This window comes from Triturus cristatus, chromosome 11 (assembly GCF_964204655.1).
Source record: "Triturus cristatus chromosome 11, aTriCri1.1, whole genome shotgun sequence".
In the NCBI taxonomy this organism is placed as follows: Eukaryota; Metazoa; Chordata; class Amphibia; order Caudata; family Salamandridae; genus Triturus; species Triturus cristatus.
In genome coordinates, this window is record NC_140594.1 from 785,907,943 (window position 1) to 785,980,031 (window position 72,089).

The 72,089-nt window shown below is 45.7% G+C and overlaps 1 long non-coding RNA gene across 1 annotated transcript; it reads left to right on the forward strand.

Annotated features, from left to right (window-relative positions):
* Positions 1–21,527: 21,527 nt before the first annotated feature.
* On the forward strand, positions 21,528–51,314 carry LOC146785440 (uncharacterized). The gene is made up of 3 exons (XR_014970652.1): positions 21,528–21,728; positions 25,003–25,081; positions 48,037–51,314. It is a non-coding gene; the product is annotated as an uncharacterized LOC146785440 (long non-coding RNA).
* The last annotated feature ends 20,775 nt before the right edge of the window (positions 51,315–72,089 follow it).

Here is a 72,089-nt window from a genome sequence, read left to right on the forward strand (position 1 = left end):
GATGACATTTTGAAATATGCAAAATACTGTGGGGATGATATTGAGGCGAGGCGTAAAAAATTAAAAAAGAAAATGATGTGGGCACAAGTGAAATTGGCAGAACAGCAAGAAAGTAAATTAAATAGTCATACTGATAATCAGGGGCAAGAGCAAAATCAGAATGATCATGCGGCGAATGGCGGAAAATTTAGAATACGAATGAATAGAGAGGAAGCAAAGAAGAAGTTTCCTTGTCATGCGTGCGGAAAGCTTGGACATTGGAAGAACAAGTGTAAGAGTATTCAGAATAATAGTGGGCCAAACCAAAATTTAAATCCACAGACGCAGAAAGAAGTGCTTATGACTCAGCTGCAGCAGGGAGTTAATCCACAGTGTCGGGTGCCACCAGCTCCTATGCCAAATTTTGTTACCCAACCAAAATACAGTGCAGATGTCAGATTTCAAGGAGGAAGTGATAAGAAACATTCTGTGGTTTCACAATTTCTTTTACAGAATAATGATGATGAATGTAATTCTTTGCAATGACGGTGCCTGATGGGGGAGGAAGAGGAGTGCGTACTTGGCGCATCCTTGCCGGGCGATCAGTCAGGTCCATTTATTGATGGGAAAGTGGAAGGTAATGGTATCACTTTTCTATTGGATACCGGTGCTACTCGTTCTACTGTGAGAACAGCAGACATCCTGAACCTACCCCTCTCGGGAGATTCCATCCAAGTTGTAGGGGTTTCAAATCAACAGATTAGAACCCCAATTACAGAACCAATGGAAGTGCACATTGGACATGCATAGATTCGAAGTTTGTGATTCTAGTCCAGTAAATCTGTTAGGAAGGGATCTGTTGTACAAGATGAATGGCACAATCTACTGCACAGCGGATGATGTTGCTTTTCAAACCCTGACGAAGATATTATATATAAAATAATGCTTGCTAAACAAGGCACGGAAATAAATGAAATGTATTCTTTAATGACAGTAAATGATTTACCAGAAGAACTGAAAACAACAGTGAACTCAGAAAGTATGGGATTTCACTGGAAAAGAAATTGGGCGAATGTCAAACGTAGATCCAGTGAAGGTGACAGTGAAAGAAGGTGCAGTTTATCCAAACACCCGACAATACAAAATGAGCCCAGAGGTGAGAGCAGGAGTTGCTTCAGAGATTTATTGAATGATTAGACAAGGCATTTTAAAGGAAATAATGAGTAGTCCATGTAATGGGACGTGAAAAGCCTAGCGGAAAATACAGGATAGTGCAGGATCTGAGAAAGATCAATACAATTGTGTTGCCTTGTTGTCCTGTAGTGCCAAATCTAGCAGTGATTCTTTATCAGATACCCTGGAATGCAGGCGGGTTTACAGTAATTGATTTATGTCAAGCCTTTTTCTCTATTCCTTTGCACCCAGACAGCCAGTACCTTTTTGCATTTAAGTTCGAAGACCGTATCTTAGCATGGTGCCGAGTTCCTCAAGGGTATACAGAGAGTCCCTCAATTTTTTAGCAAATCCTGAAAAAGTGTCTAGAGACATTAGTCATGCCCAGAAATTCAGTCCTAGTACAATACATTGACGACTTATTAATAGCATCCAATGACGAGAAGATTGTGTCACTGATTCAATTGCATTGCTGAACCATTTGGCTGATGGAGAACACAAAGTGTCTCCAGAACAGTTGCAATTTTGTGGACAAGAAGTTAGATATTTAGGCCACAAAATAGAAAGAGGAGTGAGAAAATTGACCCCAGAAAGAATTAAGATAATCAAGCAAATACAGTTACCGCAGACACAAAAGGAGATAAGAATGTTTCTCGGAGTGGTTAGACAATGTCGGCAGTGGATTGTTGGGTTTTCCCTGCTGGCAAGGCCATTGATTCAGTTAACACGAAAAAGATGAAAGGACCCAATTGTCTGGAACGATGAATGCATGGAAGCATTTGTGAGATTGTGAAATTGTTTGTGTGAGGCCCCTGCTTTAGGCATGCTTGATTATACGAAAGAATTTGCACTGTTTTGCTGTGAGAGAGAGAGTTGTGTACTTTCAGTCCTGACTCAAAGGCATGGATTAAGCCGATGCCCAGTGGCATACTTTTCTGCAACTTTGGATCCTGTGGCTTCTGCTTTACCTGGCTGCTTAAAAGCAGTAGCTGCTACTTGTATGAGTCTGGAGCAAAGTGAGTCAATTGTAATGGGGCATCCAGTCACGGTTTATGTCCCATATTCAGTCGAGATTCTTTTAACAAGAACTCGAACACAGCACCTTACCCCAAGTCGGATGACTAAGTATGAAAGAGTGATTCTTGGAGCAGAAAATGTAACAGTGATTAGGTGTACAATGGTAAATCCTGCCTCATTATTGCCAGATCCACGTTGTGAAGATGTGAAAGATGAAGTGAATCATGACTGTTTGGATGTGACTGAGATATGTACCAAGCCCCTTCCTGACATAAAAGAAGAGCCCCTGAAAGAGCCAGATCGTGAACTATTTGTCGATGGCTCTATAGGGAGGAGGACTCAGTGCAGGGTACGCTATATGCAAAGTATCTGGGGTTGTTGAAGCATCCTGTTTACCGGGAGTCACGTCTGCACAAGTAGCTGAATTGGTGGCCTTAAGAAAGGCATGCAAAATTGAGAAAATTGTAGAATAACCATATTTACGGAGAGTCAATATGGTTTCGGGGTTGTGCACGACTTTGGCCAGCTCTGGATGTAGAGGGAATTTCTGACTTCTTCAGGATCCCCCATAAGAAATGGTAAAAATGTGAAAGAACTGTTGGAAGCAATACAATTGCCAAAAGAAATAGCAGTGGTTAAGTGTGCTGCTCGCCAGTCAGGAAATGACCATGTAGCGGCAGGTAACAGATATGCTGACCAAATTGCTCACTATTGTGCAAGAAATAACATGGTGTTAAGTAGAATAATTGAAACAAGTGAAATCAGCTGCCAACTTATGTTTTTCTCAGCTTTAGAAACATTGGATGAGGTGAGAGTTGCAGGATGAAGTTGAGGTAAGCGAAAAAGAAAACTGGATAAAATCAGAATGTGAAAGAAGGACAGAGGATGATGTATGGGTGTACCCTGATGGCAGACCAGTCATGCCAGACTGCTTACTCTCTCAAATGGCAAGAATGTATCATGGGAACACACATGTTGGTAGGGATGCCATGATCAGAATCTTCAGACAAAATTGGTACAATCCAAAGTTTAGGGTAGTCACAGAGAGCCTTTGCCAAAGATGCTTAATTTGTCAGCAGCAAAATCCAGGCAGAAAGACAGTGGTTAGTTGGAGAAAAATTGGAAAAGCAGAAGGGCCATTCACGAGATTACAGCTTGACATCATAGAGTTGCCTCCAAGATATGGGATGAAGTATATGTAGTATCCTTATGTTATGGATTGCCTCTCCCATGTTTCCCTGTCCCTGGCTGCTCAGCCTGTGTGAGGGTTCTGAATGGAATGTTTGGTGTGTGGGCTATGAGTGGAATGCTTGGGTGACTGAATGAGGGATGACAGTTGATGGATGGGGCTGAGCAGCTAGCAGGCTGCTCCCAGTGGGGTTGCTGTGGCATTATACCTGGATTTGTTCTACTTGTTTACCTGCCTACCTGCTACCTGAATAAACCTACCTGCTACCTGAATAAACCTACGTTGACTTATTATCTCCAGCGTGGTCCCTGATCACTACACTTATTATTGGCAACGAGTTGAGGATGTCCCCACGCTCTACAGTGGTTCAAGTGGACATGAAAAACTTCAGGATGCCTCCTACATCATGCTGGGAAGGAGCCACTACATGGAGAGGCTGACTAACGTAAGCGACAGGAACAAGACGAAACAAACAAGAGTTACATGAGGATACACAACTGTGTCACTCTAAAGACATTATGCTACAAGGACAATATGTGAAACTGGTACAGCCACAGCACACTGAGCAGCCCCACCGGTGTCCATCACATCGGACATCCCCCACAAAATCGTGCTGTACCCTGTCTCGAGAGGTTATTTCAACTAGGTACTTCATGAATGCTGCGCAGTGTGAGCCTACAAGTACAATGAGCCTTTTCTTTCACTACATTTTTGCTGCGCAGATTGTGTGCCTGATTACTGCCTGCATTGGTACTGTCCTTCACTACAATGACGCTGCCCAGAGTGTGTCCTTGATTACTGCCAGCGTTGGAACAGAGCTTCACTACATTGATGCTGTGCAGAGTGTGTGCCTGTTCACTGCCTGCGTTGCCACAAACTTCCCTACACAATGGGGTTTGCTCAAGGTCACACACGAAGGTACTCAGACAGATTTACATGCAGTTTTGCTTCAGGGATTCAAGTTACTGGATGTCTCTACACTGGCAGTGTGTGGAAAAGTGATGACATTTAAGTGGACTCGTTTGGTGCCACACAGAGGTGATCGCTTTTGTGTCCCTGGGGGCAAAGAGAGTTGAGACGTTATTTATTTGAAGGCACTTTCTACACAATGCTTTTACAAGCTCCAAGGTGCGTTTTTATGAACTGTGGGAATCGAAGGCAGGTGAGACATTTTTCACCGTTGATTGTTGGGCTAGGCTGAGGCCGTTTGTCTTCAGCGCCACCTAACCGCTGTTTGTGTTTGAAAAAACAAACAAGCCTCGTGACAAGGTTTGCACGAGCTTACCTTTGTGCAGCCTTTGGTCGCGCGCAGTCCTTTCTGTGTGTGCCTGTGACGCTCATCTCGCCTCAGTTGCGACGGTGCCCTCTGGCGTTTTGGTGCACGCTGCTGCCGTGAGCCACCCGGTGCTGCGTGATCATCATACTGCCATCTTTGATTTTCAGTCTCTGATGTTTCTTTGCCAACCGTGCCAACCACGTTCTGTTCGTCTCCTCTTGGCTATGGTTTTCGCGCTTTTCTTGCCACTCGAAACTGACAACGGTCTGAATGTCACTAATGTTATGAATCCTCGGTGTGCCATTTTTTTTTTTGGGACGCTCTGCTGCTAAGACACGCATAGGCCCGGGCACGGCTTCAACTTTAAGGTAATTTTACAAGTCATGCACGTTACGGAAGCTGTGGAGCTCACCATGTTGTCCTGAAGTCTCTTTCAAAGAGAAGGCTCACTTTCTTATTTCAAGCGCTATGTCCAGCTCTTATGTCTACGGAGGATGCTGTGTTTCACTATTGCCATATGTACATTACTAACACAGCACTGTGTATCGTGGGGTGCACAAGTTGAAGTGCACCCACTGTTCGGGTGAGGGATCGCTCACCGGTTTCATCACAGTTTCATTACTGTTTTAAATGCTATTTAATATGTTATTCGTATTTATTGTGTTTTACCTGTTACATGCTTATTGGACATTTGCCTAAATTGTTGCATTTTGGATGGTTTAAAGGTCCCTTACGGGAGGGATGGTTTGGGATTTTAGGCACTTCCTTACATTTATGCACCTCTACACAGGGGTGGGTTTATGGGTCATTCTCCCATATCTACATTTGTAAGTTGAGTGACAACATTTTGCAGTTGTTGTTTAGGTTTTGTTTTCTTGGTCACACATGTCTGGGTTTTCAGCCCCATATCTGTGTTTTCTCCCATATCTACATTTAGTGACCTCATTTTGGGGCTTATGATTGGGTTTCGTTTTTCCCTTTCACACATGTTTGGGTTTTTAAGTCCCACTTTACGCTATATTTACATTGTACCCTAACGCGAGGGTGGTCTCTTTGACTTGTTGCAGGGGTGGGTTCCCTGCGTGCATAAGACGCCTTGTGCTGCATGGGTTTTTGTTGCAGGGGTGGGTCCCTGCATGCATAAGACGCCTTGCGCTGCACGGGGTTTCGAACATTTTCTAACTTACTGGTTGTCCCTATTGGTCGGCGGGGGCAGGACATTGGGCATTAGTCCCTCTAGTCCTCATTCACGTACATGTTGTCCTTTGCTTAGGGACGGAAAGTACATTGGGTTCTAGTCCCTTCTGTCCACATTGACTTTAATCCTTACATGGAGATGTTACATTTGTATGTTTTCTCATTTTTTTCTTCATATGGGGAGGGGGATGGGTATTATTGTTTATCCGTCTTTCTCTATAGTCTTCTGTTCCTTTCCCTCTAGTGATACGTGTTTCTCGCCATCCCTGGGTCTGGGCTCTAGATTCATCTTGTTTAGTTATATTCCCCTTGCAATGTTGTTTTTCCCTATTTTATGTTTATAGTTATTTGCAGTTTTTTATCTTTTATTCTTTGTTTACGTTACATCATTCTTCTGTTCATTAGGGAAGATGTATGTAGTATCCTTATGTTATGGATTGCCTCTCCCATGTTTCCCTGTCCCTGGCTGCTCAGCCTGTGTGAGTGTTCTAAATGGAATGTTTGGTGTGTGGGCTATGAGTGGAATGCTTAGGTGACTGAATGAGGGTTGACAGGTGATGGATGGGGCTGAGCAGCTACCAGGCTGCTCCCGGTGGGGTTGCTGTGGCATTATACCTGGATTTGTTCTACTTGCTTACCTGCCTACCTGCCTACCTGCTACCTGAATAAACCTACGTTGACTTATTATCTCCAGCGTGGTCCCTGATTACTACAGTATGTCCTTGTCATCGTGTGTTTGTTTCAAGATGGGTGGAAGCATACCCCACGAGAAGAAATGATAGCCTAACAGTTGCCAAACTACTGTTGAGGGAGTTGATACCTTGTTTTGGTTTTCCAGTCACTTTGCAATCAGATACAGGACCTCATTTTCATAATGAAATAATTTGTTTAATCTGTGAAGCATTCAAAATTAAGCAAAAGCTGAACTGTGCATACCGCTCAGAGGCTTCCTGAGTGGTTGAGCAATTAAATGGCACAATCAAATCGAGGTTAAGTAAAGTGTGCGCATCAACATCCCTGAAATGGCCAGATGCATTGCCTCTTGGGTTGATGGGACTCTGAAGTATTCCTGACAGAAAAACAGGATTGAGTCCACATGAGATCCTCATGGGAAGGGCAATGAGACAAGCATTTATTCCTGGTCACAAATTGATGAATATAGCTGATGATCTGGTGTTGGATTATTGCAAAGCATTAGCTGACCTAGTGTGTTCTGTCTCTCACCAGGTTGGAGAAGACGCAGTTGCCAGGCAGCAATCACTAGCGCATGATTTGAATCCTGGAGACTGGGTGGTAGTGAAGAAACACGCCAGAAAGTTGTGCTTAGCATCCAGGTGGGATAAACCACGTCAAGTCATACTGGTCACTACTACAGCAGTGAAGTGTGCAGGTTTACCCAATTGGATACATGCAAGTCATACTAAAAGAGTTCCAGGACCCACTGAAGAGGAACAACAAGTGAGTGAACCAGTCGAAATAGCTGAAGGTTGTGCAGTCGAAGAATCTAGAGTGATAGATTCTGAAGCAATAGATGAGGAACAACCGAGCACAAGTCAGGAGGGCTGGACACCAGTGATTGACATACCAGAAGTTTTCATTCAAACAAGAAGCAGAACAAGATTAGAGAGACAGGAAAGTAGTGAGGACCAGATGGGTATAGAAGAACACGTTCAGGAAGAAGTGAACAAAGCTATTTGAGACTCTCAGCAGGACAAGACAGGGAAAGAAGAACATACTCAGGCAAAAGCAAACAGATCTATTCAAAGACCTGAGCAGGGACAGACAGGAATAGAAGAACACGTTCAGGCAGCAGAAGAGCCAATTGTAGTAAGCCCTGAACAGGACCAGTTAAGAGAAGAAGAACAGATTCAGGCAGAAGGAGATCAATTTGAAATAAGACCTGAACAGGACCAGATAGGGGAAGAAGAACATGTTTAGGTGAACAAAAAAACAAATCTAAGACCTGAACAGGAACAGGTAGAGAGTGACACAGAAGAAGAACGGATTGTGCCTAAACATAATAAAAATAAAAGAGCTCAAGAGGAAGAGGGTGAAAGTGCAGTACAAGTTAAATGGGTCAGGAAAGGTGATAACTGGCCAGGTGGAGACAAAAGATTAAGATACTATCTGAGAAAAACAAATGAAATACCGGAGCAAGTGAATGAGGTTACTAGACAAACTCAGTCTAAACAGTTGATTGTCAAAAACACTCGAAGAAGTCCAAGACTGAGAACTTTGAACAATAAATTCAAGGGTCCTGAGTGGACCTACGTAATATTAGAAGAATGTGAAACTTTAGATTTGAGTGAAAAGACAGAAGAAGTAAATGCTGCACAGATTGATGAAGGGATAGTGAAGCTTCCTTGAAAACCAAAAGTTTGAACTTACAAGTAAAGAAAAGAAAAGAAGAGAAATCTTCTTAGACTAAAATTGCTAAAGACAGGGTTACTGAGCGACCAAAACGAAGTTGCACCCAAAGATGCTGTACAGCTTGCATATGTAGCATTTTATTAGTAGTTTCAGTATGGCTATTTCTAACAGTAGCAGTTCCTTATTTAATGATAACAAATAGACAGAATGATACAGATACTAATGGGATATCAGCTACCATAAAAGGAGATAGAGTAGAATTAGAAACAGCAGATGAGATAGATGTACATCACACAGTATCAGATAATGACACATCTTTTTTTTTTTAAAGTTTAAATTTTATTGAAGAATAGATTGCAGCATACAAGGAAGTAACATTATATAGGATAAATCACAGCTTAATGAATACCCTAAATTTTACAACAGACAAAAAACCTATGAGTGAAAGAAAAAGGGGCAAAGGAGGGAGAGAGGGGATAGGGAGGAGGAAAATCCTGTATGGGTAGAAGAAACCATTAGAGCCTGAAACTCTATTGCATAAACAAGCAAACTAGTGAATATACTGTAATTATAAATACATAAAACACAATACTGAAAAATAAAAAAGGAGCAATATTGAAATATACACTTAGTACTGAGTTAAAGAGACAACATAAGATTTATGGAGGTTTTCTGACTTTATCTGGAGTATTAACTAAAGTGGCGGAATTAGAAGCTATCTCAGTTAGGTAAGAGGATAAAGGAAGCCATAAAAGATCCCTTTTAATAGATAAAGATATGGGAGAAACATTGCTTGTGTCCAGTCTATGATTAAAACAAACAGCATTCCACCAAGCATTGAAAGTGACTTTGTCAGCTTGCTTCCAATTGGAAGCTGTTAAATGTAGGGCTATAGCTAATAGTAAGTCAGTTAAAGAGGGATTGGGAGTTGGGCGTGACCAGGAGATAGGGAAAATGGAATGTGGGTATTGAAAATTTTATTAATTTGGGACCAAACTAGAAACCAAAAACGGGACAGGGAGGGACATTCAAAGAGCATATGTTTTAAATCCGCTGAAGCCCTTTCGCATGTCCAACAGGCCGAAGAATATTCTGTAAAAAAAGAAGCTAATTTCAAAGGGGTTAGAAGGAGGCGTTTGTAAACAAAATAAAGAGTTTGAGAAGTATTCGCTGCCCTAGATGTCTTATGAATCTTTAACCATAATTTATCCCAAAATGCGATAGGCCAACACTCCCCAAGATCCTTTTCCCAAGCCAATTCAGCCTTCCCCTTGACTCTATCAGAAGAGAAAAAAGAAGAAGCTGATGAATTAGAAGATAATAAAGGATAAAGATTGGAACATTTGGAAGGGATATTGGGACTAGGCGGTAGGGAAAGAAGATATTGTAAGAGAGGAGGAAGAAGAGAGTCATATTGAGATTTATATGAAGGGGGTAAGGAAAATTGTGATCGAAGCTCTGAGAAGGATAGCGGAGTATTATTTGATACCAATTGTGAAATCCAGAATAAACCTTTGAGTCTCCAAGATTTCCAATAGATATTCCGACCCTTGACACGTAGTAGAAGATTTTTCCAGATAGGTTGTTGGTCTAACGAAGAAAGAGAGGGATACGAGGATGGAAGTAATGGCATTAATATTTTACGTGAATGAGAAATAACTTGAGAGCGAAAAGAAGAAATAGTGTTAGTAAAAGTAAGAGATTCATGAAAGTTGAAAGGAGTCAGAAAGAGTTTTTCAATATTCAACCAAATAGGGGGATGAACATATTGATCTGGAGAAAGCCAACGAGAGGATTGTCTGAGAGAAAAGGCATAATGATAGGATTTAAAATCAGGGAATTTGAGACCACCTAAGTTTTTGTCAGCTTTAAGGGAGTTGAGAGCAATTCGAGGAGTCTTATTTTTCCAGAGGAATTTATTTAATAAAGAATCCATTTTTTTAAAGTAAAAACCAGGGATATGTACCGGGATCATAGACAAAAGATAGAGAACTAACGGAGAAAGCATCATCTTGATAGAGTCCATACGCCCCCACCATGAGAGGAAGAGTGGATGCCAACGATCAATAGATATAGATACATTTTTTGCAAGATTATCAAAATGTTCTTTCAAGGTTTCTGGGATAGTAGGAGAGAACCATAAACCTAAATATTTTATTTTAGAGGTTTTCCAGGAGAAGCCAGAGGAGACAAAATCCTGTTTTAAACAGAGAACATTTAATGGAAGAACCTCACATTTATCTGAATTAAGGCGGTATCCAGAAAGTTGAGAAAAAGTATCAACTTGGGAAAGAAAGGCTGGAAGAGAAGTAGCCGGATTTGAGCAATAAAGAAGAATATCGTCCGCATATACCGACAATTTAACATGAGTAGAGGTCAATTTAAAACCAGTGATTCTATCGTCTAACCTAATTTTCGTTAGAAAAGGTTCTAACGCGATTATGAAAAGAAGAGGGGATAGAGGGCATCCTTGACGAACACCTCTAAAAAGATGGAAGTAGTCAGAGGTTTTCCCATTAACAAAAATAGAGGCCTTAGGGCCAGAATATAATAAAGAAATAAGAGAAATCAAATTAAGAGGGAAACCAATCCATTGTAAAACGTGAAACATAAAATCCCAACCGATTCTTTCGAATGCCTTTTCCGCATCCAAAGCTATTGCGGCAATGGGATAGTCGAGAGAAGAGGCCTTACTTAAAATGTTAAAAAAGACTCTGAAATTATCTGAAGACAAACGACCTTTGACAAATCCTGATTGCTCTTGGTCAATAAGGTTCGGGAGAAGGGGATCAATACGAAGAGCAAGAATCTTAGCAAACACCTTATAATCTAAATTTACTAGGGAGATCGGACGATAATTTTTACAAAAAGCGGGATCCTTGTTCTCCTTGGGAATCAAACAAATCATAGCTTCTTGAAAAGACCCTGAAGAGGAACTATCCTTGACAAAAGACTGATAAAGCAATAAGAGGTGCGGAAGTAATAGGGACGAGAAGTGAGCATAAAATTCGATAGTAAATCCATCAGGACCAGGTGCTTTACCTCTTTTCAGTACAGACACAGCGTGCTTAATCTCAGCTAAAGTAATGTCTGTTTCTAACAAGGAAAAATCAGTATTTTGCGAAGGGGGGAATTTATTGATTGGAAGAAAGAGGACAGATTTTTGTAAAATGAAACAAATTCATTTAGAATGTCATTATCTCTAAACAACAAACCTCCTACATTGTTACGTATGGAGTCTATTTTAGTCCGTTCGCGACGGATTTTTAAATAATTTGCAAGCAATTTGCCCATCTTATTCTGACCTCCATAATAACGGGCACTACTTTTTAAGAGATAAGAGGATGCGGCTTCTGTAGAAGACTTATTAAAAGAGATTTTTGCTTCAATAAGATTCTTTAACGATGCTTCAGAATTAGAGCGATAATAACAATATTCAAGTTGCTTAATCGTGGCTAGTAACTGAATATTTTTAGCTTCAAAAACTTTTTTATTTCGTGAAACAAAATTTATGATAAATCCTCTCGCTGCAGCTTTAAAAGAATCCCAGATCATTACAGGAGAAGCATCCGGAGTGGAATTAAAAGAAAAGAATTCAGAAGCAAAGGAAGTGAATTGGCTTGTGAAATTAGGGTCTGATAATAACATGTTATTAAAACACCATCTACCAACATTAGGGGAAAAGGACAGCAAATCAAAATCTACAAAGACTGGAGCATGATCTGATATGAGGATAGAACCTATTTCAGCATGAGAAATATGTTGGGATAACGGTTTACTGAAAAAGAGATCATCTATCCTAGATTGTGAATGGTGAGGAGGAGAAAAGAAAGTGTACTCTTGTAAATCTGGGTTACAAAGTCTCCAACTGTCAATTAAAGCTTTACGACGTATGGCGGAAATGAATTGTGAGTGCATCTTGGTATTAGAAAATTTTACAGTAGAGCGTCTATCTAATATGGGGTCTACAACCTGATTACAGTCACCTCCAAAGATAACATAGTCATCATCTAACAGAAGAAGTTTGTCAGAAATCTGAGTCCAAAACGTATTATCCACATTAACAGGTGCATAAACATTAAATAATACTAAGGGTATTTGATCAATAAGTAATTTAACAATTACCCAGCGACCATCTGGGTCGTTTTCCTGAGATATAACTGAAAACTGATGTTTCTTATGACATAGAATCGATGCACCATTCTTCTTTCCTAGGGCCGGGGAAGGAAAAACATGACCCACCCAACATCTTTTTAGCTTTGCTGCTTCAGCATCTGATAAGTGAGTTTCTTGTATTAGAGCAATATCCGTATTCAATCTAGATAAATGGGTTAACACGCGTTGTCTTTTGATAGGGTTATTAACTCCTTTAACGTTCCAGGTTACAACTCTAAAGGCAAACCATTAAAAAGAACATGCACAAGTATAATGAAAACATTTGAAAAATATCTAGCAAAGAAAATATGAGCAATCAATATGCAAACAATATAAGAGTTCAGATTCTTATTACCTAATAGAAAAAAACAGGGAAAGAAGGATTGCGAACTATATTCAGGATAAGGGAGAGGAACAGGATATGTATAAAAGGAGAGATGACAAAAGTAAAAATAGTTTAGAGTAGAAACTAAGATACCGTAAAAGAAAAAGGGGAGAAAGAAGGAAAAGGAGAAGAGAGAAAATGTCTGAGGGAGAAGAAAACAGCGAACAAAGAAGTGATTAAATATTAACAATTGACAGAGAAAAAAGACAACAAAAAGACATACCACAAGAAAACAATGAGACTGGGGATGGTGGAACCACATGAGGAAATCAGCACACCAAACCGAAGACTCCACAGGAATGCGCAGGGGGAGAACGACCTCCAAGTGAGTATGAAGAACACACAAGTCAAGGGTCACAAAACCGCACCTAAAAGAATACAAAAAGAGATAATATTAAGAACTAAAATCACAACAGAAGACAAGCAAATATAAAGCACAAAATATATATTACAAAAGACCAAGTACGGAATACAAAATACTAAATACAAAATACAAAAGGGAGAATAAAACAGAAACGACATCAGCACGGAATATCATTCCAATATATAAAAAGCACTTTATGCTCAGTAATTAAACTCGAGGGATATCCATCAGTTCATTTGTACAAGAGTCCAAGAATTGTTGAAGCACAGCCGGGTCCTCATAATTCGTCGTCTTATTGTTATAAGTCACTTTAAACAAACATGGATGAAACAGACCATAACGAGCATTCAAAGAACGAAGAGCAGGTCTCATCTCCAAAAACTTCTTGCGGCGGTCTGCAGTAATTTTGGCGTAGTCCTGAGCAAAGAAAAGGTTAGAGCCATGCCAAGTAATTTTCCCTTTCTGCTTAGCAGCCTGAAGAAATTTGAGTAAATCTGTATATTCTAAAAAATACAGAATAACGCCCCTGGGTTTTGATACAGAGGAAGAAGAAGCACTAGATGAACGAGAAATTGGACCCAGGCGATGCGCTCATTGGATGTTCAAAGCTGGAGAGCTTGGGAGACCAAGCAGCGTAGGTAAAAACGTTTGGAAAAAGGATACGGAGTTTGATCCTTCAAGACCTTCTGCAAGACCGTAAATGCATAAATTATTACGCCTGCTTCGATTTTCTAAATTTTCCACTTGTAGCTTGAGGTTCTGAATTTCTCTGTGCATACTAGGAACTTGGTCAGTGAAAACTTGAACTGACGCAATTGTCTTTTCAAGACGCTCAACCTTTTGTTCAGTATGCGACCAGTTGTCTTCAAGACATTGAAGTCGGGCATTTGTTTCTGCCATGTAAGGTTTGAGTGAATGGATTTCCTCTAATAAAAGCTCCATAGAGATGGAGGATGTTGTATTTGTAGGAGAGGGAGGATTCGCTTTCACTCGTTTCCCAGATGTAGAAGCAGAAGAAGAGGGTAATTTAGCTGAAATTTTTTAGCCTGGACGCAAAATATGAGGAGAGGAGCCTTTTGCGGCAATAGAGTCATTGGGTGAATCTTCCAAATTCTTCTGCAAGACACTAAAGGGGTTAGCATCTTCCAAAGGCACGTTGGCAGCATTAACCTGCTGAGAGGAACTCCGGTTACCGCGCGGCATTGCCATTGAGAAAATGAGATTTAAATATGAAAATGAAATAACAATTCAAGAAGTAAGTCGGATACTTGACATACGTGAATTGCAAATACTGCAGTAAAAATTCCCAAGAGCTACTGTTCCAAAACAACAGTCCACGAAAAAGAATGCCACAAAGGGTGAGCGACGTGGCAAAACTGGATGTAATAGTACCTTATCCGTCGTTTCCACAAAACAGGGCTAAAAATACTTGAACAGGGAGGAAACCACAGTAGAAACAACTTTTCCCCTCAAATACATAAGCAAAATAAGCGACTTGCAGAAATTTGAAGACCAAGGAAATCTACTTTGTAGCGTAGAAAAATAATGAGGAGAAGGCTAGTGAGGAGATTCCCCCATCAAAAATGGGAGTTAGATGAACTTACAGCTGAAAATAGAGCAAAGTCAGTCAGAAAAGAGGTTTCCATTACTTAAAAATCAACAATGAAGGCAAATATTCCAACATAAAGGCGCTTGACAAATCAATGTCGTTGTGAAGCTGAGTGGAAAATATGCAGCGTTCACTGAGAGGAGAGTATGCAGCGTTCACTGGGGGAGGCAGAGAGCACAAAATGGTGGCCGCACCTCAAGCGCGAACCACCGAAAGTGCAACGGCAAAAAAAGGACTATTTTGCTCACCCCAGGGAAGCATGAAGACAGCAGATGAAGCAGCAGGCATTCCGCCGATGATTTATGCGGTTTTGAGGCACCGCTAGTCGCTAGGAGCACTTGGAGAACTCCTGTCGCGGCTACGTTCCCACGGAGCTCTCTGGAGCAGCGGCCATTTCCCTCGGCACCAAAACCACGCCCCCCAATGACACATCTTTAAATGTCTTCACTAAGTTGTTATTTCAATATGTAGATACAATGGAAATAAGTGATTGTTACGTTAGTATGAAATTACCAGCTTCACTATCAGAAGGAGATACATATCACCACTTACCTTTAACATATGGTATTTCATGTAGTATACTAACAAGTTTGTTTTATACGACCGGGAGACTTCAGTATCATTATTCAAACTTAGATGTAGTATTTTCGGAACTTCCTATTCGAAAGAATATGAATCCAGTACTTGGTAGTCAATATGCACAGTTCATGGGTGAAGTTTTCCTAACAATGAAGTCAACAGATTGAGTAAAGGCACACAAGAATAATCTAATATGTACATTACGTGAAGAAGAGAAAGTGTTTTTGAATTTAGTTGAGGAGAGGAGACATGATTTCCAAAAGAAGGCTGCTGAACAGAAAACCCATGTACCTCCATGGGCTGGGAAAGTGGGAATTTATGCAACTGGCAAGGCTCATGCTGCGATGCCCCTGGACTTTGAGAAGAAAGGGAAAACCTGCCTCCATAGAATAAAGACAGATTATAACAATGTATATATTGGTTCCAGTGAATGTGAACAAACTTCCTAATTTTGGGAGGTTAGGGACTTAAAGGGGGAACTGATCCAGTATTTCCTGGGGTTTACTACATGTGTGGAAATAATGCTTACTATAAGTTACCTGCACGGTGGTACAGAAGCTGCTACTTTGGGATAGTATTTCTGACAATATACCATGTAAAAAGAATCACTGGAAGCAATGAAAACACGAATGAACTAACACGAAGAAAGAGAGCTAGTTTTTCAGAAATAATAGGTGACATATTTGGTGCATTGATACCTTCAGTGGGAGTCATTCTAAATTCACACAGAATTTGTCAATTGTCAACAGTAGTTGATCGTCTCTCGACTGATACTGCTGGGGGTTTCTTGATGATTAATACGGAAATGGTTGCATTTAGGTCTATGGTTTTACAAAATCAACTTGCTCTTGATATCTTATAGGCAAAAGAAGGTGGAGTCTGTCAAATGCTGAAAGTACAACATTGTTGCACTTACATACCTGATAAGAATAGGGACATCAGGGGGTATATTAAGAATATTACAAAACTTCATGAAAATTTGAAACCACTGGAGGTTGACAGTGTATGGGAAAGACTGACAGAGTATTTCTTCAATAGGGACTTGGTTTATTGATTTAGGGCAAAGTATTTTAGGTCAAATGATTCCTTCCATTAGTTGGTATAACAATAATAGTTTTAACAATAATGATATGGTGTACGTGTTGCAGAAACAAAGGAAAAGGAAGATATGAAGTGAATGGAAAAGGAAAGAAAAGGAAGTACGAAGAGATTCAGCTGGAAGAAATGAAAGGAAAATTATATAAAAATATAAAAGATTTGGAAAACAAAGATGAGATTAAGAACAAAAAGGGAGGAAAAGAAACTCTGAGATACTAAAGTTGGCATCTGATTGGGATGGGCAATTTTGTGATGGCTCAATATGCCATCAGAGAGGGGATTGATGGAGCAAGGACTCGTAGAAAAGAGACTTGCTCAGAAGCAATCCGCTCGTTTAACTCACTAACCTGTTATTAATTACGCATTGTGTGAAACTAACATGCACCACATAAACACATGAATTAGTGAAGCTTGCATATGTGTTTGCTAACGCTAACCAACTCGAACGAATTACTAAAACCGCTTTAAGAGGGAAATCTTTCCTGCGCATGCGTCAACCGCATCTACGCAATATGACTTACTAAAGCTTGGAGAGAAATTCTTGCGCATGAGCAGAAGGCACTAAAATTGAGTCTTGAAAACTCGCATGCGTGGCACCTGCTTAGCTGAAACGAAATCGAGCTATTTAACTAATACTAATGCGGGGAAAGTATTAATAAGTAAAGGGGATTAGAGTAGAGACAGGTGGTATACAGTGAAACCATTTATTTGTGAAAATAACATTTGTCTTTTCTGACTTGATCACTATTGTGCATTTGGGCCTCTCGTGTATGTCTGAAGCAAGCTAAACCATGTGACCATCGCGTATGACAACTGAAAGTCAGCCTGGAAGAATGACGTGCAGGTCGGGATGAGGACAAGGTCACAGTGTGCCTGAGCCTGAGAACCAACAGTGTAAGATCTAAATGAAAGAGGCTACATGTTTAAATGAAATCATTTGTTGCAGATGAAATGTGAATGCGGGTGGGAAAATAAAATATGTATACAAATTAAGGGGATGGATTTGTTAACAATGAGCTAACTGAAAAAGGGACATGTAAGCATGGTGTGATGATCTTCCCCCCCTTGCCTGACCATTTATATCTCGTATTTTTGCAAAATTGAAACTTTAATGGGTGGTAAATGAGGAGCGAAAGGTATAACTCAGGTAGCTTTAGTTAGTTAGAAGAGGAGGCGAGAGATGTCGATGCTGTTAGCCGTGGGTGTTGTCGGAGTAACGAGAGATGCTGATGAAGAAACCGAATGCAGAGCACTCTATTCTAATCTATTGGGTTAGAAAGAGGATTGCAGAAGAATCTCGAGGCGGGAGAGAGTGTCAGAGAGGGGTGCGACGCCCCCGTCAGGGTTTGAGAGGTCATCTATCCTGTCCTGAGGTCTTTGTCTCCTGAACTATCCCGGGGGACCCATACCAGCCCTTTGGCCAGGGGGTTGGTCTTCACTCCATCCTAGGTAAATATTAATTTCATGTATTTGTAGATGTCCTTTTCTCTCTGTCATCTCCTTTCTGAGCATAAGTCATTGCAGAGATTTGAAGTATGTGTTTTGATGATTGATTAATTGAATTTTCCTATGAGTGGTGGTGGCTGTACTGTATTTTGAAGTGGTTAACATGCAATTCATTTAGATAAAGACTTAAAACTTACCCGAGTCTGTGGTTATTTTACTTTAAAGTATAGAAAAGTTAGAATTAAGTTAATTTTCACCATCAACTAGTTCAACTAATGGTCCATCGCTCAGAGGAAAGAACTTTTTGATCAGTGAAAGGTCGGTTAAGAATAAGAAATAATCAATCTTGAAGTGTGGGAAATCATAAACTTTGACTCCAGCGGTTTACTCAATTGTAGGTGTGTTGATGGACCCAGGTGAGTATATGGTATTGGAGTATCTGTTGTTGGTACACCACTGGATCAGTACGACAAAGGTTATGTCAGCAGGATCCGCTTCAGAGGAAGTAGTGCGCCAACTTAGGTTTAGAGTTCTCGCCTATGTACTCCCTGGAATCACCAGGTCTTGTGCTGTGCAGTATAAATAGGAACCCAGAGACAGGTGAATCTAGGGATCTGCTTCTTTCATTTGTTAAAGTTGTGCCTATTCTTGAGTGCCCGCACTTGCTCTCCTCCGAGCATGTTCCCCAAAGTGCATCACAGCTCAGTAACATTTAAAGGTTTTTTTTAGAGTGCTGATCAAGATACATTTTGGGGTCCCTTGTTTGGAAAAACTATGAATTTGTAGCTGCCTTTTGGCTTATTCAAGCCTTTGTAATGCCAAATAATACAGAATTATTTGTTAAACCTTCAGAAACAGGGTAACGTAAAAAAGTCTAAAACTGCTTGATGTTTGTCAGCCAAATAGTACCAAAGGAAAGCTTGAAAAAGTATTGATAAAGCGATTTCCTGTTGAGTTTGGATCTAGATGTTTTTTATTTGCAACAGCAACATTTTATATGGAATTCCGTGTCTAACCACTTTGTTACCCCCTCTATAGGCAAACATGCTAAGGGCGACTTGTTCAACTTTTAGTGGCCTAGTGCACAATATTAAAATAAGACATATGCTATTAGCGCTTGAAATTGGAGCTTCAGTATCCGAATATATGTATAATCGTAAATATATCCTTCTGTATTTCTGGTGTTCTTATTGCAACAGTGAAAATCAAAGCAGTGCTCTGAGGATTTTCAGCATTTCACCAGTTAACTTCTAAAACGTTTCGCATAATTTCAAGGGGCGGCTACTCCACTAGAGCAGAGGAGCATCGCCCCACTGCTTTCTCACAGTGCGAGAAATCCAAAACATAAAATGGTAATAACTTAAGTTTCTTTCCGCATTGCTACGGAGCTGCCCTACTCTCCAAGCAGGGCAGGAGTGGTTTGCCGACTCCTGAGTGCGCAAAGACTGTTTGGTCGTTCCTCTCGGGCCACCCAAACCAGTCATGCGCACACTGCCCTTCTCCATTCAGGCTGCATTGCAGCCTGCATGGAGAACATGCCATCCCCTACAGTCCCTGACTGGGTGCCGTCTCGACCAATCACAACGCTCCACTGGAGTGTTGTGATTGGCTTAGGGGAGGGAGCCTGGCTGCTTGCTTCCTGTTCCTGTTGGAGGTAAGAGAGCTGGAGCAGTGAAGACACAGGACCGGGGCCAGCAGAAAGGTAGGTTACATTTTTTTAAAATTATTATTGACCCCCCCTCCCACCACATGACCCCTCCCTGCACGACCTCGCACCTGCCCTCCTCACCTGCGAGCCATGCCGGCCGCTACTGCTAATTTCTTTTCCCCTGTCCTGCCCCTATTCTCTGATTTATATTTGCGCACTTCCCTGTTTAGGTAGCTACCTGTGAACCTTGTGGGTAAGAGAAATAGGAAGGGGTAGAATAGAGTTGCCAGACAGATATGAAGAGGACTGTATAGCAAGCGAGGAAAGTAGATGGAAAGGGAGGTAAAGATAAAGATGATGTAGAAAGATATGTGAGGTAGGAAAAAGAAGAGAAGTAAATATGGGTTGAGATAGAGATTATGTAGAAGGATATGTGAGATAGGGGGATAAGTAAAGTAAAGAGAGCAATGTGAGGCAATCAGAAGGAAAGATAAAGAGATGTAGAAATAGGAATATGTAGGCAGAGAAAAGGAGGTTTAGAAATAGGTATGCTTTTACAGTGCAGGAGAGAGTGGTGCATATGGGAATGGACATGTAGAGAGAGGCAGATTAATGCCGTACTGAAAGGGGTGGGGTGGAGAGTAAAGTAAGGTAGGTAAAGGCTGCTGAAGGTAGAGATAGACAGAGAGACTTGAGGAAAAACAAAGATGCAAGATAGACAGCAACAAAATGAGAAGACATATAGAAAAACAAGGCAAGTAAAGACAGTAGTGGGGAAGAGAGAACGGTTAGAGATAGGTTAAACGTAGAAAGGGAAATGTGATGTAGCATGAAAAGAGAACACTGTCACACATGAAATTGGGAAAGAGAGGTGAGGTTTACACAAAGATTTGTGAGAAAAGAAGGTGAAGCAGCAAGATCAATGAAGAGACTGGTTGAGAGAGATAGTTACGGTGGCGGGTGAGTTGAAATGGGTAAGGATAGAGATATAGAAATAGAGAATGGGAGAAAGGAGTAAAATACTTAGAGAGATGAAGGAATGGGAACAGAGGTAGAACGAGAGAAAGGGAGGTAGAAAGGTGAAGAAATTAACTAATTGTGAATAAAATTGAGGGTTAGGTAAGGAGAGGAAGAGTGGGGGGATAGGGATAGGTGAGGTAGAGCGGGAGATAAGAGGTAGACAGAGAAAGGAAATTGACAAGAGGAAGAGTGGTGAGGTAGAGAAAGGGCTGAGAAAATAGGTAGAGAGATGTAAGGTAGTAAAGACATGGAAAAAGAGAGATGGAAATGTGAGATAAAGCCAGAGATGAGGTTGCGTGAGGAGTGAAGCTGTTGCATTAGAGATACAGGAAGGTCAAATCGAAAAGTATAAGTGAAGTACAGCGAGTGGAATGAGGTAAAGAGAAGGGATCAAGAGTGATAGTTTTAACTGTCGGCACAGAGCATGACAGACAGACGAGCGTGCCCTAAAAAGATGTTATGTTTTGAAGCAAAGCCCAGTCTGGCTATCTTAGTATTAGACTTTGCATCCAAAAATATGGATGCCTGTGCTAATCTGCTTACACTACAACCAGGTTACTCCCCTTGATGCACAGTGGTGGAAAGTAGCACCCTGCACTATTTGTGCTGTGAATAGGGCCTTTCCAGCAGAAACTACGTTTGCGTTGGAAAGGAAATACCCTTGCAAGAATTTGTCCTGCTTTGTTTATGCCACTTTATGTAACTTTTCCCTGGCACACACCCTAATGTTTCTGCTAAGCATACTCGACTCTCAAAATAGGAAACAAAGCTGTTTTTATGAGCAACCTTATTATGGCAGGTAGTACGACTGTCCCACTCACTGTACAAGGGGGGCTATGGGGTCCCTGGAAAAGTGCCCACTTTACCCATGCCTTACTACGTGTCTGTAACACTGCGCTGTGAGAGGGGCGCTGGACTCAGGGATGGTAAACATGTTATGTCACCGGCAAACCCCTAGGAGTCTAAATAAAAGTGAAAGTAGATGAACCGGAATACTATATAAATGACGACACCTCCTTTAGTCATCATTGCGTGCAGCAGCGAGCAGCAGCACAGATCCAAGATGTGCCGCGGAGGCTGCCAGGTCTTGCTTTACAGTCCGACTGGCAATCGCAACATCATTGACGTTGCCAAGAGCACGGAGGCTTTCAAAAAAACAACGGTCAGGAAATTCAAAGAGCTGGTGGTTAAAAGAATGCAGGAACCTACCTTAATAATAACAGGTAAGTTGGAGAGTAACTCTCACCTGCTGCAAACTGCAAGAGCTACAGATTTATCAAGACTTTGTGTCACCACGAAGTCACCAATGTAGCGCCCGGTGGCACACAGGATTGATAAATTATTTATTTTTCATTAAAAAAAAACAATTGTGCTGGAAAGTTGATTTAAAGTAGTGCAAATAGTGGTTTGCGCTGCTTTGCACTTTGTTGTGTCATTATAAGGGTGGTGTTTGGGTAATCCAAGGCTACCACCGGTGGTCAGACCATGCCTTAAATCAAACAATGAGACTTCCTACAAGCAAGCATTAGGTATGAGAAATGTATTTATTTCGCCATACATTTCACTCATTGCGTGTGTGCTGCACCGTGCAGCACACACTGAATGTGTAAAATGTAAATAAAAGAGTATAGCACAGGATTTAGTACTGCAGGGGTTCCCTTCAAGTACAAAATGTATGTTAGACATCACGCACGTGTCTTCGCGCTATGGCGCCTGGCGCTATTAGGGCACTACTGGAAAGGGAACATTGGAAGACAATGTGAGGCTGTGTGTACGTCATCGTAGGGGAAGAGAGCAGCGGCAGGCCATTTTTATTGTTATTAAATACGGCTCTGCGTTGCTTTTTTCTCTTAGCAAAATTCAAAATCTTTGGTCGCCTCACCTCTTCACACTATAATTCGATATTGGCAGATTATATCTACGCCGTTAGTTTAAATTGCACCTCTCTTGCACACACCAGTGTAACGTTTTCTTTTTGTGTTTAGACGCATGTATGTGTTTTGTATGTGTTATGCAATTCATGTACTCTGAGGTCCTTATGTATTGCAACTGGTTCTATTGTAAAGAGCTCTGACACCTTTGGGTCAAGTATGTGCTATTACATAATCGCATACATAAATACATTTAATGACTAAACCTGCACTTGCTTTTTTCTGCATTAATCACATAGAACAGGGTTTTGCCATAAAGTGTATTCACGGGGGATGTTTTACTGGGACATACAGAAGGGGTGACGTAGGTCAATTATTGCTTACCTGACTGGTTAGTACCTTGGAGGCAGGAAGGGTGTGACTGTTGAAAATTATGTCTCGTTTCTGGTACCTGTGATTTGAATAGAACCAGTAAAAGTGTTTTCTGTAACTTTGTTTCAACTATATATCTTAAAGCCCTATTAATGGCAGTATCAAATTGAATGAAACAAGTAAATGTGTGCAAATTGACAGTTTTTCAATTTTTAACTCCACGACTCTAAGGGGGTTATTTAACATTCTGTGTAGAGGTGTACCCTGTCCGTCAAACTGATGGTCAACCCTCTCCATTTAGAATCGGGGAAACTCTCTGTTGCCTCTGCTGAGGAAACCTTAGACCAACAGCCACAAGGTCAACCGATGTCCTTCAAAGTACTTCCGACTGTCCTCCCTAGTTAGGGCCGATGTACATATTTCCTGTTTGGGGCCACCAGGAAAAGCCTGGCAGACCTGACAAAAACAAACTCAGGCTTTAGAAGCTTGTATTTAAAAACCAAACGGTTGGGGCAGCACAGAAAACATGGTGGCCACTCATTAAACTCGCAGTGCCTTCAGAGGAGCTTTTGACGCAGTGGCTCCTTTAAGGCATAGAGATCCCTGCCACGGAGGCAGAAATGTCTAAGGGCCTTATGTAGGTGGCCTGGCATTTACCACTTCATAAATACCGAATCATACCTATTCGGTATTTATGAAGTGGTAAATGCTATGTAGGTATTCCTGCGGTAAAAATTACCGATTCGTAGAAATTTGGTAATTACCGAATCGGTATTTACCGATTCGGTAATGAGGCATACCTTCCCATTGATTGAATCAATGGGAAGGTATGCCTCATTACCGAATCGGTAAATACCGATTCGGTAATGGGGGGAACACAATCAAGGGTGGCAGGGTGTCACATTGACACCCTGTTGCACCCCTGATTCCTGCATGTGTGCACATGTGGCACACATACATGCCCTAAGGGCATGTATGTCTGCCACATTGCACACTTCTAAGCGCTTGAAAATGCATTTACAGAGCCATTCTTCATTTACCACCAACTATTAGTTGGTGGTAAATACCGACTCCACACGACACCCACACACTCCCCCTACATATCATTACAGGATTCGGTATTTGCCGAATCGGTAAAATTACCGATTCGGTAATTTTACCGATTCGGTAAATAACCGAATCCTGTAATGTGCCCCCTACATTGCAAAAGCCTAAATACCGGTCGGTAACGGTATAATTACCGAAAAGCGGCCGTTACCGACCGGTATTGGGCTACCTACATGAGGCCCTAAATGTGGCAGACAGTCATGCACTAAGGTGTTGGAGGCTATAACCTCTGCCACCCTGGCTGATTGCCATTCTTGAAACAACCCTCTTAGTTTCATTTCTGAAAGAATTGACTGAACAACTTTTTTTTAGTTTTTTAGTTTTTAGTTCTGTAACACTTAAGTATTGTTTCTGGCAGCAACATTGAATAGGACAAGTGAAGGTGTGCACAGTGACAGAATTACTTTGAACTCAAATCTTGTTTCTGGCACCGATGAATTGAAGATGAGTTAAAGTATGCACGGTGACCATTTTTGTATTCTATAATTCGGTCTCATTAGTGACATGTGAAGTGGTTGGGATAAGGACAGGTGTACACAGTGGCTGCTTTTTAGGTCTCGCTGGCGTCGCAGCGCGAAGCGCTGCCGCCAACGAGACTATTGTTGCCGTGTTTACTCCCAAGGGAGACAGACCTGGGCACGAGCCGATTCTGGTCTGGGCACGAGCCGATTCTGGTCTGTGAACGCGCTTCACAGTGGAACAGCTTGTGCGCGTTAATTTCAGTTGAGTGCTCGTCTCCGAAAGACGTGCTGCGCCGATTCTGGTCTGGGCACAAGCCGATTCTGGTCTGTGAACGCGCTTCACAGTGGAACAGCTTGTGCGCGTTAATTCCAGTTGAGTGCTCGTCTCCGGAAGACGTGCTGCGCATTAATTATAGTTGAGTGCTCCAGCAGCCTGGGGCGCCTGTCGACATGCTGTGCTAATGATTACTGTGGGGTCTCATGCTGTGATAATTCTCACTTTCTGTGTTGTGATCGGGAGCAGGCGTATTACTGGCGCTACCGCCACGCCTTCATTAGTCATAAAAGCTGCATGGCAAGCGATAATTAGGGCGGCATGTTTTAGGACATTTTTAGCAATTACTTTGTTTACTTAGTGCTATTAGTGATAAACTTTCGTGCATCCAATGCTCTATTTAAACGTGCAGCACTGAACATTTTCAAAGAAGGCGAAACAGCGACATTCATTGGAGACACGACCTATTTGAAGACGCTTGTTTTACTGGGGTAAGTTCTGTGAACTGTTTAGTTTGTTTACTTTATTATAGTATAACTGGCAGGGTTGGCTAAATTATGCGAGAAAAGGAAAAAAATGCAGGAGATGATGGTATGAGGCAAGTGTGGCAAATGTATAATTATGCGTACACCATATAAAAGCAAGTTGCAAAATGTCCGGTGTTGGGCGGATGGGTTCACTGTGCTGTTGCGTCGCCTGTAGGTGTGGTTATGAGTGCATGTGACTAGCTGGCGACATGTCCTTGTACTGTTACTTGCCTTTGCACTTTTTTTTTTTTGCATATATGTATAGCACGAACTCGACCCAAAGTTTATTGGAGCGCTTTACACGAGCACCGTATTTACATTACACATTCAGGCACGGGGAGATTAAGTGATTTGCCCAGAATCACAGGATGTTGATGCGACCTCGGGGCTCAAACTCTGGTTTCCAGCACAAAAGTCGGCAGTTTAGCCGACGGACCACATCCTCGCCCTTGCCCTGCTGATTTTCAGGGACGGCTGCTCTGTCTTCACAATGTTCGGGTGAACTATGATTCCGCTGCCTGACCTGGAACAGATCTGTTAGGTGTTTGTATTTATTTTTTAGTTTTTTTTATTTAGCGCAAACTCAATCCGTAGGTATTGGAGCACTTTACATGTATACCACATCCATTATAGAAGGACACATTCATGTTTGGTAGGTACGTGGATATTAAGTTATTCATAACCGGCGGAGCCAAGGCTGGTCTCTCTACCTCTGTGACTCCGGTTGCTGCTCGCGCCTCGTGTGTAGCTGGTTTTCCTAGTTATCTGGCGAATACAAAAGCGGGCTTTGCTGTGTTTCTGTTTAAAGGCTACACATAAGGGGCTCAACTGATCGAATTGTAACCAGCTGTCCAACACAATACCGGCAGAAGGGCTCAGTGAGACGTACACTTGTAAGGGGCAGAGGTTACACTCCCGGCAAGTCTGCCTCAGCCTTCATTCTTCCGAGGTGGATCAATTGAATACCATTGATTGGGTAGTAGTTATATCTGTTAACCGAGCGTAGAAATGGAGCAAATTTAATACGGAGGGCTATTTGAAAAGTATAATTTTTTTCCAATGTGCCAGATGAATTTGTCTTTATGTTCTTGGGACTTATAAGAATGTTGTAGTGTGTACATCAGGCGGGTCATGTGTCTTTGGAAAACTAGCCCCTTTTTGTGATATTGTAGTTGCATGATAGTTTCACATTATAATAGTGGGGGCTCGGATGTCAAACCTCCTTTCCGGGTGTTGGTCCTTGCCAGCAGTCATCACCTACTGCCAAAGACCTGCTTTTTAAAATGTATATCACCTGTCCACCTCCTTCCCCTTCTGGTACCCCCCTCACTAGTGCCCTCTCTCCCTTTCGTTTTCACCCTTCCAGCCTCTCTTCCCCCGTTCTCTCTCGGTCCGCCATTTCTCTCCATGCCCCCATTTCTCTCTCCCATGCCCCCTTTCTCTCTCTCCCTGTACCCCCCTTACTCTCCATCCCATTTTCCCGTGACCCATAGCTTTGGCTGCAGGTGAGTTGGCACAACTCCTGTGAGAGAAGTGTCTCTAGATTAGGTGGCATGAGCCCCTGCTGGGACCATGGTCAGGCGTTTGTCTGTTACACAGAAAACCACATCTCTGTTAACCTGCAGTTTGAGAGTATTTTTGGTTATTGTGTTTATTTACTGTACCAAATGAATCATGGTGGAACCGGGAATCTTATGCCAGAGCATCCCAGGAATCCAAAAAGTAAAACTGAAAAAACACATTTTGGAGAAAAATCATGTGATGTTGCAGAAGTCGCTTCATCTCTTAGTGGTGTTTAATGTAGGTTCATTTACAAACCCCAGCCATCATATAAGGTCTCTGGAATGCCTTAGACCTGGCAGAGTCTCTTGATGCCCATGAGCAACAATAAAGAGCATGTTCGCCGCTGAAGAGAGTGACCACTTCACCATTCATCCCTTTGTGCCTGCAAACAGAGCTGAATACTTCACCTTTTACCACTTTGCTTCTGCAAACAGAGCTGACCACTTCACCAGCTGAACAACATTTGCACAAGCGTCGCTGACACCCCGTACTCCCGATTTTTGTATTGCATATGATGCCCCAATCACTTCAAGTACATTTGTTGTGATCGGTAGTCCCTGTCCCCTGCTATACATTCCATCGTAAATATTTAAATCCTGTTTTTTGTATTTTTATTCATCCATTCACATTCCTTTACGTTAAAATAGCCATAGCTTTACTGTACAGTTGCTAGAATAGCTTATAATATGGTATAGTGTGTAATTTTTAAATAATCACTCCACTGCAAACAAAAACATTGATAAAAAACACTGCCATTTACAATGCCAGTAGCTCCAACTGCAACAAATGCGAGACCTATTGCATTGCAAATGCTTGTTAACTCAGTAACTTTAAGGCACTGACTTCAAGTTTTTCAGAGTTATGTGTCTCCTGGTTGTGCAGGGGTCAGAATTCAGATTTGGGTGGTATTTTTCACACCCGGAAATTACTAGATGCAATACGGTATTAATGAAGCACCAACATCTGCATCTGCATGTAATACCACAATAACTCAGAATAGGTACGACTTATCTCACCTGATACATCTAGAACCCCAGTGTATCATATTTTTTCGGGTGCAATAAATAGCACTTTTAACTGACTAACTCAGAAACTGTCCCACAATTTTGTCAGTCATTCAATTGAGGGACAAATAAAAGCGTGCATGGTGACAATTTTTAACTTCATAAGTCGAAGTCAAATTCCGATACCATTGAATGGAATGAGGAAAGGCGTGCACAGTGACTGTTTTTTTAACACCATAATTCTAAATCTGGCATCGCTGATTTGCATGGAACAACTAAAAGAATGTGCTGACATTTTCTTTAACTTCCTACCTCTTAAACTCATTTCTGGCAACATTGAATTGACTCGGACAAGGTAAAATACGCACAGTGCCTATGTTTTAGTCATTGAACTCTAGGTCTTGTTTGTCGCACTACTACACTTAATTTGCTGTAGAACATTAAAGTTTGCACAGTAGTGTTTCTTTCTTGCGATCTTGTCTAAGGGTCTGTGTTAATATTGATTTGAAACCTTGGTGGGTTTTAGTGGCTTGAGGGAAAATTGAGCATATAGTTTTTTTGAATTGAAGACTTGTTTGTGTATTTGCTGACATTAAAGGGATCCTTGGTTGATCCAGCGTTCTTCCTAGCCCACCTATTATCGACTCCAGGGCTTGCTCCCTTCCTTTCCCTTTCTCCTTGTCAATTATAGGTTGTGTGTAGAGTGCCAAGTGGCTCAAGTTAAGCTCTTTTCTCACACCCCAGATTCCAGTGAACCCCCGGGCCTTGCTACCCCTCCCTGCCATGGTCACCTCTTCTGAAGTGCAATGCAGGCTGGGTGACGTCCTGAGAGAAATGTGTGTGTACCTCTGCTGAACTTGTGGTCATTGGAAAAGTGGAGTGGACTGCTCCGCAAGCTGATGTTCTAAGTGAAACAAAGGAAGCGAGGGAGGGGGGAGTCTTCTTTTATCACATTTCTCTTTTTTATTCTGAAATTTCATCCCCTACTAATAATAAAAGTGGAAGTTGTCTCAGAGAAAATTTCTAAAAGGGCAGGAGTATACCTCATTATGTAAAAGTAGAAAGAACATTGGTCTCTCAGATCTAAGAAATATTACTGAGCTCACTTCGATGAGTGAAGACAAAAGTGCAACCTACCAAGCTCTTCATCCCTCACATGTGCAGGGTGCCATTCTGCTAGGGTGTGAACCTTGGGCAGACTAGGGCTTGCCAACGGGTGCTTGTCCTCCTTTGGTCGTATAACAGAGGCTTGGGCTGCAATTCACTGCTCAAATAGATTGCTCTTTTCTGACCCAGCAAGGCTAGTAGAAATCTGGGCCTTTTAAAGGTTGTGTAGCTTCTGCTCAGATAGCCAGCCTAGATTCCTTTTTCACTTCTTGCCACGCTTATGAAGTGTACTTGTGCAGCAGTAGGTAGTGTCCTGTTTTTTTTTTTTTAAAAAGGTGCACTTGTTACCAACTCCTTTTCTTGCATGCTTGTCATCATTTTACTGATTGGACAGCATCTCTACATTGAGTATGTTGCCATATGGATTATTGCCCCTTGTTTTATTACCATTTGTGTGGTGTACCCGCACACAGCATGCCGTTGCCCCTCTGGCTAGGTCAGTGATGTGTAGCTCCCTATATGTTTGAGTTCTGATTGTGACTGGTGTGCCTATATCTCCCCCCTCCTGCTCCATCACACTGCCAGGTTCTGCACTCCAAGACAAGACAAGAGCACCTCTCTGGTCACTCACGCATGATACAAAAAACATTTCTCTTCACGGTGTAGTGTGCTACTCATATGAGTAGGTAAGAGCACCCCACTGAGGGCTAGGCAGCGATATAGGAGCGCTACAGTACAATGTAATAAAATAAAGATACACAGTGGCATGACTACAAGGTCTGCTCTGCATTCCATTACTTTAAGTGCCCTGCCCTTACACAGGATGATCACAGTTTATGATCTTACAAAAGGCGAACTGCTCTGTCCATTCTGCCACAAATCTTGTCACTTTTCAAGAACCAAGTGCTTTAGAAAGTAATGCTATGGTTTACAAATTACTTTCAGTTCACAGTTGCCAGGATGAAGGTTGTTGATTCTTTATGTGTCCAAGATTTGATTGAGACTGCCGTTTGCCTCATTTTTTTTATTTTTATAAAGGTTTAATCTAACTTGAGTTGACATCTCGAAAGTCAGCAGCTTTATCTGTGTTTACAGCCGAGACATATTAGTTTTGCAACTGCTTCATTTTATTTCTTATTGTTTTTTACACTATTCTTAAAGAAATGATGCTGTTTTATTTTATTTATTTTTATCAAATGTTTTCTTGGGACTTTGTACCCCCAGCACACCTGCGGAGGATAAGGATTGCAGGACACAACATGGATTTTTAATAAGGATTGCAGGACACAACATGGATTTTTAATTAGCATACATTGTAATTATGTTGCAAAATGCACCGTTTAGACAATTTTTTACTACAAACACTTTTCTGGGGAAGAGCGTCCTGCTGCATGAAATTTAGAATGACCGAAGTGCACTTCAAAGACGGAAACTTAAAGTCTGCTACTTTCAAGTCATCAGCTGCCACTCCTGGGAAATGAAGTTCCTCCCATAAGTATATTTTGAAAAGGCATGTGCCACACACTGTCTTTTTACTTAAAATCTAGAAAACATCGCCTTAGACCTTCATCGAATCTCCCACCTAACCCATACCCTAATCCAGTCTATTCGGCCTAGACGGAGTCCATCTGATCACAAATGTTTTTCAGGCTCTGAACTAAGACAATAGGGCTATTTCCCAGGGTATAGAAAATTTACAGGTTTACACTTATGTTAGCAGAGCTAGTCCCAGGTATTTCGAGATCTCAAAGTGTTAGAATCCCTTTCAGAGGGCCACAGGGCACGCAAGGGTTACTGGGCCCAGTTGTGGAGGTTTAGGGCTTTTAACACCTGATGTCTTGGGACCGACCTGCAAAGGATTCTGAGCGGCTGGGCCAAGTACCCCTTTTGGACAAGACTCTCAGGATGGTGTGGCCCAAGCAGTCCAAGGCACCGGAAGGTGGATACAGGGAAGTAGACACGGGCCAACAAATCAAAATGCGTGCAGCAGCAACAATATATCAATGTCAAGCCAAGTACTCACCTTTGAAGAAAAATATAACTATTTTATTTCTACTGCTATCAACACAAACAAAAAACTGCACAGTCCCCTGAGGTTGGGGCTCTAGTGTTTCTTTAGGTGAATCTTCAAGTCCAACTCTCTCCTCACTCCTAGCGATAGTGGTTATTCCCCCTTCACTATAAGCAACATTCATGGTAAGCTGCACTAAGAGTCCTAGTCTCAAGAGTCCACTTTGACTCTTATATAAAGTAAACATTGTTACAGTGCCGCAGCGCTAACTAGCAGCAAGTACGCTGGGGCAGACTGGCCCAAAATCTGTCTTATCCGCATCCAAAGGTGTGAAGTATCCAGAGTTCCTGAGCGTGCCCCATCCCCGGCTGCATAAAGCAGGACCAGCTGAATTCAGGTGAGCTCGCTACACATGGACCAGGCAGGCTGCACTTAGTGGGTGCAGAGATCCTCAAACGTGGTCGCACTCCAGAAGTGACCGGAGTTTCTTTGCAGCTCTGCCTGTGGTGAAAGTACCCGATCCGTCTCCTGGTGGAGGGTTGTTGCAATGATCCTGACACAGGTCAGTCACCTTGGAGATGGGGCACAGATGCTCCAACAGCAGCCTCACTACTCCGACAGGGGTTTGCATTTCAGGTCACACTTCTTATTACTCCTGGTGACCCGCCTCTGGCACATGGGGTCATCGTATCATCACGGCAGTATGCAGGCTCCTGCCCACTCAGTACAGTGAAGTCCTTGGCGGTGGCTGCTCCTGACCTCTACATGGGGTCGCACCTTGCTGCCGCACAAGGCAACAGCCCTTACCAGATGGCAGTCTTCTCAGGGTGGCCTCTCCTGGCATACAGGATTGCTGGCTCATGCTATGCACAGGCTCTGCACACAGCTTTATTCACAGCTGCCCTCCTCTGGCATAAGGGGAGGTCACTGACTTTGCCCTACTCATGTGTAATAACCTGATCAGTGCAGCAGCAGATTCACAAAGGCACTGCTCTGGCATACGGAGGTCACCAACTTTGCTCTGCACATAGCCCAATCAGTGCAGCCATGTCCTGACTACTCACAAAAGGAGTCCACTTGACAGGGCTCCTGACAAGAGCTTGCTCCCTCCAACGCTCTCCTCTTCCTCACAAAGGAACCCTGGTCTTGGAAAGCAGGCAGGTGCTGGTGCACCAGGCTCCAGGGCAAGTGGTCTTAGATTCTGTTGGTGATGACCCCTCACCCAGCAGGAAGACTAGCAAGCCTTTGGCCCCAGGCCGTCCCTGTCAGACGTCTTGCAGAGCTTCCCTTCCTCACACAGCCCACCTGGCTGCTTGATAGATAAAAATAATTGGGGTCTCAAACTCCTCTTCGTATAGTCCATTTCCAGACACCAAATGTGATTTGGGGTAGGAGTGTTTGGCGTTTTTGTTGGCGGTCAGCTTCTTTTGAAGTACTCACTCCTGTTCCTCTTGAAAGCAGTCTGAAACAGCAAGAGTGACTCCAAAGCTGGCAGCACAGGCCATGGGGGTGAATAGGGCCTATACATGGATCTTAGCAACAGGCATAAGTGTATTGAAACTTAGCCCAAGGCCTCAGCCCTAATCTTTATGATTTCCTTATCAGATCTATCTCCTTCCTGAAATGTGACCAACACCCTTCCATGTGAACTCTCTCCTAATCAAAAAGCACCCTTTGAAGTGTACAGGGGAAGCCTGGCTCTCCCCTGCTAAGTGTGTCCCACCCAGCTCACAGGACTGCAGCAACACACAAATCTGTCTAGGGGGATTCCTCTACCTCCTCATGTTTCATCAGGCAGCCCTGGGTCTCCTAAAATGGAACCAAGAGTCCATCACGTACTGTACCATTTGTAGGGATGCATACACCCAGCAAATTCCATTCAACACACACACATTGTACAGTACTGTATCCTCCATTTACTGTACCACTCAAAGGCACACACCCAGTACATGCATTTAGCCTCCATGCACTGTATAGCTGTACCTTCTTTATGTTGTACTACTCACAGGCATACATACACCCAGCACCTGCATTTAACATGCACGCACTGCACAGTACTGTGTCCTCTTCATATTGTGCTACTCACAGTCACACATGTATTCCAGCAGATGCATTTAACATGCACGTACTGCACAGCACTACATCCTTCTAGGCATTGTACCCCTCTGAGGCACACATACATCTAGCACATGCATTCACCATGCCCGCACTGAGCAGTACTGCAGTGTAGCCTATCCCAGGTTCAGATACATTCAGTGCAGGTACACCACTCATTCTCTTCACAGTACTACACTAAACCTATGTAGGCCAAGGGTGAGATAACTACAAAGCAGCAGAACGTTAACTGAATGAGCCTGTAGGCCTCACTCCAGTGACACACGTTAAAAGGGACCTGTTTGCTACTACAGATCTCTACAAGGTATGCTACCACTACCGCTCTTGTGCTGCTTGACTCCTGGTGAAGGCGGTAGCCTCTCACCACTATGAGGGTAGAGCTTCGGGCTCCTCTCCCAGTACAACAAGACCGCAGTCCATGAAACAGGCCTATGTTGTGGCATGCAATCATGATCTGTGTTTGCCTGTGACGATCGACATAGGGCAGGGGTGCATGTCCATACCATGTGGAGTACTTTTTCATCCCAGCACACAGGCTCTAGCTTCAGGCAGCACTGCTGTCCTTCAGGTCACAGAGACCTTACGATCTTGTAATTTTGACAACATAGATATGTCGTGGTGTAAAAACATCTTCCCGATTCATGTGTCTAACAACATAAAAAAAACTCTTACATGCAAAGAGTATCAGATAAAAGAACTGTCAGGCTACAAAGATCTTAGAGACCCAGGTATGGACAGAAAAACCACCCCATAGCTTACAAATATCTTCCAGGCTCATACAACTCACCTTCAGGTTACACGGCTGTCGGAGAACCAGAATTAACTCACAGGTTACACAGGCCCAAGTCTGTGACGGCAGAGCTATCCTTGTGTTGTAAAAGATCTTACATTCAGGGTCTAGGAGTTAATATGCACACAGTACAAATGTCTACCAGACTTCGGAACATGACAGCAAAGCTATGGTTCAGATCTCCAATCTAGGAAATTATCTAGCCTCTTGTTGGACAGGCCATCCGAAGGGCTTGCTCCCTCCCCGCATGACAGGGCCTAAGCCCCGGCCCGCCAGGCGTGACCCACACGAATCACCCGCACCCCGTCTTCCGACGGGACTCCTGCCCCCGGACCTCCATGTATCACGGGGCCGAGCCACCACCGGCTCCCCCGGCCGGATCAAGCCGCCATCTTGGACACTGCACCACGAGTCCGCGTGGCCTCCGCTCGACCCTAACCCTGGGCCTGGCCGGCCCCGGCATCCCGGCACCACCTTCCACCCAGGAGGTGAGCGGACCACTTGGCAGGTCAATGGGAGAACGAAGCGTCAAGGGCTCTCCCCCGCCAGGTGCCGATCGCCTCCAGCTCCCCCAGGCGCTGGCTCCACCCCCTGCTGGGTGTCTGGACACCTTCATCCCGGACCCTCCGACCTCCAAGTGCGAGGGTCCGGACATCAAAGGGCGCCAGACCTATAACTAGGGCAGCTCCGGAGCAGGACGGCAGTTGTATCCTGGAGTCGAGAGACACCGAGAGAACTCAGCCTTGACGGACTACTGGCGCTGCCGTAGCCCTATCTTGTGAACTATCGTCCTGCCTGCTGGCGCTGCCGCGGCCTTCTGCAACACCCATCCTCGTCGGGACCTGCTGGCGCTGCCGCGGCCCATTGTAACGACCATCCTCACCGGGACCTGCTGGCGCTGCCGCGGACCGTGCATCGACCATCTTCACCGGGACCTGCTGGCGCTGCCGCGGACCGTGTATCGACCATCTTCACCGGGACCTGCTGGCGCTGCCGCGGCCCGTCCCAGCTAGAACACCAAGCTCGAGGATTGTGAGCTATCCACCATACCACCTCAACTACCAAGACTGGTAACCAGACTGTCCCGCTACCCCCTTTCCCCATCTTGAGAGACTTGAATCGAGGGGACCCCTGAATCCAGACCTCCTTGTACCTTCCATCGTACCGTAAGAAATTGCCTATAAAGAACACTAAATCTTCTCCTTGTGTGGTGTCTGTCTGTGGGGGGGAAGTTATTTATCTGTACGATCGCTGGAGACGGCTCTCCCCGGAGACCTCTCCCCTTGTCCTCGGCCGACCCTCCCGGTCCGTCTAACATTGGTGGCCAGCGGCGCGATCCGAATCAACGCGTAATCGTACAGAGAGTAGCTCACCCCACGACAAAACCACGATGTCAGCCAAAGATAGCGGTTCCACTGAAAAGTTCCAAATGGATAAGTTGGAAGAATATAACCACCGCGAACTTAAACAATTCTGCATGGAACTAGGCATTGCTACCACCGGCCTGAGTACCAAAGACGATTTGAAGCGCGCCCTTGAGTCGTGGGCAGAAACTGGGGTCACCGGATCACCCGACCAAAACAGTGTCGCACCAGAGGGGAACGCCACGGCTCCCGAGGAGCGGGGAACGGGCCTCTCGCAGGAGGAGATCCAAGAAAGAGAAAGAACCAGATTACATGAGTTGGAAATGGCACGACTCAAGATGGACGGAGAACTAAAGTTAGCCGAGCAGAAACTAAATCTAGAACATCTGCGGCTCCGAGAAGAGCGAGAAGAAAAACAGAGACAGAGAGAGCTCGAGGAAAAAAGAATAACACTCGAACACGAGCGCAAACTGGCGGAGATAGAACTCCGGAAACAGAATAAAGAACCGGGGGTGCCTGAGCGACCGCACACCCCGGGAGCAACCGAGAGAAAAGTCCACATCCCCAAGGATGTTGTCCGAGAATATGTCCGAGAGGACGACATACAACAATGGTTCAAAGCCTACGAGATCGCCATGACCTCCCACCGGATCGACCGGAGTGATTGGGGAGCCGGACTATGGGGGAGGTTCGTCAACGAAGGCCGCGATGCCCTATTGCAGCTCCCAGATCACCAGATGTCGTCCTACGACCACATGAAGGCTGCCCTCCTCACCCGCTACGGCCTCACGCCCGAGATGTACCGCCAGAGGTTCAGAGACTGCACCCGGATCCCGGGTACAACTTGGGTGGAGTACGTCAACTATTTCAGCCGAGCCTTCGAGGGTTGGATCAAGGGGAGCCATGTAACGACCTACGAGCAACTCTTTAACCTTATGGTATGGGAGCACCTGTCGAACAACTGTTTCGTCGAGCTCAGGCAGCACCTCCTCGACAGTAAATTGACTGACCCCCGGCAACTCGCCGCCGAAGCTGACCGATGGGAAAGCACCCGAGTGGGCCGGAGAGGACCGCACGAGCAAAACCGAAACAACCAAGGCCAGCACCGTCCCCGGGGAGGAGGAGGAGGCCAGGGGCGAGGGAGAGACACCATCCCGGCAACACCCGTGGCCAGCACCCCGCCCCCGGCCGGGCGGGGCAACCCCCCGATGCGCCCGGGGTTCCGAGCCAACGTTACGTGCCACCGATGCCAGCGAGTCGGCCACTACGCCAATGACCCGAGCTGCCCGCAGAACCAAACACCAAAGCCCCGCCAGGTAGCGGCCGCCGCCCTGGGGGAAGAACGACTATCAGAGGAACAGGAAGAATACGAGCCGGCCCAGCAAGAGTGGGAACCGGCCGCCATGGTTCTAGCATGCCTAGGGGGAAAGGACATGGTTCCGCGGGCCCCCCTACCCGCCAACACCCGGAAATATGGCCAATGGGTGACCATTAATGGACGTCGGGCCGAGGCCTTACGTGACACAGGCGCCAGTGTGACGGCCGTCCGCTGTCACCTGGTGAAGCCCGAGCAGATCCTGCCGAACATTCTCTGCCCCGTCCGCTCAGCCGACAATTCCGAGAGTCTGTGTCAAATGGCCTGCGTCCCCTTCGAATGGGGAGGGGTCTCCGGCCTGTTGAAGGTGACGGTCCGGGATGATGCACCCGTGGACTGCCTCCTGGGGAATGACCTTGAGAGTTCCCCGTGGGCCACCGTCGAGAGAAGAGAGCACCTGGGGATGCTGGGCCTCCCGGACTGGGCCTGCGTAACCACCCGGTCCATGGCCGCCCGTGCCGTCCCCCGATCAGAAGATCCAGAATGGCCAGCACCTCCGCCCCCGGTCGCCCCAGTAGAGGACCACGACGAGACCAACCCCCCAGAACCAACGGCCGAAGGGGTCGCGCAACCCCAGGACCTTCCCGGCCTGGCTCAGTGGCGTCAAGAAGGGGGGCCCACCCAAGAGCAGTTCCGCCAGGAGCAAAAGACCTGCCCCTCCCTCGAGGGGCTCCGCCAGCAAGCCAGCGCCCAGAGCGCAGGGGACTCCACCGGAACTCATTGGGTCTATTGGGATAACGACCTGCTATACAGCGAACAAAGAATCGCAGAACTAGGGGCCAGTCGAGTGCTGGTGGTGCCTCTCCGCTTCAGAGACTTCCTACTAACTCTGGCCCACGATGTCCCCCTGGCTGGACACCTGGGCCAGGACAAAACCTACAGTCGCCTAGTGACTCACTTTTTCTGGCCGAAGATGCGGAACGACGTCCTCAACCACTGCCGGTCCTGCCCCACGTGCCAAGCCAGTGGGAAGAGCGGCCGTAAGCTGAAAGCCCCTCTGCAACCCTTCCCAGTGGTCACCACCCCGTTCGAGAGGGTAGGAATAGACATTGTGGGGCCCCTGGACCCCCGCACGGCACAAGGACATAGGTTCATCCTGGTACTGGTGGACCACGCCACCCGCTACCCCGAGGCGGTGCCCCTACGAACTGTAACAGCCCCGGTGGTTGGCCGGGCCCTAATGGGGATCTTCTCCCGAGTAGGCTTCCCCCGAGAAGTCGTCAGCGACCGAGGCACGAACTTTATCTCGAAGTATATGAAGTCCCTCTGGCAACAGTGCGGGGTCACCTACCGATTCACGACCCCCTATCACGCCCAAGGGAACGGACTAGTGGAGCGATTCAACCGCACCCTCAAGGGGATGATTGGGGGATTGGAAGAGCCCCTCCGTCGCCAGTGGGATGTACTACTCCCGTGCCTCCTCTTCGCCTATCGAGAAGTTCCCCAGAAGTCCCTCGGCTTTAGCCCTTTCGAACTCCTGTACGGGCACCCTGTGCGAGGGCCCCTCAGCCTAGTCAAAGAAGGTTGGGAGATGGCCCCCCTAAAGACCCCTCCAGACGTCTGCAAGTACCTCCTGGCCCTCCGCAATCAGACCCGACGCTTCAGGGAGATGGCAAAAGCGAACCTCGAGGCCAGTCAGGAGGACATGAAAAAATGGTACGATCACAATGCCTCCTCCGTCGAGTTCGAACCTGGTCAACAAGTGTGGGTGATGTCCCCCACCGAACCATGTGCCTTGCAAGATAAGTGGACGGGGCCCTTCAAAGTGGTTGAGCGCAAAAGCCCCGTCACTTACCTCATCGACATGGGGACCCCCCGGAACCCCCTTCGGGTCCTCCACACCAACAGACTCAAACCACACTTTGTGCGCTCAGAACTCAGCCTCCTGATGGCTACGGACAGTGGGGCGGAGGAAGACTCCGAACCCCTCCCGGATCTCCTGAAGACTCAGGAGAACGACGGTTCCGTGGACGGGGTCCGGCTCTCCGATGCCCTCACCCCAGAGCAACGCCAGAGCTGCCGGGACCTCCTACTGCGGTTCGCTACACTGTTCTCCCTCACCCCCGGGATCACCCCTTGGTGCTTGCACGACGTGGACACCGGGGACAGTCCCCCTGTCCGACACCGGGCCTACCGCGTGCCAGATCGGATACGGGCCTGCATCCAAGAGGAAGTGGCCAAAATGCTCACGATCGGGGTCATCGAGCCCTCGGACAGCCCCTGGGCCAGCCCAGTTGTACTGGTCCCCAAAGCCGCTGCCCCCGGCACCACGCCTGAACTGAGATTCTGCGTCGACTACCGGGGCTTGAACGCTGTCACCCGGACCGACGCTCATCCTATCCCCCGCGCAGATGAATTGATCGACTGGCTGGGGGCCGCCCGCTATCTCAGCATCTTCGACCTAACAGCGGGATACTGGCAGATCGGTCTCACACCCCGGGCTCAGGAACGGTCTGCCTTCTCTACCCCCGATGGCCACTACCACTTCAAGGTCATGCCCTTCGGCATGAAGAATGCCCCCGCTACTTTTCAACGTCTAGTGAACCAGGTCTTGGCAGGGCTCGAGGAGTTCAGCGCTGCCTACCTGGACGATATCGCGGTGTACAGCCGCCACTGGTCCGACCACCTCCTCCACCTCCAAGAGGTCCTGCAGGCCCTCCAGCGGGCCGGCCTCACGATTAAGGCTGGCAAATGCCAAATTGGTCAAGGGTCCGTGACCTACCTCGGGCACCAGGTGGGAAGCGGACTGGTGGCCCCGCTGCAACCTAAAATTGCTGCCATCCAGTCCTGGCAGCCCCCCGTCACCCAGACCGAGGTCCGAGCCTTCTTGGGACTCACCGGCTACTACCGGCGGTTCGTGAGGGACTACGGCAGCATTGTGGGGCCCCTCACGGGTCTCACGTCCAAAAACCAGCCGAAGCGGATTAATTGGACCACCGACTGTCAAGCGGCCTTCGAAAAGCTGAAAGCCGCCCTGTGCACCGCCCCTGTGCTCCAGGCCCCCGATTACAGTCGGGAATTCATTGTACACACAGACGCCTCCGACCACGGCATCGGAGCGGTTCTTTCCCAACTGAACCCCGAGGGCCATGACCAGCCGGTGGCCTTCATCAGCAGACGCCTCCTGGCCCGAGAACAGCGCTGGAGCACAATCGAGAGGGAGGCCTTCGCAGTGGTGTGGGCCCTCAAAAAGCTCCGGCCCTATCTCTTCGGTACCCACTTCCGGGTACAAACCGACCATCGACCCCTGCAGTGGCTGATGCAGATGCGGGGGGAGAACCCAAAACTATTGCGCTGGTCCATCTCCCTGCAGGGAATGGACTTCACCGTGGAACACCGACCGGGCCAAGACCACGCCAACGCAGATGGCCTGTCACGCTTCTTCCGCCTCGACGAGGAGAGTCCCCAGGAAGATGGGTGACTCTCCCCGCCTTCAGCTGGGGGGGACGCATGTTGGACAGGCTACCCGAAGGGCTTGCTCCCTCCCCGCATGACAGGGCCTAAGCCCCGGCCCGCCAGGCGTGACCCACACGAATCACCCGCACCCCGTCTTCCGACGGGACTCCTGCCCCCGGACCTCCATGTATCACGGGGCCGAGCCACCACCGGCTCCCCCGGCCGGATCAAGCCGCCATCTTGGACACTGCACCACGAGGCCGCGTGGCCTCCGCTCGACCCTAACCCTGGGCCTGGCCGGCCCCGGCATCCCGGCACCACCTTCCACCCAGGAGGTGAGCGGACCACTTGGCAGGTCAATGGGAGAACGAAGCGTCAAGGGCTCTCCCCCGCCAGGTGCCGATCGCCTCTAGCTCCCCCAGGCGCTGGCTCCACCCCCTGCTGGGTGTCTGGACACCTTCATCCCGGACCCTCCGACCTCCAAGTGCGAGGGTCCGGACATCAAAGGGCGCCAGACCTATAACTAGGGCAGCTCCGGAGCAGGACGGCAGTTGTATCCTGGAGTCGAGAGACACCGAGAGAACTCAGCCTTGACGGACTACTGGTGCTGCCGTAGCCCTATCTTGTGAACTATCGTCCTGCCTGCTGGCGCTGCCGCGGCCTTCTGCAACACCCATCCTCGTCGGGACCTGCTGGCGCTGCCGCGGCCCGTTGTAACGACCATCCTCACCGGGACCTGCTGGCGCTGCCGCGGACCGTGCATCGACCATCTTCACCGGGACCTGCTGGCGCTGCCGCGGACCGTGTATCGACCATCTTCACCGGGACCTGCTGGCGCTGCCGCGGCCCGTCCCAGCTAGAACACCAAGCTCGAGGATTGTGAGCTATCCACCATACCACCTCAACTACCAAGACTGGTAACCAGACTGTCCCGCTACCCCCTTTCCCCATCTTGAGAGACTTGAATCGAGGGGACCCCTGAGTCCAGACCTCCTTGTACCTTCCATCGTACCGTAAGAAATTGCCTATAAAGAACACTAAATCTTCTCCTTGTGTGGTGTCTGTCTGTGGGGGGGGAAGTTATTTATCTGTACGATCGCTGGAGACGGCTCTCCCCGGAGACCTCTCCCCTTGTCCTCGGCCGACCCTCCCGGTCCGTCTAACACCTCTGCTAAGGTAGTTTCTCACAACCTGACTGTCTCATGTCAGTATACAAGCATTGTATGTGTTTGCCTCACACTCACTAAAAAATTAAATTAAAGTTTTAATTAATTGATGTATACCATTACAATTGTGAACGGCTAATGCTAGCTCAGTTTGCAGTTAACATCTTTGACAATCAGATCAAAAATGTAAAATACTGCAATCAGCATGAATTTTTACTAACGGGTGATAAAATGATGACAATCAAAATGCGCGTGCGACTTTAAGCTTCTCATGTTTGGAATGGTGCACATTACAAATTTGACTTTCACTACTGTTTAGAAAGTTGTTTCTAAAGAAACACATGTGACTTAAATCTTTGAAATTGGTCGTAATGCTCAAACCATGTCAATAAAACAGTAGTCTTTTTTTACTATTAATATATGATGCATATGGATCGAGCACACAAACAAAACCTTTCTGCGGCGACATGAACGTATCTCAATGCAATTAATTCAGACTCAATTTACCATCAAAACATACACATAAAACATGAACAAATCGGTGCCAATGCAGTTGAAGGAGCTTCCATAAAGGGCATGTTTATCTGGTGTTATTCAGTGTCTTGATTGGTTGATTTGTATCCTTCTGCCACTGATGTTACGTGCATTAAGGGAAGTATTTTTTTATTTCCTTTTAATCACTCTATGGAACTACAAGTGTTTTCTTGTCCTCTCTCCCTTGTGCTGCCTCCTTTGCAATTTTCCCGACCCTCTTAGATCTATGTGTTGTTTTCTCTGTCCCGCCCTTTTTAAAAAAAATATCCCTCCTTCACCACATCCGCTCCGCTGTAGGTCCCTAACCACCCCATTATTGTCATCCCTTTCATCCCCATTTCCCACGAAATAAAAAAAGAATGTGTGTTTGGCGTGCTATTGGTGGTCGTCAATCTTGAAATGGGTTTTTACCCATTTCAGGATGACATCCTGACAGTGCTCAAGTGCAGGCTTGTGAAGTGAGCACCAAGAAATCATGGGATCATATTATCTGAACAAATCCATTCAAAAATGGCTGCCAGAAATGCATGTATCCGCATCGCAGCCGTCTACCTAAAAATATTTGACAAAGCAAATAGTTTTTACTGATAAGAATTATTGGGTTTGTAATGCTTGGTGTAAAGAGGCTCAATAAGGCGGCATCTGTTTTTATTTAGTAGCTGACACATTGCATATAGATTGGGGAAAACCAGCGCAATTTTCACTTGCACAGTCATTTCATTGAATTTAAAAAACACTTTATTCGGTTAATAAAAACCATAAAAGTACAATACATATATAGACATACAATACACAATAAAAACATCTAAAATAAAAATCATCAATGAATATAGGCGATCTAAAAAAGAAAAAATGTTACAGAGACAGAATTCATTACATCACTTAAAAGCCCTAGCATCCAATAGTTTATATATAGCGGTAAATCACCCTAATAAAAATAGGTCATAGTTAAAAACACCAGCATAAAAGCAATAAAAAAGATCATCATGTAGGTAAAGTGGATCAACTTTAAATATTTGTCATGGTGTGCCGTTTTTTCCTAAGTCTAACAGCTGCAACTAAAAAACTTGCAATGGTAAAAATCTCCCATGGGTCATTCAGCAACTGAAGATATAGTAAGGCGGGTTTTACCTGTATAAAGCCTTAGAATAGGGATTAAAAACCTCCTGCTAATAACATTGTAATGCTCACAGGACATAATAAAGTGCATAGTGTCTTGATTCGAAAAATTATCACAAGTGTAAGGACCTAAATCACACACCCTACTCCAGCCTTGCTGATTACCTAAAAAGAAATTAGTTAGATTAAAACAAAACCTAGTTAAAAGCAGGCGGTGGAAGGGCTTTGTGACAATTCTCAGGTAGGGTTCAATCTGAGGGGAGGTTTTTAACAAAAAATAGGCTTTTACTGAGGGTTTCTATAACTTAGTCTCCTCTCTCTCCACCATCATTAGGCTAAACAAATGTGTTTTTACCCAGGCCAAATTATCTGTTTTTATTTTGTCCAGGAAGTCATAGAGATCTGGGCGCCCTAGTTTATTTAAAATATGCTTAATATAATATAACCATGGGATACGGTTGGCTCGCTCCAGGGCGATACGGTCCCTAATGATCTTGTGATTCAGGGCTAACTCTGGGTTAAGCCACGTCTTAAGCCAGCATACCACCGATGCCAACCTCAGCAAGTCTGATACGTATCTAACACCTGTCTATTGATGTATCAGAAAAGTTGAGGTAGATTGAGGGACGGACAGGAGGGTACGTAAAAACGTATTTTCCACTGTCTGTACACCCTCCGATGGTTTGTAACCCCAGATGGACGATCCATACAGTGCAGTAGCTATGCATTTAGTCCTATAGATGTTAAGCATGGCTTCGATCAGCCTGGCCCCTAAACGCTGTGCAAAACCATGTACTGCAGCCGTAGACCTTGTCATTGCGTTTAGTTTTGCTTTCTGTTGGGGAACCCATGAGCCCCTCTCATCAAATAGTACCCCTAGATAGGTAAAAGAGGTCACCCTGGTCAGCTCTACACCTTCACAATAAAATGATTTGGATCTTTTATATTTCTGGCCAATAGTCATAGTAGGTGATTTAGCTATGTTGACCACTAGGTCAAGTGATTTCAAATAGGCCCCAAAGGAATCCAAAAGCCTCTGGAGTCCTATAGCTGTACGAGCTAATAGAACAGCCTCGTCCGTGTATAGGAGCACAGGGATGACCCTGTCCCCTACTCACGGTATATATAAGCTGGCCGAGTCTAAAAACTTTCCTAGGTTGTTTTTATACAGAGTAAAAAGCAATGGGGCTCAAATACATCCTTGACGCACACCTCTACCAGATTTAAAGTGCAGTGTGTAATTACCTTCTTGGTTGACCCTCACCCTTGCGGAGAGATCCCTATGTAAGTCAGCTAAGAAGTGAACTAGACGAGTCTATTCCGATTTCAAGTAGAATAAGCCAAAGTTTAGATCTATTTACCAGGTCGAATGCAGAGGAGAGATCCATAAAAGCCAGCTGTAACGTCCCTGCTTTGGCTAATGTATATTTTCCTGCTATTAAAAGTAAATTTAAGCACTGGTCCAGATTGCCCCTCCCACGTCTGAAACCATATTGGAGGTTCGTTAAAACCTCATTTTCATTCAGCCAGTCCATTAATTTGATTAAGATCACTCTCCCTAAGACTTTTACCGCCGAATCGATTAACGATTTCGGCCTATAGCATCGTGGGCCTCCTCTCAGCCCTTTTTTAAAAACTGGAATAATAGTAGACAACGACCATGATGACAGAAAGCCCCTGCTGGCTTGACGCATTATAGACATTTGTCAGAATTTTGGTCCGGAAGGTTAGATTTTGTTTGTATAAGTCGGCCGGGACACCGTCTGGACCAGGGGCCTTTTTACTGGACATTTGGCTTATTGCTTGTTCTACTTCGTCCTCATTAAAAGGAATTTTGGGTGATTCCCTCCTATGTTCTAAACTTTCAAGTACATCCAACATATCAGTGGCCTCGTATATGGCTTCAAAATTAGAAAGCCATTGGTCTTCTGTGATGTTACATTCCAGAGGGACATTCTCTGTACCAGAGAAGAAGGGTTTATTCACAATAGCACAGAATCTAGAACTATCTTTTAGGACCTCCACTGCTAATAAAGCATTCCATGCGTCCTCCTTTATTTCCTTTTTACGTATGGTTAAAGCAAGCTTATACTGCTTTCTTAACGCTGCTATGTGGGCCATATGTCGTGGGACCTGTTTCAGAGCTGTCATCAGATTTCGGTGAGCTTCTGAACAATTACTATCGAACCAGCTCTCGCCATTATTATGCCTAGGTCTGGATGGTAAAAAAAGCTCAGACACTACCTGTGCACAGATACCTTCAAAGTCAATAATTACCTTCTTCCCCTGTGTGAAATTTTCAAGGCAACTTACAATCTTGTCATCAACCTTCACACAGAGGTCCTGAAAGAAAAGATCCTATATTACTTTGGCCCATTTCAGCCTCCGTCCCTGATCAGAGGTTTTCAAGCCTGTGTCTCCTCCTAACTTTTTTGCTTTCCCTTTTAGACCACAACCCTTGCCCAACACAAGAATTACTGGATTGTGATCACTGAAATGGGACCACCTGGCATTGTAAAAAAGTACTTGAGATTGTAAAGTAGGGGAGATAAATATGAAATTTATAATAGTGTCACACCCTTGTGCTTTAAAGGTGGGAATCCTCTCATCTGAATCGTTGACACTTGGCTCAAAAAGGTCAACTGTGGCCAAGAGCTCCTCCAGACATTCCCCATGCCGAGTATGCTCAAAGTGGGAAGTGGAGGAGTTCTCCGGCCTTAAAAGATCATCTACATGGCAGTTCAACTCACAGACCTGAGTACATTGTCTGATTTGAAACCATCCACCCAGAAGTTGTTTTACATGTCCCAAGTCTCCTGTAAGGATACTATATCATATTCTTTTAGGAAATTAATCCACCATGGATCATCTTTTTTTTACTTCTCAGGCCCCCAATGTTCCAATTGATGATCTTACAATTATGGGTTTTATTCTTTTCTATCCCCTGCCCTTTAGTAGATTCGCTAGTGAGGCTTTGTTGGCAGCAAGGCTGCTCCAGTCAATTATTTTCACCTAGTAGGGACAGGGGGAGGAAACTATTTTCACAGGCTATACTATATCCTTCTTCAGCTTTCCCAGTAGACAGGATTGGTACTTTCGGGGTACATACTGAGCTCCCATTAGATGTGTCAGCGCAAATCTCCTCCATGGGGCTTGGACGGAGAGTAGAGCAACCCCATCTGACTGCTAAGGGCCTAAGCCTACTTGGAGCCATCCCTAAATAACTGCCCGCTATGTCTGCACTGTCAAAATTAATGACAATACAGTCTCCAACAACCTGTTTGGGTCTGTAACCAACCCACCCCACTCGTCTTGCCATTGTAATATGTGAGGAGACTGTGGGCCTGCTCCTGGAATATTGATCACACCAATATTTTGTTTTACGTAGCAGCTCCATTGCGGTTTCCAAGCAATGCTCTCTAAGTGGGGGAACCCCTGTAAGTCTGGCGGCTAAAGGACTGGCCTCTGGGGGCAGGTTGAGTCTACAGCCATGCATCACTTTATTAATCACTATATTATCACAGGGCCTACTCTGATTCAGAGTCTCGTTGTTGAACATGGGGCTGTCTCAGTATGGCAATGTGTGATGCCCTCTGCCTGTCTCCCTAAGGTAGCATCTACGTTGGAAATAGGATTTAATCCTGACTTGTTCTTTTGTGGCATTTGAGTAACAGGGCCTCCCTCCCTACATTTAACAGTTGGCAACGTTTGGGCCTGAGAGGTGACGCTATTATTATCAATTTTAGAAGTGTTCTTTTGGCCCCTTAAATAGGTCTCTAGAGGCTCTAATTTCACCATAATCCCTTTTACAGAAGTGTTCAATGAGTCAGTAATATCTTTAACGATGTTCGAAAGTACAGACTCCAGTCGTGAATCAAAAATTTCCACCATGGCTTTCCGAACAGCTAATTGGACACAAGAATCCAGGTCTGCGACCTGATTGGCTGTCATCTTGGAGGTCATCTCAGTAGATAACTGTCCAGATTTACCTGGTCTTTTTTTCCCCTCTTTAACCCAGGGTAGGTTGGATGGGCCTTCTGCAGGGGTGCTCCCTCTCTGGGGGTATCTTCCCACGTATCTCCCTCTGCCCCCTTAGCATCCCTCAGTGTGGGGTACCTTCTCCTATGGTTCCTTGTTTAGTTATCAACACTCTTAGCTCAATGGAGACAGGATTTTTAGTGGGGATAGTTGGTAAGGTAGTACTCTCTGGGTTATCAGAGCTAAGGCCCAGTTCAACCTCCGAAATTTGGATTTCCTTGTTCAACACACCCACTGCAGAGGTCAAATAAGATATAATGGAGGCAGAGTTCCTGGGTACCTTCACTCTAGCACTCCCATGATCCTGGCCACAAGGATGTTTCCGCTTAACCATTCTTGCAGGAAGATGCGTCGATATAAGGGAGGGGCCCAGCCCAGCCTCCTCTGGGCTCTGACGGGTGCAGATGGGCCCGCCCTTGGCCCGGGCATGCCCGGGCACGCCCGCGCTCGTCCTGCGCTGCTGGAGCACATGGGTTCTTTTCAGCGCCTCTGGCGCGTGCGACGTGACACTGAGCATCCAGGCGCAAGGACCGCTGGGAATTTTAGTCCTCCGGCTGCCCCCGATCAGGTGCTGGTGCGGCGGCCCCCGGGAAAAGTGCTGGTGCAATGTGCAATTGGGCAGGCGTGAGCGTCCCGCTCAGTCAGAAGAAGAACATTACTTGTGGGAGCTTAAAGAACAGTATTCACACTCAGGTAATTCACACTACAGGTAGCAATAGCCATCAGTCACCCTAATAAAGGGGTAACTGAAAGGTCATTGAAAGAGTGTGGGCCTGAAACAGAGTCCTAGCTATTTGTTAAGCTGTTTCTGCAGCTCGGTATTTAACTCCTCCCATTTCCATATTACTTTATGCAGTTGGATACCATTTTTGGTCTCTGAACATTACAGGTTTTAAAAATATAGTTTCTTTGAACTCTGCACGTTTTCGTTCATCTCATTTTTACAATTAACAGTGAACTGTAGCTTTGTTTCACTGCCAATGCATTGTAGACCATTCCCTGACCATCATGCTTCCTTACTAGCAAATCTAATCACACAGTATAAGGGACCAGTTGTACGTCAATGTAACCAATCAGATGATAAGAACAGAAACATGGCTACTCAGGCTACAGTTCAAACAATTTCTTAGTAATGTTTCTGCTCCCACATTATTAAAAGGTCTCAGGAGAGTGAATTATGACCTTTATTTAGCTATTAGTTAAATACAGATATAGGGTCAGGTACCACCTAGAGGATCACTGTACACAGTATAATACACAGAGAACACAATCATTGCATTGAGAGATATTTATGTGTATTGCTTGTTTCACTAAATGTGATCTTTTTTTGTCCACAGGCTGTGGTGACTTCAGATTTGTATTTGAAAGCAAGCAGCTGGAAGAAAAGAAAACATTTGGCTACTATGGCATAGAGCCCATGTCAACCATAGTCACCGTTGTGAAACAGTCAGGTGGCTAGTGGTGGAAGCTCAAGCTGGGAATTCAGGCGTGTGTATATATATTATGAAGGAAGTGCACCAAAACGTGAAATTCCCACGCCAGATACCTCTATATACCAAGTTAATTTTGATTTGTCATCTATAGATCAGTTTTTTCAAGCCTTCATCTCTTGATTCATAAACCAGCCCTGCACTAAGCAACACCCTAATCGTTTCCAGCCAACTGAAATGACAATATCTCGCAATAATAACTGTATCATGAATCCATCTCTACCAGATGATCTCGGAGAGAATCTTTCATCTTTTTTCAGAATTAGCCAATTCCCTTGAAGCCTTAAACAAAACTCCCTGACCCAAATTGCCCAGTTAAAGGCTCAAAGTACCCACTCCGCACCAGAGAATCTACTGCAAAATGCTGTGGTGACAATGATTGATGTGACTGTGAACAATATCAAGATGGACATTTGGAAATCTAAGCACACATTGAAAGAAGATGGACATACCATAATAAGGATGGCATAGAGTTCATGGGGAAAGAAAGAGGGCATCAAGCCCAAAATCGGCGCTGCTCATGTTTGCTGTCATTCAGTTATCCTCATTAATTATATTTCAGTCACACCAGTAGAACAAAAACATATATGCATCATTGAGAATTTAGGGACTCATTTATAGCCAAGCAAATGGTCATTTATAAGGCATTGGCAGGAACTGCTGTCATGGGGGTTCCTGTCAATGAATTTTGCCATTTGGTGCATGGCTACGTCAGCATGGCACAACCCTGCACCAAACACTATTCATTTTTTAATTCCAAAAAGTAAATCCCAAAATAGGATTTTCTTTTTTTAAAATACAAAAAGTTATTCTCCCCTCAGGATGAGAGTCATCTCACATGGGGGGGTGGGTCATTATTGGGTTTTTACAGTCCCCCACTGCCACCTCTGGTCTAGCGGTGACGGACAGTAAATAAATGTCTAAATGTCTGCCTATCCTTATTGGGTAGGGTGACTTATAGCCATTTCTCAGACAGCCGTTAGTCCGTCGGGCCATCAGAGTGGTTTGGCTATGGTTGTGATGAGCCAAACTGAAGGACTGGCAGGCAGACCTTCATGATGGTGGTATGCATGATCTGCGCTGTTGCAACACAGTATATATACCACCGCCATATAAATCGGCACCTCTGTGGCTACATGGGCAATTATCTCAAACTAAAAAAATCATTAATGAGCTGGTTTATCTTTTCTGAACTTGCTGCCACTGAGCCCTGCTGATCAAATTCCTAATGTGCAGGCTACCACCAGTGGCGCCCACTCATATTGAGAAGTGGTGGGGTGGTTGTAGGGGGAACACAAACAAAAAATAAAAGAATTTTAAGTAAAGAAATTTCCCTTACCTGCTCCGATGGCTGCCCCCTTGCTCCAGATCCACGTGTCCCATCCAGGAACTGCTGCACACTGTTGAGCCTCCCAGTGCCCAATCCCAGTGCTGCTGTCATGCTGAGAATACTACTCTCAGCATGTGAGCAGCGCTGGGATTGGTCTGAGCGCCTCGGTTCACGATCAGACATAGACTGACAGCCTGTGTTGGTTTCTCCACCAAGCTGTATAACACAGCTGGGGAGGAGCCAGGCCAAGTGCGCATGATGGTTTTGCTGGCCCCAGACGGCCGGCCAAACCGTCATGCGCACTTAGCAGTTCCCACCACTCCCCCCTCCTCCCTGGTGCTGCAGCGTTAGTGTGGGTAGCCATCGACTCACAGCAAGCAGGACGAAAAATAAAATGATAATAAAAATGTTTTATTATCTTTTTATTTTTGTCTTTTGCCTCTGCTGGCTTTCAGCAGGGGGGCGGAGGGGTGCAATGCTTCTCCGCCATAATGAAGGAGCCACCCCTGGCTACAACTCTTGTACATAAGTGCATACTGCCTGTCCCACTGTGGTGAATATCCATTGAATTGCCCACCACTGTTGAAGAATTCTGCACATTAAAAATGTCATTAAATCTGCACCTTAAGATTTTCATTGTTTTTCCAGTGCGACACTTTGCATTTGAAACACCCTATAATTAGTATCCATTCCAACCCATTCCTCCCACACACCCTCATAAACCCCTGGTAAGTAAACTGGGCTGCTTTCTAAACAGTTTTTAGCTCATCAGTGCCATTACATACAAGGACGAGCCATATGCAAATCATTACTAACCCCTGCTGCAAAGAAAGGTTGAAACTGAACTAGGGAATTCAAGCAACCCAAGATAAATTTCGGCTTTGCTGGGATTCATAAGTGAATTAAAGCTTGAGTCCTATGAAATATCTCTCTTGTGACCCATGCCTGGGCATACCCTTTCTACTTAGGGGGGCTCATTTAGATAGCCCAAACAGTAAAAGAAGGAATGTTTGAATTAATTGCACCTCTGTAATATCTCTGGACCACATTACAGTCCATCATGTGTTAGCTCATCTCTGCTACTACAGAAAGGAACCAGCCATATGCAAACCCCTTTTGGTCCCACCCCACGATGAGGGGTCCACACTGAACTGTAAGGCTAGATAGCTTGATAAATATTTTGCTAACTCATCCCAAAAAAGGTGTTTAGAGCCAGACCGCTGTGGCCCAGTGAAAGGCAGTGGGAGGCAGAATTTACTCAGTATTGAAAGGTGCCTGGCACTATTTCCATCCTAAAGAATCCAGGTGAAGGAAAAGGCACAAATCGGAACTCTTTGCAAACTGAAGAAGTCAACAATCGGAAAGGTACACGGAAGGAAATATGCACCATCTAGCATGGAACTAGCTCTGCTTTATCAACTCTCACATCCCCGAAGAGATGATCAAATAAGAAAGGTTGTAATTACCATGACATGAGTTTATTATGCTTTAATTAATTGACATTGGAGCAGCATATTTTAGACTGCACCCTTTGCATATACAATATTCATATGTTATCCCCTTCTGTACTTTCATTTCATAATATAGCTAGAACTACTTTCTTTATGGAACTCTCAATTTGGATAATTTGTATTCTTTACATATTGCGAATATGAATTCTGTGCTTTACAACATCTTGATTCAGGGTGCATGAGTATCTTAACTTCTTGTCTGTGATCATATCTTTTAGTTATCCTTGTTAATTTTTGATGATTATAATAAACTAATATTCTGAAAATAAACCTTTCTAGCTGCATACCATCCTCTCTGTCGTAATTATAGAATTGAATTGCTTTATGAAATGTCAATAACTTCTGAAAGCTAGCTCTCCTTCAGCCTTTCAAGTTGACTATCAAAGTCCCATACTACCAGTAGGGGATGCTGTTTGATTACTATACTAAGGGGTTGAGTTTTAGAGACCCTCCGCCCAATCAACATCTTGTATACTTGCTACGGGCATCAGGGAATGAATTGGATCTAGCACAAGCAACTAGTCACTGTTTCTATTGAGATGTTTCGTGTGGACATTGTGGGCTGGTTTACAAACTGCTGGATGTGGAGGGGAGATTGCAATATGAAACCCCAAAGTCTTTCCAATGGACATCAACTAAGACATGAGTTTCATTCCTTTGAAACTTTCCTAACTAGGTACCTATGCCCAATCCCAAACGGAAACAAATAATGACCACATACAAAGTAGCTAGCAATAATTCTATTTATTTTAGATCAATAGACACTACACTAATATAATGATATTCTGAGTTTTTGCTTAAAATCATACATCCAATAAACATAAATTCCTCTGACCATTTGCACACCTGTAAATTCTCGCTGCTCACCACCACAGTGTAGACATTACTATTTAGAATTGTTTGTCACTGAAAATAATGTTTACAGATTTTGTTTCTTGAATCAAACAACCAATAGAATATTTCATTACTTAAGTTGTCTTAGGGCACAATCAAAATAAAAAAAAATTGAAACTGCAAAAAGTAAAAAAGTTGCCCCCCTCTAAACCCACATCTGACAGGAGGGGAGCCATGCACATAAAATGTAATGTGTTGTTTCAACTTGATCTAAAGTACTCCAAAGATGTAAGGGCACTAGCCCCACACATGAAAAAGCGGCATTTTATCCCAGTCTACCAACTTTTATGGAAAACCATTCTCATCACAGCACGAGAGACACTTTGGTAATTGAAAGTATATGTGAACTTTGGGGCTATTTCACTGCATGATCTAACATTGTAGTCTGATATCAGCCTCAATATTCACCTCTCGCCACCTCATGTGTTTGTGTGTGTGTCTGTGCACATGCGCACTTGCTAAATTATAACCTGCAAATTTAAAGGGACAAAGCACAAGAGGAGGGAAGGAATACAAGATCAGTATGCAAGTCGCATAGTAATTTTTACATAACATCCGTGTTGGTGTGCAGTGGCTGCATTTACGTGTGAATGAGGTGTCCCTTGTAGACATGTATGTCTCTCTCTTTAGGGAACTCTGGGTGAGATAGTCAGTCAGTCAGTCAGTCAAAGCACTTTATTTCGATTAATTAAAATCATAAAAGCAATGGGCAATCACACAAAATTACTAACAAATACAATTCATTGGTAAATAGCATATAAAAATTTGAATAAAACAAGTATGATAAAAACAATAATAAAAGAAGTTATAAAAGTAGGAAGTCATTCTATGTGCAAGGAGCAGGATTCATACAGAGCCACAAAATACAATTAAAAGAAACACAAAAACCCCAATTGTACAAATTAACAATCAATCTCCCCAGAGGAAGACATTTTTTTGTTCTTAAGCCTCATAGCTGCCACCAAGAAGCTGGCCACATAAAAAATATCGCGGGTGCTACTCAGCATCTGTAAATGTATTAGGGCTGGTCTAACTTGGATAAAACCTTTCTCTTTTAAAAGTGGGAGCAGATATTTTTTCCACATTTCAGAGTAAAAACTACAAAACATGATAAAATGCAGGGTATCTTGGGTTGAGAAATTGTCGCACCTGCAGGCGTACTACATTCAGGTTTGGCCCACACAGGGAAACTCCCCAGGGAGTAGTGAATTAGGTTAAGTCTAAACCTGGTCAGTAGAAATCTATGAAAAGGTTTAGTTACGAGCTGTAAATATGGCTCCAGGGAGGGCGAGGTGACCAGAACATAGTTCTGTCTCACAACTGGTTTTTTAAGCTCCATCTCCTCCCGGGTCAACCTTGCCTCTTCTAGAAAAGTAGCCCTGATCCATAGGATGTCCTTCTTGACAATATTCTCCGGGGACGTAAAGAGCTCTGGACGACCTAGATCAGCAAAAGACTTTCTCACATACTCAACCCAGGGGATCCTTTTGGCATTTTCCATGGCAATAATGTCTGTAAGTATGGCATGGTTGAACGTAATTTCCTTATTTAACCATGTTTTTGCCCAACAAACCAGGGGGGCCACCCTCAACTTGTCCGTAATATATCCAATCCCCACCTCTGTATGAGTACTAAATGTGGGGGTGGATTGGGGGACAGACAGGAGGGATCTCAAAAACCTGTTTTCAACTCTTTGTATTTGAACTTGGGCTACGTGGCCCCACAACGGGGCACCATACAAAACGATGGACAAACATTTAGCATTGTATACTTTTATCAGTGCCTCCATGGGTCTCGCCCCCAACCTTTTTGAGTAACCCAAAAGAGCACTGGTGGACCTTGCCATAGAAATGCTTTTTAACTTAATTTGGGGGCCCCAAGAACCCTTATAATCAAAGAGAACGCCTAGATATGGAAAGGTGCGAACCCTTGTCACCTCAGCCCCCTTGCAATGAAAGGTTTTTAATTTACAGCTGCGGCTACTTCTTCCCACGACCATGGTGTGAGATTTATTAATGTTCACCTTCAGGTCTAACTGGTCCATAAAAGAGGCAAAAGAGTCCAGCATCCTTTGCAGGCCCACCCCAGTGCGGGCCAGTAAGACAGCATCAACCGCGTATAGGAGAACGGGGATTGATAAAGCTCCTACACACAGGAAATCTGCCCTAGTGGTACCTAGGAAGCTATCCAGGGCATTTATATAAATAGTAAAAAGGAGGGGGGCCAAAATGCAACCTTGTCTAACCCCCCTCTCTGAACTAAAGTGTCGAGTGCATCTTCCCTCTTGGTTTACCCTAATGGTGGCAAAAAGCTTTTTGTGTAGGGCCGCTAGAAAGTTAATCAGTGGGGAATCAATGCCAATATCATGTAGGATCCTCCAAAGCTTGGCCCTGTTCACCATGTCAAAGGCCGAAGATAGGTCCATGAATGCCATAAATAAGGACCCGTCCTTTGCCACTGTATACTTGCTTATTAAAAGATGTAAGTTTAAGCATTGGTCCATGGTACCCCTTTTTTCTCGAAAGCCATATTGTAAATTAGAGAGCACCCCTAGCCTCTCCACATTTTCCCTGAGTCTAAATAGGAGGACTCTGCCCATGATTTTAACGGCAGAGTCTAACAGGGAAATGGGCCTATAACAAGAGGGGTCCATGCGCTGACCTTATTTAAAAATCGGGACTATGACCGAGGTGGACCAAGAGACTGGGAAAGGATTACAAACAGATGCATTAAAAACATTAGTTAAAATTTTTGCCCAAAAGGTCGGTGAGTTCATGTATAGATCAGCGGGGACACCGTCTGGGCCCGGGGCTTTATTCTTTAATGTTTCTTTGATTGCTTTTTCAACCTCCCCCCGATTAAAAATTATTGGGGTCGTTGGGTGAGATATTTCGGGAGGGCCCTCGTTACTCATGCCACCAACACCGTAAACTTCTTCAAAATGGTGAAGCCAATCATCATCCTGAATAACACAGTCGGTGTTAGTATTCTCTTGGCCGGAGAGAAAAGGGTCATTAATGGTAGCCCAGAACTTGGCACTATCCCGCAAAACATCTATAGACAGTAATTTGTCCCAAGCCTCCTTTTTAATTGACTTCTTTCGCCCTTCGATTGCTAATTTATAAGCCTTTCGTAAATTGGCTACATTCCCCCTATCTCTGGGACTTGTTTTTAATGCTTGTAGTAGCGCCCGATGTGCCTTGGAGCAACTACTATCAAACCACCTAGGGCCGGAATTGCCACTATTGTTATTCGTATTAGTGAGATCCGCCGCGATCCGGGAACAGATTATCTCGAAGGCGCTTATGGTCTCATTATCTACACGCTCACTATCCAGACAAATGGACATCTGACTTCCTACCTCAGTAGTTAAAATCTCTAAGAAGGTATCGGGCACAGCCCTCGTCCACTTTATTCTCCGACCTTGGTCCTTTGCAACAAGGGGGGCCCCCACCCTGTATATACGGCTCTCGGGGGTAAGAATGTCCCCCAGAATCAACTCGAGAAACACAGGATTGTGATCACTAAAGGACGACGGGACTGCCCCGTATGTCCCCACCAGTTGCAAAAGGCCCGTGGAGATGAAGAAATAATCTATGACGGTGCCCGAGGTTAAACCCTTAAAAGTAGGAACCCTATCCACTACTTCTATAAGATCGGGTTCAAATACGTTGCAGTTAGCTAGGAGTTCTTCAAGGGCCTCCCCCTGCCTGGAGTGCTCAAAGTGTGGTATCGCAGCTCCAGGCGGACCCTCAAAAACCCCCTCATAGCAACCATCCCCGCAAGGGTGGATGTTAAGATCGCCCATTAAAATAAGCTCGAAAGCAGTGCTTTGTTTAAGACTATATTCAAGTATAAAGGATCCCAGGGCGGCTATGTGTGTATTTATATTTTCCCTCTCCCTGTGATTATAAAAATTTATCAGAAGAATGTTCCTAAAATTAGGAAGAACCCATTCTACTATTAGGTAGTTACAAGAACCAGAGTCCAACTGCCTAAAAGAACCCGCAAGGTTTACAGAAAACAAAAGGATGAGCCCACCCTTAGGTCTACCCATAGTTCCCATCATGGCTGGGGCCGAAAAACTGGTATATCCATCTAAGTAAAAACTTGATGTAGTGTCCCAGGTTTCTTGTGCCGCTATGATGTCATGTTTTTTTATAAAACCAACCCAAATAGCATCTGACCGCTTTTGTCTGATGCCAGCGACATTCCAACTAATAATTTTACAACCTGCCGGACCAACTCTTGTGACAAGATTATCTACAAGGGGCCCGGCTGTGACAGGCCGTCAATCATTAGAGTCTAAGTCTGAAAGAGAGTTGAAACGGTTACCTAACAGCAAAGGTGCCTGTACCTGATGTATAGGTTGTTGGAGAGATGTACTATCAGTACCTTCTAGAGTTTGGGCCCCAGTGTCGCATGCCGGGGATCGCTATGTTGTACCAGGTTCGAACTACGGGGAAAAAGGGCCTTATGACGGGCAGGATTGTTATTGGGAGGTCTGGTAGTATCCACACTGGGTGGTACGGAGGGGTAAAAAAACTGTAGGGGGACTGGTCTTATACCATCCTGTGCGACTTTTGAGCCATCCCAGAACAATTTATATTCTGTATAAGGATTATTGAAATTGACTACAATGCAGTCCCCCCTAACTGCCTTTGGCCGATGCCCTATCCATCCCACCCTTCTGGCCATAATTATACTGGCGGCGATGTCTTTCCCTCCACTACAATAATTCGCGGACCAAGAACTGACCTTCCTCATTAAGGCACCTGTTGTTTCAGACTCACCGGCCTGAAGATGGGGAACACCTACAAAGACTGCTACCAGAGGGGCTGCCTCTGGGAGCAAGTCAAGTCTAAAGGGGTTATTACAAGCCGGATCGGCCAAACTGGGGGATAATTGGTCAGGGGTGCTACTCAAAACATCTTTCCCTTTACCATAAGAACCCCCCAGTGAATTGCGTCCGGCTGTGGCATGGGGGACACTGACCTTACTTCTCACAGGATTATGCGTGCTGGAATTGTGACTTAAATGAGGTTTAATCATATGTGCTTCAGCATTGTTCCCTGGGGTACTAACAACAGTCGCAGCCAATCTGTTCTGCACCCTAAACTCCTTCATAAAATCATCAATTTTAGCACATTTTTCCAAAAGTCCAGCAACACAAGTATTCAAAGTGTCCACAATATCCTTGGCCAGGTCTATAAGAATAGGCTCCAACCGTGAAGAGACCAGTGACTCTATCATATCCCCAGATCGTCATTACCAGGCTTGTGTGGGTCTTGGACTTTAGTCTTCCTGGGTTTTTTCTTCTTGGGGCCCATTACTAGACCCTGTGTAATCGTCACTGGGGGCTCCTGGCTGTCGTCATTAACTGTCAAAGGGGCAGCCGAGTCAGTAGTGGAAAAAGGATTAGCTACGGTGACTACAGGTTCCAAGGGGACACTGGGGATGTTTGCAGACGGGGAATCAGGGGCGGAGTGCAGGGGGGAGTGGTCGATTGTAGGCCAAGTTCCAACTCCGCATTTGCTATTTCTTTCGTTATCGCCCCCACAGCAGAAGATAGGTATGAAATTATAGACTCCGACTTTCTGGGGACTTTGGCCTTTTTCCTCCCTTCCCCGCAATTAAATTGCTTGCGCTTACCCATTTAGGCGATGTTAGATGGGTGGCCCAGCCCGGCCTCCTTCGGCCCCTGACGGCCACAGACGGCCCGCCCTTTGCCCAGGCTTCGTCCGGCGCCGCCCGCGCGCGTTCCGCGTGGCGTGGAGGCGGGGCTCCTAATCAAGTCCTTGCCAAGTAGAGGGCGGGACCGGGAATGCTGGCGATGCCCCTTTGGCTCCTGGGGCTTGTGGTCCGCTGGGCCTCTGCTGCTCCCTGCCCCCGCTGTACCGGCGCTGCGTCTCCCGCGAAGCGGGAGGCGCGAGGTCTTCAAATAGCCCCCGGTAAGTAGAGGGCGGGACCGGGAATGCTGGCGATGCCCCTTTGGCTCCTGGGGCTTGTGGTCCGCTGGGCCGCTGCTGCTCTCTGCCCCCGCTGTACCAGCGCTGCGTCTCCCGCGAAGCGGGAGGCGCGAGGTCTTCAAATAGCCCCCGGTAAGTAGAGGGCAGGACCGGGAATGTTGGCGATGCCCCTTTGGCTCCTGGGGCTTGTGGTCCGCTGGGCCTCTGCTGCTCTCCGCCCCCGCTGTACCGGCGCTGCGTCTCCCGCGAAGCGGGAGGCGCGAGGTCTTCAAATAGCCCCCGGTAAGTAGAGGGCGGGACCGGGAATGCTGGCGATGCCCCTTTGGCTCCTGGGGCTTGTGGTCCGCTGGGCCTCTGCTGCTCTCTGCCCCCGCTGTACCAGCGCTGCGTCTCCCGCAAAGCGGGAGGCGCGAGGTCTTCAAATAGCCCCCGGTAAGTAGAGGGCGGGACCGGGAATGCTGGCGATGCCCCTTTGGCTCCTGGGGCTTGTGGCCCGCTGGGCCTCTGCTGCTCTCTGCCCCCGCTGTACCGGCGCTGCGTCTCCCGCGAAGCAGGAGGCGCGAGGTCGTCAAATAGCCCCCGGTAAGTAGAGGGCGGGACCGGGAATGCTGGCGATGCCCCTTTGGCTCCTGGGGCTTGTGGTCCGCTGGGCCTCTGCTGCTCTCTGCCCCCGCTGTACCGGCGCTGCGTCTCACTGAGATAGTGTCACCAATTTGTTTTCAAGTGAAATTCCATATTCTAAGCCCGTGGTAGGGGAAGGCTTGACTCCTGGTCCTCACGATATTGCAGTTCTTTGTTTCCAACTTTGTTGCTGGTGTGTTAAATTTGTCTTCTAGAGATCATGAACTTGTCTGCCTGGTAAGGAACCAGGTTAGATTCACTTACTTGAATGCTCCATAATTGATCTTAAAAGTTTTGTGGCTTGACCATGGAAGCTCTTTGGTACTCTGAAGTGTAGTGGTGATCTGTTTATACTGTTTCAGTGCCGTGAACAATCATATGTTGTATACAGGATGCTCCTCAAATGTGCCAGTTGAGTATTTGTAACACAAGTGAGCATGGCCTCTAATCCCCCAGGTGGGATATGATCTATGAATGGTTGTTCTGAAATTGTGTTCAAGGAGGTAAGCTTTGTGTCTACATAGATCCGACGTTCTTACCACATAAGGAGAGCTCCAACCAGTGTCATGTAGAGTCTGAAGATGAAAGGTGGCAGGCTGGAGTGATGAGTATCTCACAGGACACTAGAATATACTCTGATCTGTCATGTAAGGAGTGAATCAGTTCAAGACAATGGTATTTAAGTTCAATTTTGAAGTGGTGATTAGGGCTCAGTGGTTGATGTTGTCAAATGCCGCCAAGTGCGTTTTGAGGGGAGACAGTCGACAGTATACAACTATTAACGTCTTATGATATTAGTGCGGTGCTTTACAGAGAAGGGATGTCAGCCCTGCATCCCCAAATGTAAATGTGAAACAATGAAACAAATCTCTAAGCATACGCAATAATTTATCAACATTAATAAGAGTCATCAAGTCATCTTTATAGTCTCCAGTCCTTTTCTTTATTCAGATATTCGTTCTTCAGCCAGCCAACACATGTTCGTCAGTGGGTAAGTCACCCTATGACTTCCTCAGAACTGGAAAATTAAATTAAATCTGCCTTACAGAGTCATTCTGTTTATACATTTAACACATTATGCCCAGTGTTCATGTCAACTAAAACCAATAGTGCTTATGGTAATGCAGTCATCAATGGAAACCCATATATTACTCAGCTTGAAAGAACCTGTGTTATTCTCATTGTGAAGAACACAATTTCTTTTAACATACAATGCCTTACATGTAACTATTTTAAATACTTTTCAATTTCCCATTTTTTTGAAGAGTCATACTGCCGACTAGTGTAGTCTGTACTCAGTTTCAAGAAGTTCTTTGACCGCACTGAGATGTTCTTGGCCCGCAATATGTCCTGGCAACAAAATCAGTACACCTGATTCCCAAGGTGGACAGTTTCGCCTCTGCAAAATCCAGCACAGTGCACCCTCAAGGCACGTTCACGCTGTGCGGCGAGAGAGGAGCCTCACCCCCATGGAGTCTGCATGTGGGGAATGAGGAGAAGTCAGGACGAGCACCGCGAGAGCTGAGTGACCCTGGTGAATGTCTGCTGCCACTGTGGGAGGAAAGGAGACTGCCTCCCACGGTAACATTGCCATACCAGACCTGAGAGAGTGGGCAACAGCTTTAGAATGCACATAGGCTGCAACTACCAGCATGGGCGTCCGCAGACATTTTTCCGGGGGGGGGGCAAAATGTTAACATCATCACCATCCTCCGACATGATGTGTGCCAGGTGGGCACAAGAAACACTGGGGCGCAGGAGGAGCCATGGGGGACAGGAAGCAGGCTGCATATGATCTCATACACCATAGGGTTGTTGTGCCACAGCCATCTCTTTCTTTAATAAAGTAAGATTTCTCTGGTGGTTAATGCAAAGATCTGTGTTTTGTCTACACCCAGTTAAGAATCATGAAGTTTAACATGCAAATTTAAAATTTGTATTTTATGTATCAAGGTAAGCGGGTTACTGCTTTTGACATCCTCTTGTTACTTGCTGTTCATAACTTGCAATTATTCTAATATATCACAGAGAGCTATGGGTTGGCATCAATGAGCTACATGCAAGTGTCAAGGCATGGGTTTAGAACCTTATTGTTATTTTCAAAATCTGTCTGTTAGCAAGATTGCCAAAAGAGGTCATTCAGAAGTAAGAAAGTCTAATGGGGTTTTAAATCATGACTTTGTGTTTCTCCCGACCAAGCACTCTTGACAATTTGTAATCCTCATTGTTTTATGTAACATACTGTAGATTGATTTGAACACTTAGGATTTATTGTCTTTTTTTTAACGTGTGCGTGTGATGTAACATACTCTGATACCCTACACTGGGATGAGAAATGCTATGAAACAATTAAATAAAAAAATTTGAACATTTTTAAAATCATAATTTGTGTAATTACCCAGATCTGACATACTTACGGTGTGTGCTCATCTCTTATACACAGAGGTTGAACAACGTCAAAAATCTGCCTCCAAATCAAATTTTCCTTGTACAGATCACAAGCTGTGTGTCTTAGTTTCCCTCGATTGCATTAGCATTTAGGTGTTAGGCTCCAGGTAGTTCCCACCATGGTGATACTCAAACAAAAGGAGTGCTGATGGTCCTTTAAATTAGGCCCTTGTTTTGGGGTTCCACCAGGTGATACTCGAACAAAAGGAGGGCTGATAGCCATTTAAAGTAGTCCATTGTTTTGGGTCCACCTGGAAGTGAAAATAAAAAAGCTCCTTTACCGCCTGCAGGTTGATGCTGTAGGAGAGTAAGATCTGCTTCTTATGGTTACCCCCACTTTTTGCTGATGTTTCACTGTTTTTCGACTTTAGTCTGGCTGGGGCCCTGCTATTCAGGACCCCAGCCTAGCTGCTTCCTATCTAAAATGGATTCCAGGTACCTTAGGTACCCTACAGATTGGATTCTGGAGTGCCCTTTTAAGTCCCTAGTATATGGTATACTATGTACCCAGGGCATAGGTACCCTAGAGGCCTACCAGGAGCTGAAGCATGTATTATGCCACCCCTGGGAAGCCCTCCAAAATGACACCAATGGACTGCTACTGCGGCCTGAGTAAGGTGGTGCATGCACCCTTTACTGTGATATAGGTTACCTGTATCACTACCCGTACACACACATATAAACCTATAAGTCACTCCTATGGCAGGCCTTATCAATCCTGAAGGCAGAGTGCTTGGTTTTCATGTGAGAGGGTGCCCCTGCATGAGCAGAGCCCCATCTGCAGTGTTCGGAGCCTATTCTCTGATGCTGTTTGTGGTACAGCCTGACCATATACTCTTAAGTGCATTATAACCTCGCGGTAAATGCTAACTTTGGGATTGCTGCACGGAAACATGTCGTGTTTGGTGTCAAACACCTTGGAATCCTACCCCCACACCAGTAACTGGTGTGGGAGTAGTATCCCACCCTTCTAGAGGGAGAGACATGAAAGCACCGGTATACCCGGTACCAACTTAACAGAGCCCTGGCATCACAAAATGGATGCTGCAGCCACAGACACAAGTCTGGCCTCCTGCTGCTGACCGAAATTCCGGCAGGGAAGTCCTGGACAATAGGTTTCCTGTCACAGGGAGGTGTAGCCACCTCCCAGACAGGCTGATGTGTATTGGGGCTGGGCGGGAGCACTCCCAGAGTGCTTTGAAGTCCTGCACTGGGGGCACATTTGGTGTCCCTGTGAATAGTCCAGCTCAAACCGGTTGCAGGGACTACCAGCCCCTGCTCTGGTGCGAAACTGGACAAAGGAAATGGGTGTAGCCACCCCTCTTTCCAAACCCTCCCATAGGTGGCTCCCCTGAGTTAGTCCAACCCCTTCCTTAGGTATAAGTAAGGAACCTCTGCAAACAGAACTTTAGATATCCCTGGATGAAACTCTGAAACTGAATCCTGGAACTTCGACTTTCTACTCAAGACTAGAAGACTGAAGAATCTCCCTTGGAGTCAAGGAGTGACTCCCCTGCTTGGCAGGCACCAACGACGCATCTGTCTGGTCTGCATCTCCGAAGCTCTCGCCGGACGGCGAAGACTTTGCAACACCAGAGGTGGATTTCCAGACTTCCCCGAGGCTGACCTGAGTCCCCAGCAAAGCTGAGACCCGTTGCTGTCGTGGGTAATGTGGAACCGGAACCCCTGGACTCCGTGCACATTTGCAAGTGCATCACCTTCCGGACGACTCTCGAAGCTGTGCTTTGGGTTACTTGTAGCCCAGACCCCGAGCAGAAAATCCACTGAAGATTGCTGGCCTACCCACTCCGAGTGACCCGTGGGCTGTCAATTTGTGATTCAGCTTGAGGTACCTTCGCGATCCCTTGTCCGTCGACTTGTGGGTCCCCGAGAAGGCAACTCCCTTGGGCTTTCCTGGTTGCTCCAGACGTGCCCCCACTCGCCCTTGCTGGGTGAGTTCCTCGGACCTTACTGGCCCTCACCGAAGCCATTGTTCTCTTTCTGCATGGGTGGCTGTTGCCAAGGCTTGGTGTGTCCAATCTGGACCCCGATGCTGCAGCACTCGACATCCTTTGTGAGACAGCTCGAAACCAGCTCCTGGTTGTCCTCAACACCTCCTGGTCCTCGTGGTTGAAGAGTCAATCATCCCATCAACTCACCTGAAGCACCCAACATCGGTGGGCATTCGACTATCGTGCACCTGGTCACTGTCAAGTGACCTAGACTCTGTCCGCTCTGCTTTCAGGTTCTTCTCATCTCCAATCCAGACTTGGATCACTTCGCACACTTCGCATCTTCCCGGCAGCAGCACTTCATCGCCAGCTTCCATTGAAAACGACGACGCGACCCGACACCATTTGACACCTCTGCACCCAGCTCCCCTGGGTTAGGTAACTCGAGTACTCCAGTGCTCCCATGGGTGTTGGCCCTAGACACCTCTAAGTCCAAAAGGGTTTGCTCCTAGTCATCTCCTAAGTGTCCTTAAACTTTAAAATTCCAACCGCGACTTTCCCCATAGAAGCTAACGGCGCTCACTACCTTGGGTGGTTCTGAAGGGGCCCCGCGATTCTACAGGCTCTACACCTTGTGTCTAGTCAAGTCGTGGTTCTTATACCACTATTTTAGTATATGGTTTGGTACGCCCCTAGGGCTAACTGTATATTGTGCTATTTACTGTTGATATTTGCCTTGTAACTTGTGTACTTCGACTTCTAGCCTCATAAAGAGACTAGAGGGGTGTGTTTTAGAATAAATACATATATTTTATATATACCTGGTGTGGTTCTCCTTTCATTTGGTCATTCAAGAGATTATAGACTGGTAAAACAAGCTGCTTTACATTCCTTCAAGACTTAGCCTGAAAGCTGCTCTCCATAGCTACCATTAGGATAGCTTTCAATAAAAGTTGTCTTTAACCTATCAACCATAAGGGGTTGTTTGGACTGGTACAGGGTGCCCACTATAACTAGTGGACAGCATATACCAGGCCAACTTCTCACAGATGCTCAGAATAAAGAGCTGTCAGTGGCGGGTGCTGCTGAATGTGTCATGGTGTTGGCAATTACGCCAGGCCAAAATCAGCATTACCTCATGAAGGGCACCCTGGATCCTGGACCATGCTTAATAACAACCCCGGGATTTGTCAGGAACACCCTCATGTTCTGCACTGTACTGAGCACATGTATTAACACACATGAGGTCATTCTCAATATACTGTAAAGGTGTGTGGTAAATCACCCGTTTTAAAGTGCACCAATCTCTGAAGGGCGTGGGTTTACCTCAAATAAATAACGCTCACAAGCAAGTGGTAAATGCTTTCTACCATCTATTAACAATGTGTGCCAGGACAGGTTGCCCAACTAATACGCAATTACACAAACAGTTACATTAGTTTTGTCTGGTTCTTACGCCGAGGGTTTAAGAGGAAATGGCACCTTACAGGCCTAATTCTGAGGTGGGTGGCGAGAACAAAGGCAAATGGTTATATTTTTTGTTCTTACTCCTGTTATGAGCTGATCATACATGCCGTTTGCTCTTGTGTTTGCTCAAGCAATTGTCAAAGGGACCTACCTGGAGGATATTTGATGTACAAATCTGTACCCTAGGTGTAATAACATTCAAAACTTGCCACAGGAAACGTTTACTCATGTTATTCCTTATTTCAGGGCACATGTAATTGGGTGCAAGTACCTACCCCATTGCCAGCACCCAAATAATAATGCTGTATCAGGTGCAAATGAGAGTTTGTGCCTGAATTGTTATCACCAGCAAAGCTGCCATCGGAGACTAAACTAGTAACAAACAAATTCACAGATTTTAGCACCAAGAGTGTTTAAAGTCAGGCGCGCAACGCCCCTTTGCGCTCAAAGCAGCCCCCCCCCTCCCCTGCCCCCCTCGTGTGTGTCAGCCCGGCTGAGATAGCTTCCCGGGCACACACACAGCTGCACCCGAGTACTTCACACAGGTCTTTAAAAGACCATTTACTTGTTAATGAGGCTTTGTTGTATTTTCACCCCTTCTTAGAGCCCCTGCATCTCCACTCTGCATTTGGCTGGATGAATTAGCCCCCTCCCACTCCCCCGAAATTTGACTCTAGTTCAGCCTCTGTTTAAAGTCGAGGTAGGAGAGAGATGAGTTGGCGTGAGGTTTAAAAGAGGGGTGAAGGAGGGATTGAAGCAGGCTCTGTTCTATAGGGTGGGCCGTGTGGGCCAGGCCCACCCAAACATGAGCCTGGCCCACCCAAACAGGAGCCTTGGCCCTCGCAGTGAGGGCTTGAAGGCAGGCGCACAACGCCAGTTGGCTCCGAGTGCTTCAACCCCCCCCCCCGTCGTGTGTGTCAGCCCGGTTGAGACAGCTTCCCGGGCGCACACAGACAGAGGCAGACAGTTTTTGAGATTATCGCAGCCGCACCTGAGTACTTCAGAGGTCTTTAACCCCTCCGCCGCGGCGCTGGGGGGGTTCGGGGTCAGCGCGGCGCCGCCATGCTCGTGACGGAACCACGCCGTCATGAGTCACGGGCGAGCTGTGCTCATGACGGCGTGGTTCCGTCACGTCTCCGCCCACTTGCATTGTTCGCCCGCACAGGCGGGGAATCAGTGCCGCGTGGGCGGAGCGCCCGCCAACGGCCGCAGCATGACGGAACCATTCCGTTATGAGCACACGGCACCCGTGGCTCATGACGGAGTGGTTCCGTCATGAGCAGGCAAGGGGTTTAAAGACCATTTACATGTTAATGAGGCTTTGTTTATATTTTCACCTCTTCATCTCCACATGGCGAAAGGGACACATTCTTTCTTTGACATTACGTAACCTTTGCCTACTGTTCTGCTCTGTGGATATTTCTTTTTCTATGCAGCGCAGGAGAAAATAAGTTTGTTTATTCCTATTCACCTTTCTTGACCCCTGCAGCAGCTTATCACATCAGGCTGTGACACAAAGTTTGACTAATGGAGTAGGTAAGATTATTCTGTTATAATTTGTTTTTCGGTTTAAAATTTGCACAGGACCAGCAGGACACATACTTCGTGTGTGCTTCATTTAAACAGTTTTTATCATTATCGTGGCCGATGCAGGACAACAATAAGACAATAAAAAATGCCCAGATATCGCTGGTGATTAATGATCCTGCTGGAGAGCAATCATTTGTCTTTTAGTAGTTTTTAATTGCAGATGAACTGTAGTTTATGTGGATAGCTCAGTGGGTTACGCCTTTGTCACAGAGATCCTTGTGCTACTTGCAGTTCAGAAGTTACAAACCTAACATAGGACAGTGATCTATGAGCTGTCATCATAGAGCTGCATACAAACATGACTGGTATAGCTAGAACTTCGCTTTTTTGTTTTGTGATATAGTTAGAACTTCCTCAGTCTTTCATTATTCTAATGTTGCTAAAATGAGTATGTTTGGGCAGATATACATTTTTATCAGTAAAGCTGACCCCCATGGAATACTCTTTAAATCCTAAGGTTATGTTTCCCCAGACCAAACCCTCTTAAAATATACTGCCCACCAGTATGGATGTCATGTGATTCAGACAACTTGTGATCCTCATTGGCTTATGTGACATTCCCTGTAGACTGATTTACATACTTGTATGATTCATTGTCTCTGTATAATGTGTGCGTGGTGTAAAGTACTGACACACACTACACTAATATGAGTTGCGCTATACAACAAATGAAATGCATATGAGAGAGGAGCTACGTAAACATGAGGGGCACTGTTGGAGGGTGGCAGTGAGGGAATCCGAGGAGGAGGTAGTGGGAGGGGCTATGGAGTGATGAGGGGCACTGTTGGAAGGTGGCAGTGAGGGAATCAGAGGAAGAGGTCATGGGGTGGAGGGGGTAGCTCGGGAGAGACGAGGGGCACTGGTGGAGGGTGGTAGTGAGGGATTCTGAGGAGGAGGTCATGAGGGGGAGGGGCTACAGAGAGATGAGGGGCACTGGTGGAGGGTGGCAGTGAGGGAATCCGAGGAGGAGGGCATGAGGGGGAGGGGCTATGGGGAGATATGGGGCACTTGTGGCGTGTGGCTGTGAGGGAATCCGAGGAAGAGGTCAATAGGGGGGCCATGGAGGGATGAGGGGCACTGTTGGAAGGTGGTAGTAAAGGTATTTACGGAGAAAGAGGTTATTGGTGTGGCACCAAAAAAGACTTTCGCATCAGCGCTAAACCCAGTCCTGTCATGGACTTTCTGTTTTTGTTAATTTAATTAGCAGTCGGGTCATAAGGGCTACTGTGGAACATACTTTAAAGTGCGTGCTAATTATATTTACTGATATATTCAATGTTTTAAGTTGGAAGGTGATTTTACTAATGTTTTTACCGGGAAAAATTAAAGTGGAGCCTGATAATGCCTGATATGGGGCTGGGGCCCAAGGTCAGCTGTGAGATAAGGTGCACTGGAGAGGAGTAGTGGATAATCAAGCCTGTAAGGGAGTGCGTTGCAGAGTCCGGGGTCAGGTGGAGGTAGTAATGAAGAGGGATTCTCACTGAAGGCTCGCAGAAAGGGAGCTCGAGAAGTGTCCCTTGCCTGAACCTCAGAAACCTCCTCTTCCCATCAAAGGGACATTACATGGTAAAAACACTTTTTGAGAGTGATAACATTGAGAAAGAGACTTGGAAAAGAGTGCGTTTTACTGGGCCGTGTAAGACTAAGAAGAGATAAAGGAGGGCCCTGAAGCAGGCCTGCCTAGACATATATGCAACATTTCAAGCCCGCAGTGGCCCATCCAAATGCACCCTTGGCCCACTCAAATCCAAATTCCCGGAGCCGGGCCTGGATTGAAGACGCCGCGTGGTGATGGTCATGGGCGTCTGCAGGGAGGGCAAGGAGGGGCGCTCCTGGGGGGGGGGGGGCAAACGCCCCTCCTTGCCCCCCCTGCAGACGCCCATGACTACCATGAACATCCCCTGCCACACAGGCATGAAGATGCACTGCTCCTGTACCGAGCTCCCACGCCTTCAACTAAAGGCTGCAGATTGAGAAAAGGCTACCGCTGCCTGAAAGGAGATGCTGCAGTGCCACCTAGTGGCAGCTCGTGAGACCACACATGAACAAAGCAAGCAAGTGAGCAAATAAACGGCCCCAATTACACACACACATACATACTACCACATCGTAGCAGTTCCTGCATTGTGCAAACTTTGTGCCAGCACTGAAGAAAACAGTCTACCACTGTTTCCCACACCCAGTAAGTGACTGACAAGGTATGCAGCCCCAGCGAAGCGCCTGCAACAACAGTGACTGAGCCCCAGCAGATCAGCCCACTGGAGAGCTGAGGCTGCAGCGCGCTCCAGGAGACACACTGCCTGTTTGAGGGCACAGACTGTAAACCCCCCACACAGAGACCCAAGATTTCCAAAGCAGTCCAGTCAAGGTAATGGGAACAAAGGCATCCCAGCCCGAAGCAACACAGCATAAGGAAAAGCAGAGCGCCTAAGAAGGTGAAGAAAAGAAATAGACAGCCCCTTCCACTAAACCACAGGCTGCAGCACCTGTGAGGAGAAGCACAGACAACAGCATCAGCAAGGCTGCCCCAACTCCTACAGGGGACAAGAACATGAACACACTTTTAACCCAACAATACCCTGCTCATCAGCCAGCTAGTACCACTGCATGCAGCCAGAGAACTGTTTCCTCATAGAAGGAACAAAGTGTATTGGCCTGAGGGAAGAGGCCACACGACGAGGAGAAGTTCCCGATGAGAGAGGTGAGTGTTATCCCCCCCAATAACGTCAGCTCACGCCACTTCTACCTACGTCAGTCTACCCCAAAAGCTTTGTCTGCAATTTTTATCAGACGTCTCGTTGCTTTCCCACTAAATGCGGACCATAGACTAGGTGAAAAGGTCAGCTTCTCAGGCCAAGCGCTCGTCGTAAATTGCATAGAGCAAGCAGAAAAATGTGTATTGTGAAGGGATTCTATATATACATATATAAATCTCCTGTGTTCCTTAGCTTGACACATCTACGGTCGCTACTTCCTTAAAAGTATGTACCAGCCCAGGAAGTATGTACCAGCCCAGGATGCAGCCTACTGTATGTCGAAAGATTCAGGGGGATGTTGAACTTTGAGGCAGTGAACTTAGCACACGGGTAGGGTGGGGGCTCTTAGTTTGGAGCAAGAGGCCTCGCAGAAAGAGGAGCTGGATATGATTTGGGTCAGACCTGCCTTCAGCCTGCTATACAGGAAAATGGCAGAACTATGGTCAATTTAAGAAAGAGGCCTACATATTGAACAGAAGGGCCTACACAGGGGTTTCATGCTGGCTGAGTGGTAGGGATGTCTCAGGGTATTTATATGGGAAAATCGGTCCCTTTCTCATTTCCCTCCTCTTGTTCATTTTTGAACACCATTCGTACAGCATATTTAGCTGGCGGTGGGGGCAGTGGCCAGGTTGCGTCACGAAGAGAAGGCTTTCCGGGGCTCTTATTCTGGTCTGCTTCAATCTCTCCAGGTGATCCCCCTGATTGGTCAGCCATTATCTCATTCGGGTGCACCAAGTCTTTCCTCAAGGGAAGTGGGGGGCTACTAGGCACCTGGGCCTGGTAGTTATTACCAAGGGAAACCTGTGACGTGTTGGAGCCAGGGATGGTGAGCTCTACTATATTTAACATAGCTATTTCTTCCCCGTCCCCTTGTTCCATGCATACTCCAGTGTATACTCCTGAGTTTGCGTAGTTCATACCAATTACCTTAGAGCTGAATCTTTTTACACAATGTATTAAAATCTGTATACCGCAACACAACAGCAACAACACACAAACGATAGGAATTATACATTTTAGTACAGCAGTAAGCCATGAAGGCATCCAGTCCAAGTTGAACCATATAAAAAATGTCCGCTTCAGCACCACCCTCCTCATGCATCTGTTTCCCCAGATTGTCCAAGTCCTTAATGGCCTTTGTAAGTGTTCAATTGTCCACATCATTGGCCAAAATGAAAGTACAGCAGGATCTCCCCACCTTCGTGCTTACACCACCATTCATTGTAGTTAGCTGATATAGAACATATCTGTGCTCCAGAACCATAAGTCGCAAAGGTCGCAGTTCTTCTTTCACCGTATTGAACCCATCACGGGTGTTGTTGACGCGCTGCATCAGCTCGTACCGCATCACCTGGAGCCAGCGAGCATTGGCTTTTGTTTGGAACATGGGGAAAACGCCCCCGAAGAAAAGTTCAGCTTCGTTCAAAAGACGGAATTCTTGTGGAATCTCGTGAAATGGGCCAGCTGAGAAATATTTCAAGACGCCCCTCTTTTGGTGGTGGAGCAGGGTGACATCACCTGTCATCGGGTGGGTATGGATGTGAGAAATGTTCGTTGCTGGTACAACCAGGTGCAGTTCATGCATCGTAACGATGGAGCAGAGTCCTTTCCAGTGGGGAGGCAGCTGCAGATAAATGTGTTCACCGCAGGCCCAATAGACGTCCATGAGGCTGGAGGTGCCGTACTGAAGGTCCAAATTAAAAATTGTGTTGCTGCAGTTAGTGTTCCGACCCACAGAAACTGTACCGTTACCTAGGAAGCAAAGGAGAGGAGACTTTAGCTTGTATGCTCTTTTTGGTTTGTATGTACCCTCATTGAAAGTGTATCTTCTAGTTTCCTGTGCCCATATCTCAGCCCACTCCCCCCTTGTATCCTTATTAATATAATGTGTGTTCTCTTCTTCCACAATGGTGTTTCCTAAGGAGGCTGCCTTACATATCAAGTCATGTGGGCCATTCCACTTGCTGTTAAAATAAATATTGGCCTTTAGGCGCAGTATTGGCATCCACTGACAAGGGCATTTGGAATCGGTATGGTTGGCATGGCGATGTTCGGGTGAGTGGCATTTTGATGGGGGTGTTGGGAAGGTGAAGTACCCTAGTCTCTTTAAGTGATATTCCCAAACCTGCATCAGGTTGGCAGGCACTTCTATACCATGGTAAACCTCCATTCCCCTTTCAAACTCTGATGGAGCAGTTACAACTGTAAATGTAATATACTTGTCATCCCACTCTGTGGTGTTCACAAATGCACCATCTACTTCGGCTGAGTGGAGTTGTATCTGACCATGTATGCGGCAAAGAAACAGATGTAGGAGACATTTGGCGGTGGGTGGTGGCACTTCTGTGGGAAATATTATTATCTGCGCCTACAGCGGGAGGGATGTGGGAGCACACAAAGCAGGACTCATTCGTGACCTTTCTCCCAACCTCCCTCATGTCTCTGTACCACATGTTGTCTAATAGTGCGTTGTGAACCCCATTATCCTCTGCTGTCTTATCAGGGCGCTGGGAGTGGAAATCAGGCATAGAGTGCTGGTCATAAGTGTAAACAACTGTGTTTTGAAGGTCACTGACCCAGTCTGCTATTGGCGGGGCCGTTGGTTTCTTACGTGCGGTACGTGGCGTATACCTGGCTGGCACTTTCTTGCTGTTGGCACTCAACTTATACCTAACACTTCGCTTATTCTGGCGGGAATGTTTATGAATATCTGACACAGGGGGATTCAGGGTGAGATCAAGTACCATATCCCATTCTGTAGGGTTGGCAGGGGGTGTGGAAGGTGCCAGGGTGGGTGGTGCATAGGTACCAGGAAGTGTCTTGGACAGGGTGTGTCCTGTGGTGGTGGTAGGTCTAATATTGCTAGCTGCACCTCTCTCTCTCTCTGAACGCACTGTAAGCCAGTGAAATATAGCTAGTGCAACAACAAATGCAACAAAGAAAATAATGGTGATTGTACATATCTTTTTTATTGAAAGTTCGATATGCGGGGGGCGTCTGTTACTGCGTCTCAGTCCATAGACCACCATGCGATCTCCATACTCCGTCTCTTGGATAGTCAGTGGAAACACGATGCCCTCCTCTCGCCCATAATTCAGGCCTTGGATGGCGCCGGGTGGATCCTCACGTGGCTCCGATGTATCCATGCCTTCCTCTCGGCTATTCGGACAACAGTGGGTGAAGAGACTATAACTTGATAGGGTCCTTCAAATTTTGGGTCTCTCCACTTCAGGCATTGTTTCTTTATGAAGATCTTTGTCCCAGGGCAAAAAGGTGGAAGTTCATCAGAAATAGGGCCCTTGTTCTTTGTCTTTGATATCTGAATAGAAAAGAACTTTGCAGCACAAGTTAGAGCACAC